The sequence below is a fragment of the Aphelocoma coerulescens genome, chromosome 1A, assembly GCF_041296385.1.
Source record: "Aphelocoma coerulescens isolate FSJ_1873_10779 chromosome 1A, UR_Acoe_1.0, whole genome shotgun sequence".
Taxonomy (NCBI): Eukaryota; Metazoa; Chordata; class Aves; order Passeriformes; family Corvidae; genus Aphelocoma; species Aphelocoma coerulescens.
In genome coordinates, this window is record NC_091014.1 from 45,152,676 (window position 1) to 45,224,764 (window position 72,089).

A 72,089-nucleotide genomic window follows, 5' to 3' on the forward strand; every position below is an offset into this window, starting at 1 on the left:
CCTTTATCGGAATCAGTCAGTGCAAACTGCTGGATGACACAAACCAGACAGGCAGCATCCGCTGCAGACTGGGACAAAAGATGGAAGCAAAAGATAATAATGGAGCACAGCTGGCTGATAAGCATGTTTAAATTTTGCAGAGATTAGCTGTGAGAACAGGAAGGCATTCTTTCTCTCCCTTCTGTTTGTTTAGCTTTCTTTAATTGTTTATTTTTAGGATGAAAAGCATGCCCGTGCAGACTTATCAAGCAAGTTAAAGCAAGGCAGAGGGAGAAATTTGTCTCATTAGAAACATGAAAGCCCCATCACAGCCAAAAGTAAACAGGACTCTCCATTTTGCAGAGCCACGTAAGCTGGCGAGGAGCGGCGCGGCTCCTGGCTGTCCTCTCTCTGCAGAGCCGGCTGCGAGCGGGGCCGGCGCGGAGCGGAGCGCTCAGCCCCTGGGTCCGCCTGGCTCCCCTGGCTCCGCGACAGGGCGCGGGAGGGAGCAGGGCTGCACAGGCGCCTCCTCACTCGCTCAGGGGCTGAGCTGGCGGGTTTCACAGCTCCTCTCACACGGCAAAACCCTTCCCTTATTTATCTGGGCTGTCAGAGAGCGCGCTCTAAGTACAGGCTATTCAGCTGCAAGCCTCTCCTAAAGTCCGTGAGTGAGTGTCTGTGCCTGGCTTCCACAGATGTAAAAACAAGCTCTGGAAAATAAGGCTTTTTGTGAGGGGAATAACAAAACAAAACACATTTAAAGGAAGAGTTGCAGTTTAGGTGACTGACGCTGTTGTCACAGGATGAAATGGAAGTTTTCCTCATGTATTTCACACACAGGAGACACAGGTTAAAAGATTTTGTTTCTTTTGTTTCACCAGCAGCTAAACTGTCATCATAAAATAGGGTGTTTCATTGCCCCTCTTCCCCTGCCTACCCTAAATCTGAACCTGCCTCTGCTCAGTTTCCGCACGCGCAAACCTGCAGCCCATTCTGTGGATCCCCACTGGTGTGAAAACTGTAGGATCACATCAGTGGTATTATAACATCTCACTTCTCCCTCCTTTCTGACTGACAGCACACACAGGAGGTCCTGCATAACACACTTGTACAAAGATTAGCCCAGAAACTCTATCCGAGCTTCCTGTTCGCACCTGGAAATGCTACCAATGAAGAAAGAGGCCACAGGGTCAGCTGTACTCAAAGTATTTCATGCCACCCTGGAGAAGCAAAGCTGTGGTGGAGTTGGGTTTCCTACAGCTGAGGATCCCGGGGTGCTGCCAAGCAGCCAGAGGTGTGGCGTTGTATGTCATCACCCTTTGCTGGAACAGCTGGAGCTTGGGCAATCCCAAGAGGCTGAGACAAAACCAGACCAGGAGGATAGTTCTGTGATGCTCCGCTCTTACCTTACCTTTAAATAGTATCACCATGAAATGGAGAACAAAACAGAGCCATTGAGGTCAGGTATGCTCTGTCAACAGTCATCTTTACTGGGGAGGCTAGAAAAGTTTTTCTCTGTTTTTCAGAATGTATTAAGAGGCCACTACACTAATATGTGGACAAAGAAAGTACAACTGATAGAAACAATGTGATTCTTGTGTTCCTAGTGCTGTGGCTTGTTCACATGAGCCATCCCTTTGGACAGCTACACAGGCTTGTTTGCAAGACTGGCAGTGCAGATGTACGGAAACCAGCTGTACTCATAAAGCTCGTTAGTTGTGTTGAGGCTGGACAATCCCCACGACTCAGCTGAACACAGACCTGCTGCTTCCCCTGTTGTTCCCCTTGTATTTATCACTGCAAGGATTTTTGTTTCACAAACATTCATGAAAAAAAACCTTTCTTTCTCTGATTAAAAAAAAACCACTAAACCCTCCAGAAGTTGATTAATATCTCGGAAAAGCCTGTAGTTTGCTCCAGAAGTCCCTTCAACACAATGATACGAATTTATGTCAATCCCAGAGGCACTGCAGCCTTCAGAGGGCTGTGCTGCTCAGGCTTCCCCAGCCACGTCTCTGGGTAGGAATGTGTGGGGTGGCTGGGTGGAGATCCATGGGGTGTCCAAGTGGTGATGCATGGGGGGCCAGTGACAGTCTGGCTAATGCCAGCACTGCCCCAGCAGTACATAACTGCCTGGACACTGCAGGAATTCAGCACACTCTTTCTCTGCCTTTTACTGCAGAAACAAATTGATGATTTATTTCAATAGGTAGAGCAACTGAAGCCTCCTAGGTAATTATAATCAGCAGTAAAACACAGTGTTTGCCCTGAGAAGCTTCCTATCTAATTACACATATTACTTCAAAATTATTACAAAGCATTTTTTTTCTGTCTGGGTTCATAAATGACAAATATTTTAATAATCACCTGAAGTAGCTATCAAAGATTTAGAATGTCAGAAGGAATTTAGGGTGCTTTGTAAACACCTATTTTCTGTAAAATCATGCTTTTATGACAGCTCATGTAAGACAGAAATACAAATGCACTGTATACATAATTTGAAGGCCTACATATTCCCTGTGTGTTTTTACATCTCTACATTTAAAAAGATAAAAGAGAATGAATCAAATTCACACACTGGTGGTACTTGAGTGCTTTGCTGCAGCGGCTGTCTCAGAACCCAGAATATATCAATTCACCAGCACGGACTGACCTTTCTCTTTTCTGGTAGTGGGGATGGGATGAAAGGAGCATATTCGAGGTGCCAAAGGTGAAGGATAGGCATTGATGCATGAAGAAAAAGCTTAGTTTAAATCAAGAGAAGCACCAACATGGCTGCTGTGAGACCTGGTTTATTGCCTTCATACAACGTGTGCTCCCACATAGGAGAAACAGCAACAGGAGCACTGATCTGCACCCCAGCATTTGGGAAACAAATAACTGGACTGGCCAGATAATGAGGTACAATGCCTAATAATTGTATTTTTTTCCCTATTTTTAAATAGGTCACCTCTTTCCTCTCTGACTCTGAATCGAATTTTCCTCTGGGCTGACTGCCAAGCATGTGACTCCTCGACGCTGTAGAAAAGAAAGCAGCAGCAGACCCTTGGGGTATAGAGATATTACAGCAGCCACGCAGCACATTTCTGCTTTCAGAAAAGCTTTAGCATTGGGTGAGGCAACAGCTACTAAGCAAGGACATATGAATTTATTTTTCATGTTGTCAGAAGAAAATGTGGAACTGATAAGAAACACCTGTGGAAATGGAAAGCCATCTCAGAACCCAGGGTTTGTTTAGATGATAAAGAAATAAAATCTGAAGGCATGTATTGCAAAGGAAGATAATCTTTAACAGAATGTCAGTTTTGAACAAAAAAAAAAAAAAAAGAAAGAAGTGGTATGTTTCAGGTAATTGACTTTCTGTGCAAAGAAAGGTCCTTGAGGATCATAAGGCAACATTGGTGCAATGTGTAAAACTGCATGAGCAGCATGGATGTTATTCATTCATTTTTCTTCATGGAAACATGATGCCATTTACATTTTATTTGCATCTTGTAAATATTTTCCTAGAACCCCAGCAGGACACTGGAAAGCATAAAAGCACACATTACCAGCTGAACATATGTAACCAGAGTTTTCTCCTTGCTTTCAGCTCAGCCTGTTCCATGTGCTCCGATTTAAAGCCCTGTAATACACTTACCACATAGGAATTCTGTTTAGCTACATTTAACATTTTTGAGGGAAGGTTTGTCAGATCATTTGTTTTACTTAATGCATATGTATTTTCATGCCTTTGTCCTGCTTGATGTGAAATAAGCATTTTTTTAAAGGAAGTCCATCTCGATATTTCTTGTCATAGTCTGGAAAAGATGCAGTATTTAAATACTGAGAAATGTGCAGTACAGTATGGATTTAATGGAAACATTGCCACGATTCTACGCTTATGCTGTGGTATTAAATCAGTCAGAAGACAGAGGCAAACTGCCAGTGTGTGCAATGCCCAGGGGAGGAGGGAGGTCCAGTAATAATTTTAGAGGCTGTAAAGTGACTCTAAAATGGAAATCTCAGCAGCAGCTCTAGGAGGTCTCAGCTGCACAAGATGCAGAAGCGCATGCCCAGTTTTAAACACACAAGTAGCTCCAAAATCAATGAGACCACCCACAGGTTTACAATCCTTTGAAGAATTGAGCCCTTAATTGCTCAGTAACTGCTGCAAAAAGACGTCAAGTTTCCTTTGTTTTACTTATTATTAAAAAGAGCTTTGCCAACATAAAACACTGGAGGAGCCCAACCCAAACCAAATGGATAAAGTGAGGAGCCAAAGCAGCCTTGCACAAGGGCTGCTTTTTGCTAAAATTCTCCTGTTTCAGCTCAGGATGAGTTGCTCCTCCTGTTGTGGTCCACACTCAGCAACACTTTAGGCAGGACCACCAAACTACAGTTGCTTCCACCTTTGGATGATGAGCAGTTGACAAGTTCAGAAGGTCTGGCGATTATTTTCTTTGTACACAAAGTCGTGCTCAACAACCCTCTGTTAGAAAGGAATATTATTTCTGTAACAAATCTTTTTAAGATCTACTTGGGGTGCCAAGCTTCTTTGTCTGCCAGGGCATTTCTACAGCTTCACAAACTCTGTTACATGTGAGGCACATGAACTTTAATGAGCTGATCCTTTTGCAGTGCACAAGGCAGGGAAGTGTTAATATCTCTGCTCTACAGAGACATCTGATCTGCAAGGGGTCAGAAACCTCAGCTGCAGAAAATCCGGAAAGCTAAGCTAACTTTATTGGAGCTGTGCTGATTTATACCAGCTGAACATATGGCCTCAGAAGATTAAGTAGTCTGTGTGAGAAATCTGTGGCACATCTGGGACACTCCAGGGCCTGAGTCACAAGATCATCCTTCCTGCCCATAGCAATTGCAAACATGCCTCTAATACGCAGGAGCCTCTGCAACCTTTTTTGTTAACCTCCTGGCAAAGCAATAATGAAATTGTTTGAATGACTGAGCTCAGGGAAATTTGGGGTTAGCTTATGCTGTTAGCAAAACCACTTTGTGCATTACACTATTTTAGACAGGTAAGCCCAGACTACATAAAATATTGCCTTATTGTACATGCAGTCATATTCTGAGCAGAGACATAGCAGAAGGAATTTGCAGTCCAACATGGGGGAACACTCTGTCAAAATCTTACACAATGGGATCTGGGTTTCCTTTTTGCCTCCGACCTGTGCCATACTGGACATGAGTAGCTGAGGACCAATGCATCCCTGCAGAGATGTTTCCCTGTGTATACTTTTTTCACCATCAAGGAGTTTATGTCAGGGTAATGGCATACACACATTGCCCTCACTAGCTTTTGCCCAGGCAATACAAAAGTTCTGGAAATACAAAAGATCTAAATAAAGTCACATATATGCTTTCATAGGCTACTAAAGCCATGATCATTTTGTAACTGGGACAGCTATTAGCCACAGCAATATTTGGTTAACTACTGCTCCAGGACAGAAAAAACAACAAAAACAAGGGAAAAAAATCAAGGCCCGAACCAAAAAAAGTTTAAATCTTATCCAAAGAGATTATAAATAAAAATAAAAATAAAAATAAAAATAAAAATAAAAATAAAAATAAAAATAAAAATAAAAATAAAAATAAAAATAAATAAAAATAAAAATGGAGCAAAGCCTGCACAGTTTGTGGGGAAAAGAAAGGTGAACCTGTTCACCTGCAGGCCCTGATTGTTGTTTGGGCTACTGTGATACTCCAGGCTTGGCTTCAAAATGATACAAAGTAAACTGTTCACAACATTCACGTTACAGTGATAATTTCAGATAATGGTACTTGTGCGAAAGGTATTTGCACTCCCTGGCCAAAAGAAACAGAACAATTCAATGAAAACTCATTTAGAACTTGATTTATTACTGCAATAATTAGTAAAAGGTTTCATATTGAGGGGATCAGTTTTGTAAATTACATGAAACAGACATTGAAGAATAAAAGAATAAGCAACATTGCACAGCATTTCTAATTACCAAGGGGAAAAGTAGAATCGACCTGTATTTAAACAAAGACCAAAAAAGGAAAAGAAAAAAAAAAAAAAAAAAAGAGAGAAAAAGAAAGAAAGAACAAATATAGACCCTAGTCTGGAAAATTAATGAAAAATGTAATCCAATTACTCCAGAAGTTAAGAAACACAAAACCACTCCACCAGTTTTCAGAAAAATATGACACACAGCAAAACATTTAGAGGATTAATAACATATTCTGTGAGCTATATTTATCCTAACCTTACAAGTACTTATTTTAGAAGGGTTTATTTTTCAACACACTTTGTTAAGCTACCTGATGAAAAGGGGTAAACATTAAGTCACCCTCAATAAGGAGGGAAAAAAATGGAGAAAAGTTTGCTCAGCATCCATTTTCCGTCTGTTATTCAACAACGAAGCAACATCTGTAAGCAGTTTCTTGAGCACTCTGTGTAACCCAGCACCACCACCTGCTGTTTGGGAAGGAAGACTTGATTCCCCTTGCCTCACACATTAAATCACCAGTACCATGCAGGCAAAGAGAAAGCACTCATTTCAAACATTCAAAGATGAGGAGGACAAAGAAACAACACAACAAAAGAAAGCAAACTCCCACCACCCACTGCAGTGTGTGGGAGAGGCAGCTCAGCCCATTTAAACCACAAGGCCATCCTTCCTCAGAAATGGGGTGAAGAAGCTTAGCTGGTCACAATAGCCATAACATCAGGCTCTTCTGCTCTCTTGGCAAGGGCTTCCCACAAAATCTTTATAGACTTTGGCACTGTGTATGACTTGTCTTCCGTGTGCTGCCTGTCTTCCCCCAGATCCTGAAGCTTATTGGAAAAAGAGGGTCTGTTGGCTGCATTTTGGCTCTTCTGCTTATGGGGGGGCTGCTGAAATTTCCGTGCACGATGCTTTCTCAGCAAAGGTCAGTTGAATACAGGTCTCCCAGGTTTATACATGAGGAACACAGTAAGGTGCAAAGCTTTTCCTTCAAACAACCTAGTGAGAAAGTCCCTCATTCCTTCCAACGGGTGTGATGGAAAAGCAAGCCTGTGTCATTTCCTTTTAATTAGTAAAGGACCTAAAAAAAAGAAAAATGTAGCTAAGGATGCCCTAAGAAAGCTAAAAGAAGATATTCAATACCAATCTGCTGCCTGTATCTGAAAATGCAGCTAAAAGCTGTGTCAGCTGCACCTGAGAATTTGACCCGCCTCCGCACTGCAGGAATAACTGAATTACAACCGATGGGCACAACTGTGGGGGAGCCACATTCCATTCTCACTGCTAAATGACAGCCCAAAACTGCCTGGTTTATTTTTTCATTTTTCCACCAGCTTTCCATTTAGTCAGGTAAATCTCCATCTTTGCCTATCTGCATATCTAATTATTTCCAGGACCAGTGCTCTGTCCTATATCTTGTGCAGACGTGCATGGAGCGTGTTTAAAAGGGCATGTCACTGATTAATGGCAAACAGTGCAATTCCCAACAGATAGTGAAATATCCCCCAGCTGCTAATCAGTGCTGTCAGTGAACTGTGATGTTAAGCACGTGCATTTCTGCGGTACAAGGCTCATGAAGCTCCAGGGTCTGGCTGTGGTGTCCAAAATTCTCATTTACGCCAAAGAGGGAAGGATCTAGGGGGATGAGGGATGTGTCTGTATTAGTTTTTGTTGGTTTTTTGTTGCTGTTGCTTTGCCCCTAAATGAGAATTTGTTCATGCTTTAAGGCCGCTCTTTCTGCATTGTCTGTTTCCATTCATCTCCTAAGTTGAGGTGATGAGGTTTTAGTTTATTTGCATGCCCAGTGCACACCTGGGAGTTGTAGAACTAAGCTTATTATCAGGTTGATGCAGGTTACATTTTTACCCTCTCCTGGTTTGGAATCCCAGAGGAGTTGTGTGAAGCACAGTGCAGGCTGATTACCTCAAAACATCCAGACCTTGGAGGTTTCAGTTTGCAATTTCTGCCACCCCTTATTTCCCTGCTCATTTAAACCATTAAAAGAACTCACGGCAATTTTAAAATTAGAGGGGTTTTTGTGTTAGTATCATTTTTATTTTGTTTGTTTGTCTGTTTGTTGCAGTGATTGATTGAATAGGGTTTTTTTTTTTTTTAATACAAAATGGAAGAAATATATCCTCTGTATCAACAGAGATGAAGATACTTGAACTTGGAGCTGGACCAAGTGGGTGATACTAGAGCTGGAGGAGCAGGCACACATGACACTGCCTGCCCCACCACTGCAGAGGTCAGCCAGAAACCTTGACAAGGCAGAGAAGCAAATATCAGACACATGGGTTGGAGTCCCATTTTCAGCCTTTTTTCTGTGCCTGTCCCTGCAGCAGGGGTACACTGTGCATGTAGTCTGCCACAGCAGCCATTGGAGTTAGGCGGGGAAGGCTTTATATCCACCTGATAGCTGAGATATGGATCCAAAAAGGATTGCTTCCCTCAAACACTGATTCACAAACACCTGAGCCGATGTTCACCTTCATTGACTCCAGGGACAGAAAGTGATCAGTTTTTAAGTACTAACCTGTTTCTTTTGGCTGAAAAAGAGCTGAAGGGAATTGCTTTTAAATGTAGCTGCCCCTGTGTGTGCTTCTGTTCAAGTGCCCTGAGGTTGTAGGCTACATCACTGTTGGCATCTCAAATGACTACAGGATCAGAGAGAACACATAGATGTTGAAACTGTCATGTGTGTAAAAGGAATATGAAACTAATACCTAAAAATATATCTGAATTTTAGTTAGAGTTAAATGAACGCAGCAGCAGTCTGAAATATTTCCTATAATTATCCTTATCCTAGCAGTGGATTTTTGTATCCAAAAAAGCTGCAACATAACTCAGAAAATATAGACCACTAAAAAACTCTTATGGATCCCTGAAATGGCATAGTACAGCACTAAACTTATCAGTGACTTTTAATCTGGATATGCTGGGAATTCCCCTTTTGACATGCTTAAGATTTCTTAAAAAACAGGTAATCTTTAAACTGCAAATATGTAAACTGTCAATTGCATAACATGGACCATAAACACAGCAGAGTTCTTACTTCACTGAGCAATTAAAAGATCAAGGTGTTTTCATTTTAGTTACCTAAAGAAAACTGAGTATAGAGATTTTTAAAAACACTATTCCTAAATATTCTACAAGAAATCTGGTGTTCTCCTACTCTTTTGCCTGCAATTAACTACAGTTATTTAAACTGTTTATTACTGAATCAGCCGAGGTCAAAAGCTAAGACCTATCAATCCTTTCCACCTAAAGGAAATTCCACTCTGATGTCTCTATGTTCTCTTCATCCCCTTTTCAATATATTTTTAATAATAATGGACTTTCTGAGAGCCTTGCAGGCGTCTAAATGCACATAACTCAACACTACCCAGGTTTATTTGGTTATTCACTAACCATGCAAGAGGAAGATGGCTCTCAACATTATGAGTGCCAGAGAAAAAGTCTGATGGCATAGACTGAAAATAAGTACTTAAGAGAAAAAAAGGTAATAACGTGATCAGAATTGGTGATTAATTTTTGATGACTTGTTATGACTTAAATCTAAGGGAAACGGTCCTTACAGGCCCTTAAATCTTCCATACTATATAGAGTATACTTTTATTTCAGAGATCAATCTAAGTGAGATTTTCTAGTTTCAGAAATGCCTCTTGCCTCATTAAATCCTTCTCCTTTTGTCAACCCTGAGGTCTTTCAGACATGAGTGCAAATTCTGAGGTACTCCAGTGAGCAAATACTCTCCAAGTTCAAGTTTTCCAGTTTAATCATGTTACCAAAAACTGCTTTCTTAATGCCTTTCTCAGTAATTTGATTGTGACTGAGATCAAGCTTTTCTAGCTCTGACAGCTCACTGAAGACATCAGTAGGAATTACTAATATTTTACTGGATGCTAAATATAATTCCTTAAGGGTAAGGGGAAGAATAGAGGGAATGAATGCTCCTCAGTTGGCTGAAGTTCACCATGTGCAAAGATGCTACGGAGTCAAACTCCAGTCTGGGGAAGGGTTGGTGGGTTACCCTGCTGCTGGGGAGGCTTGGCACTGCCAGACCCCTGTGCTGAGTCAAAGCCCGATCCATGACGGTTCAGGTGCCCCAGCTCCACAAAGGCACATCTGCTGGGATGCTCCTAAGATTATTGTCAACCTCATAAAGACACGTGAGCCTCTGCAAGCCTTCATAGGCTCCTTTTATAGCTGCACCCCTGAGTTGCTTGTTCTTCTGAACTGAGAAACCTGGTGACAAATATACCTTCAGAAGACCCAGCTGAATGAAATTTATCCTGTTAGTCATAAGTTGTAAACATCTAACACTAAAGGGAATTCCTTCAGGGTCATCTGATAGCCTTTTGCCTGAGAACTAAACCATTCTGAAAATAAGATGACAACAGTGCAACTATCGCTGTTTTCAGCCAAAGAGTTTAAAAGCACTTTGTGTATAAATTCCTTTCTAAATCCTGTATGAGTTATATTGCTGTAATATTGGCTGTAACAGATATATTGTCATTTACTCCTCTGTATCTGTATTTGAATATAAAATTTTAGTGTTTACAGTTAGAGCACTAGTCCTCTGTCCTCAATATATTTTATAAACTAAGTTCTCTGGGGTTGCATAATTTGTTTTATCTTGAGCTCCTTCTCTTGTTTGAATGTCTATGATGTGTGCTCTGACACCAGTATCCCTCTCTAATGCTTTTTTTGAGCATCTGTTTCCTACATTTTCACAAATTTTTTTCAAGGAAGGGTAAAATAATAACTCATGCTCTGATGTATGCTGATGCACAATTTGCTCATTTGGTAATCCCATGCATGTGATGAATAACCACAAAGGGACTTTATATTAATGTGCCTCTAATTATTTATATCCTACAACTGAGTCATTATTCGCCTATGACTTTCCAGCATCCATCATCATGTATGGCTGCATACCTTACAACAATCATTTATAAACAGCTTACCCTCCAAATGTAACTAGACAACTTCAGCTGGAGGGCTCAGCTGCCAGAGCAGGCACACTGGAGAGCAACAGTCATCCTCAAAACAGCCTGTTGACTGATCATCTCATCTTCCACATCCTTATAGCATTACTGCTTTTTAAAACAATATTATTCCTCTGCCTTTCACACCCACTGCTAGGTTTCTGCTTGTTTCTGAGCTCCTCATATTTGCTTGTTGCTGTTTTAAGAGTTTTAATAGACCATACAGCTTTTCTTTTGCATTTTTTGTTAACTCTTCTTTTTTCTTCCCTATACTAGAAGGAATATTAGTGATTCTTCTCCTGACACTTTCTGGTCTAACAGTGCAGCACTCTGGCCTGAGAGAACATGCACCCTTGTTTGATTTGTGACTTATACTCCTGCCAGCTGGAAGGTGCCTCTGCCTGCCTGTGGAGATGCTGGGAAAGACAAACTACTGGGCTGTCCCTGGATGTCAGTAGTGATGCTGCTACCCAAGAGACTGGCCTTGATCTCTGCAGGGGATGCCTGTGAGGTGCAGCAACAAACAAAAGATCTCTCATCTACTCACAGGTTTTGCCCTCCATCTCTTGTGCAGCTGCTGGCTCAACCGTGAATTTCAAGACTGAATTATTCCTAATATGTTTCAAAGGCAAAGCTGCATTTTTAAACTGCTTGTTGAACTTATGAGCCAATTTGAATGTTTTCACTGCAATTTTTCCTGTTTTCAGGGTTTTCACTGTTCCTCATGCACTTATTTCTGTTCAAGTAAAGACACAAATACTTCTAGAAGAAAAGACATTATTACATAAAATCATAAACTACACAGTCTATTAGCATAAAAGTCTGTTGAAAAAATTTATAAATGACATAAATTAAGAAAATTTTGATTGATACTCTGGCTTCTTTTCTGATTTATAACAACCCTGGGGACCTGGATTTCTGGTGAAAGAGAATGCAATTTCTTCTTCCATTATAAATGCTTGAGGATCTTGAAGCTATAAAATACATTTGTTGCATTTCAACATGGGTCTGAATAACATTGCTCTTTGCAACGTTGTATTTAACCTGCCTTTTAGCATACTATAAAGTAATTTCAGTACCTTTAGGTATAATGTGACTTCCTGTGTCATACAGGAAATACATATTGCTAGGAGAGGTTTATAATTATCAAAACCTTGTCATGTGAAAATAGTTTTTACATATCTGTTGGAACTGTGCTTTTTAAATAATGAATTTTTGTCTGTCTACTCCAGGAAAATAGAAAAGAATGGAATATTTATGACAGCTAGTTATTTACATTCCCACAATTATAATTAATTCATTTCTGAAATCGTTACTTTCTTTCCTATCTCTTTGTCTAACTATTCTTCCATTTTCCAACAGACAGTCCACCAAGCTATCAAGTTTCTCTCAAGAGTTATTCTGTTTTATCTCCTGATACTTCTGAAAATACTCTCATCCCAGTTATTCAGATAGAAAATCTAAGCTTACTCACAAAAACTCACAATCATTTATGCAGCTGAGAGGAAGAGCAGTGATTAAACCATAATGATCATCGTCCCCATTGGCACAAGGAAAGTTTCCATACTTTGCTGAAATGGATATTAAAAAAAAAAAAAAAACAAAACAAAAGAGTTGAAACAGCTAACAATTAAATTGCAAACAAAATGAAAATATGTCTTGCAACATTCCTTTGGTTCTATTCTTACTTACATCCTGCGAGTATAATCTCCCACAGCCTTTCACTTGAACACAGAGGTCACCTGCATCCCCTGTGAGGTCTCTGCACGGCCCACTGCCCAACAGGCAGCAGTAAAGGGCATCCTGTGGCCTCAAGTGCCTCAGGCTACCTTTCCCAAATGGAGTGTTTGCCTGGAAATGCCTCATGTTAATGTTTTCTCGGAAGGCATTTAAAAGTGACCTCAAGAAGGGTTAGAGACTTCATAAAGGGGCAAGGCTGATGATGCCACCACCTTTGTAAGGGATATGTCTGACAGTGACATGAGTCCCTGCAAGGCTCATTATTACTTCATCATTGTAGTCTTGAAGAGAATTTGACAGGAATGAATCTCTAATGCAATATCTTAACTTCTCCTACCAGGTTCTTCCCAAATCTGCTGGACAAGACCCTTTGGTGCTTGCCACAGACCCTGCTGCCTGCAGCCACAGGCAATATTCCACAGCCCCTTCCTGATGAACGTTCCATTTTTCTCTCCTTACGTAGGTTTAACTTCCTTCAGCATGCTCAGCTTCTTCCTACACCACAGGTCTCCTCTGAAAACCCTGCTTTTACCCAATGCTACTCCAGTAGAACGTTTGCAGCTCTCCTTTCTCCTGCCTAATTTTGTTTAGCCCACTGCTGAGCACAAGATACAAGATGTGCTGACAAAAGGAAGTTTTAACTGTACTGGGATCCTGGCAGCCTCCTCCCTTGGTGAGAGCCCTGTCAGGGTTTCTTTGCCTCATCCAGCTGCTGATATTTTTATGAAAATGTAAGAACTTGGAATGTAGTTCTCTATCAAACTTGAATGAACTTGGACAATGGAATTAGGACCAATAGGACTAGGACTGAGTAACCTTAGTTTGTTTTCTTTTTTAAACAGGGTGAAAGTAGGATGAAAGTAGCTTAAAAATAGTGTGTGTGCTATTATTAGTTTACGTAGAGCACCATAGCAGAAGTTTTTATCCTTTTAGAATTATCTGAATTTTCCAAGGCAAGACCTCACAACTGAGATTAAAGTAAAACTTTGGATGTCTATAGCAAGTCAAATATTTTGAATCTATAATTAATGGAGAAAATTTAACTCCTTTAAAGAAATTATTTATCCCACTTAAAAAAAAAGTAGATTAAGACATGGATTTCCAACCAAACACAAAATTAACCGCAAAACTTCAAATTTCCCTACCATAGTTTATTTTGCAAACTCTATCCCTTAAATACAACAAAGGTATGGTTAGGCTTTCTCAACACTCTAGAAGTTATAGTGCTTCTAAGGAAACAAATACTATTAAAATAGCAAGACTATTAAAAAAAAACAAAACACTTTTCAATCAATAAAAATTAATATTCTCATTTACAAGTAAGAGGAAGGGTTATTTTGTTAGAAAGTGTGAAAATCAGATGGATTTTCACCGATGGTTTGCATTATTTTAATCTAAGATATATATTTCTGGCTGTACAGTAGTGCCTAATGATTATGTCAAATAGATTTCTGACCACTACATTTTTGCGTCGATCTCTCATCACCCTGCTGTGACGTGTGACTCTGTGTATCTGACTCAAGCTTTTTTTGATACAGTAATTTACATAACCATGAAGAAGAAAAGCACCCACAAACATCTGCATTTGCAGAGTGCCTGAGCTTTTTCAGCAGTAGTTTCAGGAACAGGATCCCAGTTTGGGGAGCAGGTTGTGCCCAGCACGTCCTGCACGCCCAGGCGGTGCCGGAGCTGCCAGCGCTGTGACACCGACCCTGCTGCTCCCCGCTGCACAGCCCAGCGCTGCCGGTGCCACCGAGAACCCGAGAAAGCGGCACTGAACGCTCCTGGCGGCAGCAGCAGCACCACGGCAGCTCAGCTGGGGCCGGCGCCTTCCCCGCTGAAGCCCCTCTTTGACAGCGGGTGCCCGTGACAGCTCCAGAGAGCTCTAAGTGCCCTGAGGGCCCGCAGGGGTTCCTGTGCTGACAGCTCTCTACAGCCCTCAGAGGGTTTCAGAAAGGCTGGGAAGAGCAAGGCTTTGCCAGGGAGATTTCCATTTAGATTCAGCAGCACCCAAATATTTCTATTAAGACTGATTGAGGATGGTTTTGCAATGAAATCAGAGGCTGGGGAGTCATCCCTGGGTGCTGTCACAACACTGACAGAGGCTTTCTGTGAAACTGTAAAACCACAGAATCTTTTAGATTCCACCTGTTAACCCAGCGTTGCCATGTCCTCAACTAAACCTCGTCCTTAAGCATCACATCCAAACATCTTTCAAATCCTTCTAGGGATGGTGCCTCAACCACCTCTCCGGGCAGCCTGTTCCAGGGCTTGAGGGCCCTTTGGGAGAAGAAATTTTTCTTAATATGCAATCTAAACCTTGCCTGGTGTAACTTGAATGTTCTGCTCCTCACTCCTGGAGCAATAACTCCACAAATAGGTACCACCTCAGACCCAGAGGCACCAGTGGGGTTGAGTACAGCTGACAGAGCCAAACCAGGGGTCGAAGACACTTGATTTCTTTACCCCTAAACCAGAGATACAACCATCATGCTTGCCATTTTTACAGCTTAATTCTTTACTACTAGCAAACTGTTCTGTGATCTCTGACCTGAAGGTCTGTACTAGTGCTTTGATTTCTGAACTGTCTCTGCACAGATTGTTATTGAATTAAAAAACAAACAAAGAAAAAAGGAAAGAACAAAGTCTTTATCAATCACACATCTCCACTAACTCCCCCCAACATTTTACTGATTGACTGAAGTATTTAGAAAGCAGTTTTATCACTACCTAAACAGTTTTGGTTTTAGAGAGGTACGATTAAAATCCAGCAATCATTTTCCTCCGGAATGCTTGAAATAGGAAGGATTGCTTCAAGGCTTTGCATTACAATTATTCCACTGTGAATTATTTTTATAATTATTTCCACTCCAACTATGTGCTGACGTTTACATATTATGTTATAGGTTTCAGCATGTTCCCAGCTCTGACTGCGTTTTGCACTGTAGGCTAAATTCTTGTGTTATTACTGGTGTTATTTTTCTAATGTGTCTCTCTGAACTGTCCACATGGAAAATATTCTGGCCTGATGATATGCTTTGTTGGGATTACAAGTGGGTCAATTAATAATGGTCAATGATCAGAAGGACCTCTCAGCTAGGTTACATAGTTTAATAAGACAGCGTAATTCTTTTGTCTTCTTTGACAAGTCACCTGTCCCTAGAATAACATATTTCATGAGAATGACTGAGAGACTTGAACATCTTTTTTTCTAGAAGCAGACTCAAAAGGATCAGTCTGGTGAGAAATACTTAGTTAACATGATCACAAATGAGTCACAGACATGGAGTAAAAAAAGAGGATAACAAAACCCCAAACATTTTTTCGGTACCTCAAGTACTGTGTCCAGTTCTGGGCCCCTCATTATAAGAGGGACATTGAGGTGCTGGAGCATATCCAGAGAAGGGCAACAAAGCTGGGGAAGGCAACCAGCAACAGAACAAGAGGAAATGTCCTCAAGATGCACCAGGGCAGGTTCAGGTTGGACATCAAGAAGAATTTCTTCACAGAAAGGGTGGTTAAGCATTGGAACAGGCTGCCCAGGGAAGCAGTGCAGTCACCATCCCTGGAAGTGTTCAAGAAATGACAAGGTGTGGCACTTAGTGCCATGGTTTTGTTGATATGGTGGTATTTGGTCAAAGCTGGACTCGATGATCTCGGAGGTCTCTTCCAGCCTTAATGATTCTATGCCTCTGATTCTATGACTTTATTTTCCCATTTATCAAAAGAGTTCAGCCAAGACTAAGTAGCTGAAAGTTGCAACCAAAGAAGCTTTGAGGAAAAATGCAACACCTATTGATATCAGAAGATAATTATTACAATATCTTATCAGCTATTGCACCTTATTCTACATCAAGTGTCTTACTGTTGGTTGCATGTTTTCCTAAAAGGCTTAATACATTTCATACAGGATTTAATATGGAAGTCCCATTGCCCACAGAATAGAGCAATTCAGGGAAGATGTTCATAATGTTTCTGTCCTTAGAAACCTGATTGTGAGATCCTGGACTACAAAGATCCTTGGAAACAATTACTCATTGGTACAGACAAGAGTTGTTCCACAGAAACTACATCTGATATGCTCTGTTTCTCTGACACTAGAATATCACCATGTCCATTTTCAATAGATTTTAAGTAATGTTTCCCTATTTTTATCAACGATGGTACTCATTTTCACTAGCTCTTAATTTATTTAGTAATCAAGCAGAAAGGTATGGGAGCTTTTCATACTTAAGGTAATATTCATCCTCAGACAGAGATAATGAAATTTAAGTCTGGATGTGTAAACATCTGCATGTGAGCTGGAATTATCCTAAAGAGCTTTCCATCCTAACATCTACTTCCAGGAAAGCAGGACTCTGATTTACATTCCAAGCTTTCCTCATGCATATTTTACAAAAGATGAGTGAGAAAGACACAGGCTGATGACATCATTACAGAGATGAACCAAGTAGTTGATGGTCCTAGGATGACGTTTTTGACTGTATGGTGTCTTCACTGGATTAAGCAATATCACTTTCCTCTGGTAGCTAAAAAGCTGCTGACTTAAAAGTGGAGGCAGAGCTGCACAGAGAGCCTTCTTGCTGAAGGCTGAAGATGTAAAAAATCATCTAGGAAAGTTAAGGAAGTTGGGGTAATTAGTGCTTTTTGAGCTTTTGCTCGGCTTTGCAGGGGCTCCTCTACAGGCTGCAAATGGAGGAAGGAGGAAAAAGAGGAGAGCAGGGGCCAATGACCACCAACCACCACAACTTCATCTCGACAAAGGTTCTGTCAGGGATTTTTTAGCAGAATACCTCCCACGAAGTAAATGAGCAACTTCAGTGCAATTTACATGGACTGAACTATATTGCTGAAAAGGAACTCACAGAAAAATTATTTCTGACCCAGCACTCCCTTTGTCTGGAGTATTGTGTTTCCAAGGAGACAAGTGGGATGCTAGACATGGGGCTTCTGCTGATTTTCCTTGAGACTTAATTTTTGGCACAGATAAAAATGCAGTTGAATGAATCAGATTAGTTGATATGTGTAGTTTAGTGCTGAATTTTCCAGAGCATTCCTTCTAAAAGCAGCCCTTCAGAATTTTGTTTATTTGGATAAAGTGCTAAGGTAGATCATATCCTCACATTTTAAGTCTAACACCTAAGGCTTGCTAGTTGAAAAAAACAGTTGGAAAAATAGTGTGAGCTCAAGCTTCTTACTTGATCAGTTTTCCTTCTATCAGCTACCTGTTGCCTCCGAAATCTGAATAATTTACCCTCAATATTTAAAATGTATCTATATTACTGCACAGCACATGATCAGACTCAAAAGGGGAGCAGTACAAAATGTACCCTGGCAGTCACTTGTGATCCAACACACATTTAGCTGTTAACACTGCTGGTACTGTCTCTACTTCAGGTCACTGAAGAAGTGTGAGAGGCTGTGAATGGTTACAAATGATGCTGCCTCATCTCACCACCAAAACACTCAAAGCTTACCTGCTTGCCAAGCTAATAGCATTTCCCATTCCCATCTCACAATTTTCTGTTGTCTTACCATCTGGAAACACAGTTGAGGTACCAGCGTTTGTGATGCTGCTTCTCTAGTGAAAGCAAGCCAAAGATGGACCCAGGAGCCACAAAATGTCCTACTCCAAAGCACTGGAGTATTGAGTAAAACTAATTTTGCAGTCCATTTATCAGCTAGGGAAATTATATCCATGTGTCCCAGACTTGATCCAAGTGCCAATAGAGACACAGTGAAAAGCAAAGCTTACTGTTCAAAAGCTGTTGCAGAGTTTCCACCTTGCCTGCCAGTGAGATACTACTGCACTGTAACTGGAGAGTGCTGCAAGATTTTCTGAGTTGTGAAAAAATTCCAAGTTTCCAAAAAGGACATGCCTTTCCTATTACTTGGGGGAACTTTCTAGCACAGATATATACCTTCTTTAGGTTATACCCTAGTCTGAAGAAGCATAAAGATTATTCTCTGAGCTAAGGGGCAATACTCTTCCCAGATTTCTTTTTATAAACTTTGCCATAGTCACAGTAAGAAGTTCCATTTTCATCAATGTTTTTTTTATCCTTCCAGGTTATTTCCCCAAGGAATGGAATGCTAACAAACCCCATGTTGTCCATTCCCTTCCACACCTCTGAATTCTAATGCTGTCTTCCAGATGCAGTGTTTTTTGGACTTTCTGCTGCTTGTCTTATTTGAACCTCTCCTCCATTTAAAAATCCTCCCTCCTTTTACTTTTCTTCTCTGCTATTGACAACTGCACCCTTTCCTCCTTCTCAGACTTCACATTTCCTGTAATCTTTGATCCTGCCTTCCCCAGCCTCTGTGCTACATGGAAGTTCTGGAAAAAAAGTTCTTCAGACACTGCTAAGGTTTCAGTTTGCTGTGTTTTGTTCTTCATTGATACCATAGGATAATAAATTGCTTATGTTTAGACACCTCTGACTCTCTATATTGTAAATTTGTCCAGCCTAATTTTGACTGTACTGATGCCAATGCCCTCTGAACAGCTGAAGCATTCAATCTCAAACTGTCAAATGGGGAAAGTTACCCTCCCCACTGACTTTGTGCTCAATTCAGTCTTTCATGATACTCCATGAAATAAGTTTAAATTTCTTAAACTTGAAGGTCAGCATATTGCAGTCCAGCTGCAGAGTTCATAACTGATTCATTCAGTCCTCGTGCTAGCTCCAAAATTTCTCTTAGTTTCTTATCCTATTTTTTTACCTTGTTTTCAGGATGTGCTTAAGCCTCACAGTAAAATCATGCCTTACCATTTAGTTACAACACACAGACTTCTCTCTGGCCTTCAGAAGGGGTCTCTCTGACAGATGCAAGCCTTCTGCTTTTGCACATCGTGAATAGTCTCAGATTACACAGAAAGGATTTAAGACCAAGGCTGGGATATAAATCCAAGTCTGCCAGCCTAGAGACTCCAAAACCTTAGCGAGACTTTCTAGCTGAAGTCATCAGCGCTCAGACCCAGCTCCCCCACTGATCAGTCCTCAGAGAATAGATTCTTGGCCTCTGTTTGCTCACTTTCCACTCAGCACTGACTACATCATCCTTGTGGGTCACTCAGGAAAATGAAAATATAGTCCATGGCAACCCCTCCTATATCATTCTTTGTCTGCTTTCTGCATTGCAAATGGTGTGCTATGTGGCTTTCTCGCCACAGATGCTTTTTCTAGCTCTGAATGCTTTATCACTGCACCTATTCTCTCCCACTAGACTAAAGTTTGCATCGAAATGATAAATCTCATAAATTTTTTTCTGGATTTAGCCATCCTCAAGAGCCAACTAAGGAGAAATCTACTGCTGACAGAAAGACAGAGACACCCCAGTGCAACTATATAGGGATGTTTGAGCAGAAGACCACCTGCATTCCACTTTTTCTTACTCTCCCCTTTTTTTGAGCCAATGAGTTGTGTAATCATGCACATCTGCACAAATACAGCATGCAAAGAGCCCCTGCTTGTCAGCATCAGCTCGCTCTCTCCTCCTTGTGGTTTTGGCTGCAATGCTGTTTGATGATGGACAGAGTCAGCTTTGGATAGAAGAGCTATGTCAGACAACCTTGCATGGAAAGTGTATGCTGTCCATGGGCTTTGAACCAGACAGCTGGACACACGACGAATTTTGCTTTCAGTTCCAAATCTAAAATTATTTTAGAGGTTACACCAGTGACTACAAGTCATTTTTCACAAGTGTGAAAAAGTCACTGACACAGTGGAAGAAAAATAAAACAGAGGATGACTCAATGCTAATATGAAAAAGTACAGAAATATATCTAAAAACTCTAGATTATTGTATCTGTTTTTCTTCTGGGACCTGTACATGTGTATGCAGCAGGGTGTGATGGGGAGTGGGGGGAGGGCAAGGATGTCAACATGTGAATGAGTCTACTGGAGGTACTTGTGGAAAGTCAGCATTTTTCCCATATAGAAAGAAAAATCATCAAGAATTAGAGCATGGGAAGGTGACTGGTGGAATAAATTGTGCAGAAGTATATTCTTATAGATGCCTATGCTGGTATTTGTGAGGGTAGACTGGTCTCAAGATCAGTTCATTTCCTGGGGATTGGCAGTCTTGTTTCTTTCTTTTCTATAAAAGGCTGTATTCTGGAGGTCCAGGAATATTTCTGGCATGTTTATGGAGAAAATTATTATCCCTAGGACCTCTGCAGTACTGTGACAGGTGACTCATAAACCACCAGTCTCCAAACTGCAGCTGAAGGCATTGTTCTGTAAAGCTGACAAAAATGAGTGCTTTTGTGATGCCATGTGAGATAGAGATTGATGCAAGTTCATACAACCACTCCATTGAAATTATTCAAGTGACTCCTCTTCCTCCTTGAAGGTTTTAATGGTTTCTCTCAATGCAATCCATCATATTCACTTTATCAGATGTGATGTCCTTCCATTGCTGTAAGTCAGTCGCAAATTTTAAAGCAAACATTTTCGGTTTTCTCTGATCTGATCCTTATCCTTGGGAAAAGTTTCCAGCAATCATACATAAATGAGCATCATTTCCCTTTCCCTTCCTCCTAAAGGCCTACTACCTCTGCTTGGCTTGCTGTGTGCTGAGGCCACTACACATCACATTAACATGTAAGGTCTTCTCATTTCTCTCCTACAGATCTGTTTACATTTTTTCCTTCACTAGAAATGCCTCTTTTGGTGTACTCTGTGCCTAATGTTGTGGAGACCTGGTCTTTCACACACAATGTAGAAACACAAATAATTAAAAGAAATGTGTGAGTGTGCATATGTGAGCGTGGTGGAGCATATTCCCCCACATTTCCAACAAGAATACAGAAATTTAACTCAGTTTCTTCCCAAGAAGACAGCTCATTAAGCTTCCTGGAAAAAGGACTCTCTTAAATGTTTCTCAGCAGCATGCCAGAGCTTCAGAGAGATAGGACTTTTCTTGTTGGAGGGGCCTTATTCCTAAAGTATGTACTCATAAAAAAAATGAGGACTTAACACAATGAACTCCTGTGGCTTAGGAGTTACCTGGAGCTAAAAATGTAAATCGATTCTCTCTACTACACTTTGCTATCAGTTAAAACAGTACACTCACCATTGAGAATATATGTTTGAAGCTTCTTTATTTATCAGGCAAACTACCAGATATACCTGCTGTGATGATGCTAGAAAGCAATATCCTTACAATGGACTTGCTTCCATCTATCAAGTTGAAAGAAGGGAAAAATAAACTAAACCAACCAGACAAACTAACAAACAATTATTCCTCAAAAAACCCACAATCACATTATGAACACAAAACATAAACTCCAGGATGACTAATGAATACATACACAGAAACTCATCTGTTAACAATATCAGCTTACAAAATCAACTGGTTTAATGAATGTGAAAACATGTAGGAGGCATCACACACCAGCACAGCTATTTAAATGAAAAAAACTTGCTCTTGTTCTCTGCTTCAAGCAGAGAAGTTTTTGATGTATGATAAAAAAAAAATGTGTGGGCCATAATATGACTTATTTTGTTATCAGATCTCAGCACTGCCGACATTAAATCATCTCTCTTGCACCTATTAGACAAGGAACAAAAAAACAGATCCAAGCTTTGGCCCAAACTTTGGGAAATTTAGTTTGAGATTAAGACTGCAATTTCACAATTTCTAATTACTTCGTTTGCAGGTTTTGGCTTTAGTTTTTATTAACTGAATCAAGAAGTTCTGATTTCACCAAAGTCCCTGTCAAAGTCTATTAAGCATGTCCTTGAGTAGTGATTAAGAACCACTAAGCCAGTTCATTCTGTCACCCCTTTCAGCCTCCTGCTTGATCTCCTGGACTCTCACTGAATTTTTTTTTCATTTACTTCATTTTTGTCTCCTTTTTACCACAGGAGAAGATTTATGGATGTCTTACAGAGCTATATTTACCTTTTTGGCATAATCTTTGTACTGACATCCTGAAGCTTCCCTCCAGGCACTGAATTCTGGTATGAATCATTATGAATGATCTGAGGAGCCACCCTAACACAGTCTTCCCTTTCTCTTTTTTTCCCATCAACTGACCAGTACAAATGGCACCTAAAGAAGTCTACCAAATAATTTCTTTTTTGTCGTTGCTGCTGTTGTTTACTCTTTGCCAAATGCCAAGTCATGACCTTGGATCATGCCTACCACAGTAACAACAACCTGAATCTGTAGGATAGAAACTTCAGAAAATAAGTCAAATAAATGTAATAAAGATTATACTGGTTTTTGTGTTTTGTTTGTTTGGTTTTGGTTGGTTGGTTGGTTGGTTGGTTTTCGGTTTTGTAGGGTTTTTTCTCATCTGACAAATAGATTTACAAGGTCTTTTTTCTTATAGTCATTCTATATGCTTTTGTTCAGTGAGACTATCTCAGTTCACAACAGCTTCAACTTCTCCCAGGGTAATTACTGTGAAAACATTAATGCAAGTACAGTCCTCTTTTAACAATGCCTTTGTAAAATAGGCATTGAGCAGCAATGCCTTGAGCAGCACATATTGTTCTACTGCTTTAAGGTAAAGTCATCAAGTAAGCAACGAGTTCCACTGTGTCTTGGCTTATGTAGCAGGTTGTAAAGAAAAGAGAGGGAGTTTGTGCTGGTGTGTCCTTGGATGGAGATCCCACCGGTTTTCCTGCCAATGCCTTGATCCTGTCAGTTACACCACACCACAGGTGCACAAAAACACGGCCAGTGTCTGATTTCAGCATTCAGCATTACTAGATCAATCACTATACCCTTGGAAATATGAAGATGTCATTCAAATACATCAACATATACTCTATCTATAGTCTATCCAATTCTGACAAAGAATGTGAAACCTTCTTTATATCAATGGCACATAATGAATTGAACATACCCAATACAGGCAGATGGAAAATTAATGAACAACGTGTACATATTTTTAGGGTGGTCTTGAAGTCTCTCCAGCATAAAACGGAATTCCCCAGGAATGAACTGTTACTTTTTCTCCTTTGTGAATAGCATATCCAGGCAATAGAATCAGGTACAAATTTCTACCAATTTTAAACCGTTCTTACTTCAGCTCATTTTGTTCATTTCTCTTCTTGTTTGGGGGCAACATTTTAGTGATTAGGAATTTGGGCTTTATTTCTATCTTGTGCTGTACAGACTGACTTTAAAGAATTGCTGCAGTGCACAAGTATGACTCCTGTGTGAAACAAGTGCCTGTGCTTTTCTTAGGCAAGAAAATCAAGGTCAGAATCACTGATACAGTAGGAAATTTTGGTTTGAGTATTTTTTTTTTCTCCTACTGCTTTCTAGTAATAAATCACTTTAAAAAATAGAAGTAAAACAGAGTCAGTATAGAAACCAAGTACTTTGTATAGCACTTTAAACACAGAAAATTTTTATATATGTATTAGTTTAAACTATTGCTGAACAAAGCAGTTATTTTGGCTGTCATAAACATTATGGTTGCCACATCTCAAAAGATGATTTCATCTTTATCTCAATGATTCAACTTTAACAGACTCTAAGAATCAGAAATGTAATTAAAAATTATATTGCCTTCATTCAAGTGCTCTTATACTTCATATAATAGCATTCCATATTTACTGCTCAATTGAAGGATCATGTGTTCTCCTTTGATTGAAAGAATATTAACCTCTGCTTATGCCACACCATTTGCTTCAGGTTCTGTGTACAAGGCACAGTCTCCTTCACATCAGTCCAGACCAAGTGCAACAGCTGCTCCATGACAAAACTGCACAAATTAAAGAAACCGCAAAAGATTGACTGCATTGTGGGGAGCCCAGAACAGGGGAAAGGAAAACAGGGCCTCAAGTAAATGTTGTTTGCTGAAGTGAATGATCTAAAGGAAGGTTATGTCATGCATCTGACTTCAGGAAAAAGAGAGGACACAGAAGTCCAACAAAAAAATATAAACATTTGAGAGTTTAAAATAAAACAGCAACTTCTTGATTTTCTCCAAAACAGATAGATTTCATTTCACTGTGAACATAAAAAAGATCAGCTCTGTGAATTGGAAAGACTAAAGCACTGTACCATGGATATTTTGGAGGACTCTCAACCAGTTACTTTGCTTCCTGACACTCTTGCTCCCTTTTCACTGCCAGAGAATATTCATTCCAATGAAATATTAATTTTTGGCCTTTTCCTTTTTTTTTGTAATGCTTTTGCTTTAACAAAGTCTTTGGGTTTTTTCCATTTAGTGGAAAAATCTCATTTCTACAGCCCCTTGAACCCTTAGGATTAGAGAAGACAAACAAAATCCTTGCTTAGATATCATGTGGTCCATGATATTTCCCAGTGCATCATATGCACCAGACCATGTAGCTGGCCTTGCCCCATGGAAGGATGGTACTTCCAGTTGTGGATGTCATACCTCTCCCATTACCCCAAGGTGGTGATGATTCAGGATGGTTCATGTTGACTCACAAGTCCTACTTCCCCCCATCTCTCACTGCTGCTTAAAAAGCCCTCAGTTCCACAGCTTGAAATTAATTCACATCTATAATGATCAAGATTCATAGAAGCAGCTTTCATTCCTTCAATAAATAATTTTCTCTAACCAAGGACAGAGTAATGTTAAGTAACAATTCCTTAGACCTTCTTCTCCAGAGAGCAAATCTGGACTTATTTTCTGCTAATTAGTGAAGAATATCTGCAGAAACAGACACATAGTTCATGGGCATGGGGTTGGCTCATAAAATATATGATATTTGAGACTAATAGAGAAATCAAATATTTTCTTACTTTTTTTTGGAGTTTATAAATTAAACTTGATCAGGTATTAGTATTAAATTTAGATAACTCAAAATTTCTGGCTACAAAATAGCATGGTTATGCTGAAAGGACTAATGAAACAAAATTACAAATAGAGTGTTCTTCCATTTGTAAGAAAGTTAAGTTATCTGTGCATTTTGTGGTTTAGAGGTGAGAGACAATTTTGAGGAAGAAGTTGTTCCCAGCCTAAAAGGTTGAATATCTTTTAATTGTGACTGTATGAGGTTAATAACCATAGGACCTGCTTGCAAGTACTTCTATTTGGCTGAAATATTTCTGCTTTATTTTAAAGTGTGGCACCTATATCTGTTTGACTATCCATAAATACTCCTACAGACAGGGATATAAAACGAGTGGAGTTAAAGCAAATTTACACTGGGACAGCTGAAAAATACAATATAGTCCTTGATGCTGTGATCTGGGATGAAATGATGAAACAACCAACCTGTAACTTCAGCCTTGGATAGTGTAATTAAAGCTGGCAGTACCATCTAGTGGGCAGAGAAAGAATTGAAGAGTACAAGTAGCCAGAATCCGAAGAACCTAAGTATTATATTGAGATTAAGAAGCATGATGACAGCAGATAGCACTTTTAGGATTGTAAGATCTATAATTTTTTTTCACATTAACGTTAAAAATATATGTAATGGAATACATTTAGGAAAAACTTAAAAGAATTTGGTACCATTTTTTCATTACTACTGATGTATTTCAGCTAAATATGATTGCCCTATAGCTTCTTCCTCATAATTGTAAGCCTTATGTAAGCCTTATGTTCTAGTCCTTTAACTCAGTTGTTTTTGGACTGCCCCATAAATCTGCATAGATTAATTTAACTTTAGAATAGATTCCTTCTTCTCCTCCTTTTCCAAAATAAGTGTCATAGCTCTTATTGACTCATTGTCATTTTAATGTAGCTCAAGAAGAAGCACAACAGATTTCAATTTTCCTCCCAAATTTATACATGACATTTTTTCTTTTTTTGTCTTCACCTGGTTTAACTACTTTAGATTGCCTCACTTTTGAGACATTTCCCAGTTCCTGGTTACACATAATGTATTAGTCTTAAGAACTACTGAATTCTTACAGTATGGACTGCTCAGTACACTTGGTATTGTAAAATCAGAGGGCAAAATGCTATTTACAATTCTTTATCTCAATCTTTATGCAACTTTGAGTAATCAAATTTATGGATTATTCTTTTCTTGCCTGAAAACTGGTGAATCCTTTTTTCTCTTCTGAGAAACCAGAATTAAGTTTTGATAATCTTCACAAGATAGTTTCCATTTTCAGTGATTTCTGCTTTTCTTCCTCTGTGTAAGGTTCAAGCCCAGCCAACAACCAAGCCCCAGCAAGCCACTCGCTCGCTCCCCCACCAGCAGGATCAGGGAGAGAATTGGAAGGGTAAGAGTTAGAAAACTCATGAGTTGCGATAAAGGCAGTTTAATAGGAAAGAAAAAGCCATGCACAAGCAAAAGGAGAATTCAGTCGCTGCTTCCCATGGGCAGGCAGGTGTTCGGCCATCTCCAGGGGAGCAGGGCCCCATCACATGTAACGGTGACTTGGGAAGACAATTACCACCACTCCAAACATCCCCTTCTTCCTCCTCCTTCCCCCTACATGATACACTGAGCATGATGCCATGTGGTATAGAATATTCCTTTGGTCAGTTGGGGTCACCTGTCCTGGCTGTGTCTCCTCCCAACCTCCCATGCACTCACAACTTCCTTGCCAGCGAGGCAATATGAATAAGCAGAAAAGGCCTTGGTTCTATGTAAGCACTGCCTAGAAATAAAATAAAAATCTCTATACTGTCAACACTGTATTCAGCACAAATCCAAAACATAGACTCACACTAGCCAATGTGAAGAAATTAACTCTACTCCATCCAAAACCAGCACACTTTGTAAAAGACATTTATGTTTACATAGAAATCACTACATAAAAACATTCTTTAACAAATAGAGTGCTAGTAACTGATAACTAGCTCTTCACTTGGGACTGTGTCTCACAAACAAGGATAATTGCAGTATTACACGCATGTTTCTGTTTCTGAAGCCAATATTCCTCTCTGATCTTTAATTTCTGTCTTTCTGAAGGTGAGTCACCAAATTGCAGTTATCTCCCATTACCTCATTGCACAGGATGATTTACAAGTGAAGAGTATGAGCAAAACTCACCCCAAGAGCCCTTCCCTGTTTGCCGTTGGCCCGAGGAACCAGGGAGAGCACTAGGTGTTCCTGGGTACCTACAACCAGCTGGGAGTGTCTGAGGATGTCTAAGGGAGGCAAAGTTTTGACAGGTTTATCTAAACTTCTTGGGGCAAATGCTCAGCTCATGTTCATTGGCATCTGCTCATCTCAGACAGAGCTAGGTCAATTTACAAGGCCTGTGTATCCTCCTTTCTGTTCCCCCACACAGCTGATGCAGTGCGTTATGACTAATGAGCATACAGCTTATACTCCTGGCATTTATGGGACTTTTCTTGACAGTCGTGAAACAGGAGTCAGCTACGAGCAAAAGTACAGAGAAGTGACAAGGGTAAAATTTATTTGGAAGGATGCTACTGCAGATGTTACTGAAACAACTGTGAACACCTGCACAACTGCTAGCAGACAGTATTTGAATCTGGTGGCACTGGCAAGAAGGTGGCAGATAACATTTGTCCTATAAACACCTTACAAACTATTCACCTCCTTTTACTGAAACTCAGTTTTAACTTCCAAACTCTGCAGAAATACAATCAAATACAAAAGCAGCAGGTGGTTGGCTTCCTGTGTTGAAGCACAAAATTTCAGTTGGAGTAGATTCTACAGACTTCAACTTTACCTTGATGCTTTTGGAAGGACTAGAAGTAAACCAATAAATACTAGTTTTAGCCTCAGAGACTTCTCCATGTAACAGGTAATACATACCCTTAGAGACAGACTATTTCACATCATACATAAATTATCCTACAGTATCCATATTCTGGTCATAACCTGCCAGTTAGCACCTTGTAGTGTATTCAGGATTTTAAAACGACATTCTTCGTGGTTTATTGCTCTGTTTGCTTCAGGGGAGAGCAAGGGTGACATCCAGTGGTGTACTCAGCATTCTGTACAGATGGACTAAGCCTTCAGTGAAGTGAGATCTCATTGAGGACTTAGAGACATAAAATGTTACCTATTAAAGCATAGATCAACATGATACTGCATGGTTTTCCACATGGGTCCCAGCCTACATCTTTTGTAAATAATTTCCATTTTTTCATACATCTTAGTTGGGAATTAGGAAGCAAAGAGCATTAGTAAACAATAGGACACCAAAGGATATTCTGTAAACTGGCTTTTGCTCAGATTAAATAATAAGAAGACAATGAAATAATAATAAAAAGTCCTCTCCAAATTCAGAAGATTCCATGGGGTGGATATTCAAGCCAGAAATGCCACTAATCAATGTTAGCTGTGGATGTGCCATTGATATTTCCATGGCTTCCCCTCCCATTTTACAGCAGGGAAATGGTGAGGACAACTCACTATTCCTTTGGTTTTTTCATTTTTCTGCTGTTTCAAGGATTTCAGTATCAAGGCAGGTATTATGTAGAGTATGAAGAAGACAGTATTCTTTCAGCTTAAATCACTTAAATTAAATCTTCCAAGAAATATATTACAGAAGGCTACTGTCTCAGTCATTCGACATTCACAGAGCTGCTAGAACTCGGACCACTTTGCTGACCCGAGTTAGGCAGTCAATATATTTCTGAAACTCGTGGCAGCATGTATTCAGCATTTAATTTTGGGACCATAAGTAAACACACTGTTTCTCCTGATCCATCTGCCTCTGAGCACTGTGTATGTCTCAGGGATAGCCTGCAGCATGCCCTAGGCTGTTCAGGCATAGATTACAGCATAGACAAATGCCACACATGTGGTGCCTCATGTGCTCTACAGGGTATCTCCTACCTGCATGTCAGGTTGGCTTTGGGAATGTGCTCACTGAAGTTTCTGATAAGTCACTGATGAACCACAGAAGACAGACTGGATATCATACAGGGGAGGTAGGTTCTTCAGTGTTAAGTAACTTCCAAAAATGAGGCCTAGGCATAAAATGTTGGGGTTATATGAGAGCCTGCCTTTTACTGAAATATAATATAGTCCTGTCCACATTACAACTCTTTAATGTGTTCTTGTTACTGTCCCTTTAAGCAAAAGAAAAAAAAAAGATGGAAAATTCTCAAACTGGCTTTGAAGAATTTATAGTGATGTGACATTAGAGAGAGGTTTTTTTTTAAAAAAAAGTACACAGCTCTGCAAATAAATTAATTACTGGAGAAAAAATGGGAGAAAAAAGACTGAAATATACCTGCCCATTATAACATTTCTGTTTATCTCCCCAGTTCAGTTATGTCAGGATAAGAATTTCTATGACAAGTGGACTGACACCATTTACCTTCAATGTACGTAGAGGTTAATTAATTAATAAAGGTTTGACAGATGGTACATTCATTCCCTAATCATTTGGACTGCATTCACTTTGTCAAAATGTCTTTTCTGGTCATATGACATTGTGATACAACTTCTGATGTCAGGGTTAACAAAAACAATTTTAACAGGGTCTGTAAAACCAAACCTCTAATAAAAAATAGTGATTATGCATGCATCTCCAGGTACCATCTCTGCATGATACAAAAGTATTATGATTCAGATACACAAACTACATCTGTGTCCAAAACAGCCCTGATTTGGGCAGGTAGGATCCCAATAAAGTGAGGAGGGCCCACAGGAGGGCCCAGGGAATGCAGTAACATTTTTATTAAACCAGCTGATGCTGTTAGAAATAGATGAACTCATGAACTCATGACTTTAGACTAAACTCAGTGTAAAGATTGAGGCACACTATAAACAGTAGCAGAAAACCCCATGGGCTGAGTGGGGTTGGGCCTTCACTATACATGTTCAGTTGTATTGTTTGAGTTTCTTCTCTGTGAGAAAATGTTACTTGGGGCTGACAGGAGGTGCCAGCCTCAAGCTGATGAGCTTGAGCACTGACCTTGGTCTATGCCTGTCACGCAAAGCTGAGGTGAAGGAAGGAGTGTGCCTCCTCCTTTTGCAAGGTGATTCCCTGGTTAGATCTCCTGTCCAGCAGAAGGGACACCTGAGCTATGCTCCTCTTTGGTGTCTGTGACCTGAAGGTCCATCTCAAAGGCCCCAAGTGTCTACTCCAGCAAAAATGATACTCTGAGTTACAAGAAAGAGACAAGGCTCCTGCCTCTGCTCTCACAAGCGTCTGAGTATTTCACATTTAGTGTTCAATAGACCTTGTGCAGGAGTCAAGCCACCCCCATCCTTGTCCCCAGGCCATAGACGCATGCTTTCTCTGCCCTAATAATTACTTAATTACTGCCGCATGAAAAAGTTTCAACAGATGGTCTGGAGCTGAAAAAATTCTATTCCTGCAGGCCAAGGATTCAACAAAATTTGGACCCCACACCCAGTGAGCCCTCTAACAGCTGAGCCTGTGGAGCTGGCAATAAGCCCTGAACCATTTACCAAATTATGTGCTTTGGGGGTGTTTTCTCTCAGTGCCCATCAAGACCATAGATAAAGGAGCACGGGGACCTGGGCAGCAGAGGAGCAAGCATTTTAAGGACATAAGTTTTAGAAACATATGACTGAGGCAGTTCAGAGGTACGTTTATTGATCTAACTGGAAACAGTTAAGGAGTGGGCATATTTGTAGCTTAAATCCAATTGATAATGTTTAGGATAACTCTTTCTCACCAATAAATAGGTAAAGCTTACATCATATCTAATCCTATCATTAGCTTTTTCTCCCACATTTCCCCTAGCCCTCCCCACAGTTTTGCCACTAGTCACTCACAGTCTTGCTGCTCCTTCTCTGAGTCCTGGGTCTACAACAATATTCTGCACTGGGGAATGATGCTGTTCTCTGAGCTAATTTTTTATTTTCCTTTTTCTTTTCCCTTTTTTTCTTCTTTTTTAACATTAGTAACTGAACAAAGCAGGATGTCAATTAATAGATTCTAAACTGAGGGGCCATTATGATCAGCTAATACTAATATTAATACTAATAATACTGTGTGGCAGATCAAACAGCAACATTTATTTTTGGACTGGCTTATATATCCCAGGTATCCATAAGAAATTAAATTTTTATTACATGAAATGATAGTAAACATATCAAGAAAGATCAAGGGTCTATCATATATTTTAATTGGGCTGTGATCTGGGGAAAGGCAAGAGAGAAGGGCTTGATAAAAATTCCTGCTGAAAACACCTGTCAGCATATTCTGTCTCTGTTGATGTCATCCAAGTTACACAAGATATCAGTGAACGCAACTCACTATTTTCTGGAAAGCAGCGTGTAACTGCTACCCACTGATTTTATACAATATGTCCAAGGATAAAGCAGCTTATTTTTAGTTGACTGTGTGTAGCAAACAGGTCTAGAAACCGAGACTGAAATACGATAATGCAGCATTACCCTGAAAAGGGAAATGCAGTAACTAAAAACAAACACAGGGTAAGTAATAAGAAAAAAATTAGGATTGACTAGTCAGAGCAGGAAACCTTGATGTGTTCAAAGCAAGGAAGAGTTAAAAAGAAAATAGTTTATTAAAATGAGCTTTGTATGCTGTGCTTGTATTTCTACAGATCATTAAAGAAGCACTTAGAGTGAATTCACACTATACCACCTTGAAATTTTCACCTCAAGTAGGATTGCTTTATGTTTATTCTCCATTTTATTTTTGACTCCTTACATATCTTTCACCACCCAGACAGGGATGAAGGTGAGGGATACTGCAAAACTTGTCCTAAGCTCTGTGCTTGGGCTGACTAAGGTCAACTACGTTTTGGGTCAATTTAGAAAGATGTAGCGTGTGATTTTTCCTACTGATTTGTTGAAAACAAAACTTTTCAGTCCATGACATGAAAATGTAGTGTTGAAGTGTCCCACCTGGCTCTGTAACAGGTGTGTGTGTGGATTCCCCAGCCTACTCTGCTACAGCCCTTCCCAGAGCTAAAATACATGGGTGGGATACTTGGCTCCATCAAACAGACTTCTGCAAATGCCACTGTGAGGAGCTTCACAACCAGCAGAGGAAAAGCACTTTGCTGCAGTGGGAAGGAAGAGCAGCCCCAGGTTCTTTTTTCCAATCTATGTTGCTTCACAAGCTTCTTCCTGGTAGATGTTGCTCAATGTTTCACTGCATAACACAATTTAAAGTGCAATATTCAGGGCGGGTCTATGGGCTGAAGCAGAGACAGCTACCAAAGCCTGCTTTGTCCTGTTAGGTCTGGCCAGAAGGCGGGGACCAAAGGCAGGGCCACCTCCTCCCTGGTCCCCATCACCCCATCTCTGGGCTCCTGCAGAGGCCTACTGGTGACAAGGGCATTGGACACAGCAAGGAGGGACTGCACAAAACAAACACATTGCACTAAAACACTCACCTTTAAAAAACCTCCTTCCACAGGAGGCAAGTAAAAGAAAGAAAGCTTTCAGGGCCTATTATCAGTTCAAACATTTGTGTTAATAAGAATCTCAGTTTTAGTTGTTGTTTCTGTGTGAAGGACACTTTCCAAATAACCATAACCTAATGAAAGATAAACCATGCTTGTACAACAAAATAAAACATAAGAGACACTTTGGACTCAATAAACGCTCTAACAATAACAACAATAGAAAACAGTTGACAGAGGAATTTAAGAATCATTGAAAGTTTTCCAAAGGAAGAAAACAAATCTGATAGGGTCAGCCTGAAATATTTAAAATCTAAAGCAATCAACTGAAGTGTGCTTTTTCATACTACAGATTTCACTGGCACATCTTTCCACATCCTGCTTAGAGCTACCTGCATAAGTAATCAGTGCATTAATTAGCTAGAGATAAATAATCAGTGATATATATATATATTAATTTTATGTAAATTGTCTATAGCATATAGTTTGACTCTTGTGTCTTTGATCTGCTGCTAATCTTCAAGTGTAGATTCCAGCACGCCAAGTATTTTTTCTCTCTTCTGGGAGTACTTTTGGCAAGTTTTCCATCAGTGGGAAATGAGCTGGAAAACTCTGGTGAAACTTCAAAGCACCAGCTTAAGGTGATCTTTCATTTCACGAATTTCAGACTGCCTCTGCTGTTTAACAACATACTGAGCTCCTTCTCCATAATACACTTTTAAAAGGTGTGCGTAAGATGAATTTCTAAAAATCATAAATGAAATATGTGAGAGATCCTGTCACTTTGGAATATAGGGCATTTTTAAAATTATATATATTAAGAGATAGTAAAGCCTCAAGTGCTGTCTTTTAGTAGTGCATTCATTTGTACAAACAAATGGACTTTAAATCCTTTTATACCCGAGTCATATTTGCTAGGATGGGAGGTGCATTGGTCATTTGTTTGAATGATTTCTGCTTTAATTTTTCTCCCAGTTTTGTTATAAATATCTATTATTCTCCATCCCACATTCTATGATACAGAATTTATGAGCTCTAGTAATGTTCTCAGGTATGTATCACACGTATTCAATAAATTAGGGACAAAGCGAAGCCTGCTCTAACTCATACTAGGAAGAGGGGCAATCTAGATAAAAAAATCCAAAGGGCACAAAAGCAATCTTTTCCAGGGCCAAAATTCTAAGGGAAGGAAAGACACTAGTGCATATAATTAGAAGGAGAATGAAAAGAAGTCTCAGTAGTCATCTCTTCAAAAATATCATAATAGGTCATCTGGACTCAGAGGCAAATGATGTGCAGGGAGCATTTAACTGTGCCTGCTCTTGAAGCAACTGATCCAGTTATTAATTTTCCAGTCATTAACTAGGGCTGTGCAAATGGCTTAACAAGCTAAGCAAGGTCAGGATATATTTGACTTCTTGAATATTATTTGCAATTGCACTTCTCTCACTTTTAGTGTAATCATTATTCTTAAAACAGTCTGCTTCCTTCTCAGAAGTAACTTCACAGCAAAAATGCTACTGAAAATCACTGAAAAGAAGAAAAAAAAAAAAACAAACACAAACCCACAACATTTATATAAGTATTGTTCCAATTCTTGGCTAAATACCTACAAAGCATCATGACAGGGTTTGAACTATCTGGTCACCATAATGTATAATCTTATTGCAAGAGAAAATAGACACAAAAAAGCTTTCAAAGTAACCAGTTACACAAAGAAATTGTATCAATATGAACTGTTTCTATGTTTGTTCATTTGGTGATGGTTATCTTGAAGGAAAAACAAGGAGACGATGGATGCAGCTCTGGGAGACCATTTATTTTTTCCAAGTGCTGGAAGAACATGGGATCTATTGACCTGGAACAGCAGGAAGAACAAAGAAATAAGGCCAATGACAGCGCCTCTGGCAGCAGTTAAAAGCTGATGTTTCAGGGAAGGGGGAGACCAGGAGTCAGCACACACAAGTAAGCTTGCCAGAGCCACAGCACAAACCAGTGACAGGGACACATTTGGGTTTCATCTCAGATGCTGCCTTGCTTTACAGCTGCTTCTGCCGTACGGTACAGCATGGTTTCTCTAACCTGCATTTGTGTGCCCTGCTTCTGCCTAGAGCCAACTGCAGACAGAGGAAGGATTTGCCCAGAGATGAGATTACCTAGTTCTCAGTTCATAAAAGGCTGTATCAAAGCAAAAAAGAAGCAGGGAGATGAGCAAGGCAGGTTAACTATGCTCTGGTTAAAAGAAGCATTGGCAAGGAAGAACGAAAGGGAGGAGACAAATCAGAGCCCCAAGGCAGAATCTGCTTCTCCACCCACCAAGTGAAGAATAGAGTGGGTACCCCACTGACACTACATCTGTAGGCATTGTGTGTAACAGAAAAAACTCTCCACTCAAACAGGAACAGGTCCAAATATTCCTCATGGCTAAAGGACCATTACAGATGGTTCTATTGAACTGGCAGCAGCAACAAAGATATGGACTCCAGACACCACAGGATGGAGAAATGGGCCTGGAATGTGACCTCAAATCTATGGCTGTGGATGGTCAGTAACGCAGACTCACTGACTTGAGTGAGAACTGACACTAAGGGCAGGTTAGTCAGCACTTGGACCTGAGTACTGGTTGGAAACGGGTGAGATTAGTCCCCATCCACATTGTGTCCCTACCATGACTGTACTGTAAATGCTATTGAACTCATTCCCAGCCCCGAAGGCAGCACACATTGTCACACTCCCACAAACTTGGAGAATAAGAACTTGACCAGATTGGCTGATGTAGCCAGACCTGCTGGCTCTATATCAGAGATGGGGACTGAAAGTGGATGTCTGGACTTCCTTCAAAGAACTGCTTCTCAGAAGCAGTTCAGATGTAGCACAGAGCAGAGGAAATTAGCTTCTATTTCTAGTACCAAAATGAATGCTTCCAAAAATCAACTTCTTCTTTTAATAAATGCTTATCAGTAATGCTTCCACCATTTGAGGCTGCACATAGGTGGGGACACCCAGTAAGAAAATCCTGAAACTTAGTCCAGTGTGGTCAGAAGCAAATTCAATTACCAACCTCCTCCTAAGCCTGCACTAACAACTTCAAAAAACACCCTGCACTATATTCTCTCTCTTCTTCCAGCGCCTAGGATACAGCAAATAATAATATCTCATGGCAAGCTGCAGTGGCTCAGGCCTAGGAACAACTGGGAGGCACTGCCTAGTCAGTTCACCAGGGGTTCCATTACAATATGTTTGTACAACAAATGCTGTAATTAAGGGTAGGTCAGGTTTACTCATCTCTTACTGCTCCACCAGGAACACCAAATAAGCGAGTTTGCCCTCAGATGACTGAAACAAGGCATTTTTGCCTGTGAATATAGTTTGCTATGCCTCCATGACAAAAATAAAATAATCACAGAATGTCATATTGGTTTAAAAATTTTATGACGCACTAATGTTTCTCCAAAGTTGAAATCCTTTTAAAAGTGGCTTGGAGAAAAAATAAAAGCAGCTTCCAGAGAGTTTCACTGGCACATTAAGTTACACATTCTAAGTCCTGGAGGTGAAATGTTTTTAGCATTTATGAGAGCTCTGGGCTTCCAGTTCTCATGCTGAGACAGCTATTAATACATGACAGAAAGCATCTGTGATCTACTGCTTGCAGGGTTCAAACCCCAAAGCATCCAGAAAGTCTGTGCATAATCCTTCATTCACATGGCTGATTGACTGCACCACACATAAGTCAATGTGATGTATATGCTCTGATGTGATAGGTCCAAAATATAATGTACTTTACAAATTATTTGATCTTAATTAGAACAAAAGTCTTTTACATGAAAATCTTCTTTCAGAAAAAGGCATAGGGCATTAAGAGATATTAATGTTAGCATCAGTCCCCATAAAACAGAGACAATATCTATGTTAAGCCTTGAAGATAGGCACATTAAAAATGGGATTATGCTATTTTGAATGGGAAAATGATTGCCATTCTAATTTCTCACTAAACCAGACTGGAGCATCCTTATGAACACAGCAGTCTTTTAGAGGGAGAATAACAGCCCAGTCGTCTGTTGGAAAATGCCTGGCCCATTTCTTTGATGTCCAGGCTTCTGTTAGACTCTGTGTGAGTGCACAGGCAAGCACACTGGTGCAGGACCAGGGCCAAACAGCTGGCCTGAAGTCAGGCTGTAACACACCTTTCTGAATCATACAGCCTTCATCACATGAATGTTTCTACCCTGCACTGTGGGGTTTTTTTACTGGAAGACTGGATCAAAGCTGTCTAGCTGGCAAGAGAGTTCAGTCACTTCAGTCAGCCTGGAAGTATGTCTGGTTTAAACTTGAATTTCGAGGAGGGCATATTTTCACCACTTTGGTCTTCCTGAGTAATGTGATTACTTGTTTTCACCTGATGTGGCATTGGTGCCTGCTATCTAGCAGCTTTTCCCTGTTGGTGCAGTTTTTGCAATTAAGATGTCAAGCTGATAAGCAGGGAAATTATGTAAGTGGTGTCTACGGGAATTCTTACTGGATGAAAAAAAGGGAAAGAAAAAAGTGTAAAGATAGTACCTGGCAAAAGTATGGATCTTATAAGTAGAAAAGCACGTCTCTCTTTGCCAGCTTGTCTCAGAGCACTGCATGGTAGAACGGCCCATGCTCTCCAATGCTTCGCCCAACAAAAGCTTCAGCAAGGTCTGCAGCGCAGTCTGTGAAGTGGCTTGTCACATTCCTGCCGCGGGGACGCATCCCTGCGGTGTCTCTTGCCTTTCTCAGGCAGCTGTTTGCATTGCGGGGGGGGTGGGCTTTCTTCTATAGGAGCTCTGTATTAGGGAGCAGTGACTGCAAGTCTGAGCTGCTGAAAAACTTGTTATGCTCATCCCCCTGAAGTCACAGTACGGAAACATGGATGTGAGACCTCATAATCTGGAGAATGACTTTCCCAGGGACTGTCTTTCCTTTCATTTTAGCGGTGCTGACCCAGATTTTCCCAAATGCAGGTAACTCAGCTGGCCTGAATTGTAGGGGGAGGGTGGGGAACTCATGCACAATCTTCCTTGAAAAGAGACAGCTAATGTGCACAGCCATCACACTCTCAGTTAAGTGCACTGCACACACTGCAACACCAATGAAGGGGGATGGGTTCCCATAACCTCAGCTCACCTAGAAAATCTGTGCATGTTCTCACGTGCTGGAAACACACGATCCGAAACACGTGACAGTACATCTGGGAACAGATCAGAATAGCAATTTCCCTTACTGGCTAGATTAACAATTGTGGGGAACAGACATTCAGGTGCAAGGATCTGTTGAAGATTCACAAGAGAATTGTGGTCAGTTTTATCATGTTTGGTCTTAAATTCTCTAATCTGTAGTCTTTTAAACTCACTTCACATGGAAAGAGCCCTTGATTTGACTCTTTGCTTCCACAAAAACACATCACATTTATTTTCACCAATTTCAGTTCAACTCAATGCACAAGCAGAACTTTTGGGATGCAGCTTGATAGAAACTGCACCAAAAAAAATAAAAATTAAAAAATAATTATTACAATTAAAAAAAAAACCTGCTGGACTTAAAATAGGAAAAATTTATAATTTTGGCTTGGAGTGCTCAGACTGAGAATTGGGGTGCTACTAGCCATGTGTTCAGTATGGCTTCTGTGTGAGCCAGAGGCCATGACATTTGCAGGGAGAAATGCACATCAATTCCAAATAGCATATTAGATTATTTTAATGTCCACAGTTATAAATTGCAATGGGGCGCAACTTGTCCTAGTGACAATCCACGCATCCAGTGCTGTCTGGGTATTTTAGTCTTGCAAATGCCTTTTTTCTCCAAATGGGTTGCTCAGCAGTAATGATTATTCAGAGAAAAGTGGCAGACAGGGTCAGGCAGCAGCAGAATGAAAAGTAAAAACTTGAAAGATGCTAGATGAATATTTATGCAGAGCAATCTTCACTCTCGAATTATGGTGCATAATGGGATCAGCAAAGCTAACGGAATTCACGCTGCGTGAACTTCCTCTGTGAGAACTTAAGTTTAATCTGCACATAAGACTGACAACCCGTGAACACAGAGAAAACGTTCAATGGCATGTAAAAACTCCACTGAAATAATGTTTCTGACTATACCAATGTTCTGGCAATGACAGAATAAACAACATTTTTTTTTCGGGCAGATTTTAAATCCACAGGCCACTTTTTTGAAATGGCATTCAAACATTGTCACAGCAGACTTTGTTCTTTTGTTTCATTGCTGATTTGGTATGTCCTACTGGCAACTGAAAAGCATCCATGGGGATTGAGTAACGAGGACAAGGATTTCAGAGCAGCCTGGCATTGACCATCTCTTAAAGGCTGGTGATGACGAGGAGCAGCCAGCCAATGTTCCACTTTGATATTGCAAGATTTGTCGGGGAATACTTTTCATTGCAAAAACAAATGGCAGTTGGCTGACTTTGAAGAATCTTTTTTTTTTTGAAGAATCTTATTTTGCAAGATTTTCTTCTCGAGGTGTCCAAAACTCAGTGCACATGGGCAGTGAAACCCATCCCTGTGCTGTAGGGTCAGTACAAGAGCTGCAGATCAGTTTACTCCTTCAGGGGACTGCAGATTTAGTGCACAGATTAGGTCTACATTTCATACATTCTGTATTTTTTGTGAGCAGGTTACTACAAAGCCCAAGAAGCTCTTACAACCCATCACTATGCACAAACCCCGAAACAGTTGATCACCTGGGGGCTAAGTACTCATATATTTAGACAGATAGCTAAACCTTTTATGTTTATACAAAGGTCTTTAAAAACTTGCTTAGCAAGACTGGCTTTTTCCTTGACAATTCTACAATATGCTGACATTGTTGCTGGTTTCATTTTTAATTTAGAATATTAGAAAAACAGTTTTCCTTACTGTCCTTTAGTATTTTTTTTCGGAACTAGAGGTCCTGCTTCATGCCTGTACTGAATGCTTCAGCACATGTCTAATCCTGAATTCAAGGATATATTAAAAAGCTGTATTGAATCCAGAGCTCTGTGAGAAACTGGGAAAGAATGCAGCTCCAGCTACCTGAAATATCTGAACTCTCCAAAATACCCAGGGTATGTATTATCTAAGTGTTTATGTCTGGTCTTTTATTCTCCTCAACTTACACATCTGTCATCCAAACGTATCAGAAGCACATCAGAGATAGCGGGCCACCTTATGCGTGAACTTAATTAACAATCTTTAAGGATGCAGAGTTTAGCTTATAACAGTAACCCCACCTTTGCCTTCTGCTGCTAATTAGCGCAAGAGGCCAAGTCCTGCCTGGGTCGGGGTCCTGATCGGGGACACCAGGCACTTTGCATGAGCGGCATACATATATGTATATGTGTGTGTGTGTGCGTGTACATATAAGTATATGCAAACCTTTATTTATCTATTTATTTTACATAACACTTCTGATTAGGAATTTTCTGATTTTCCTTAGAACGGCCTGAGGCGGTGGGGTTCCGGCTCTGGTTTTCCCCTCTCGTGCCGGTAGGAAGGTGCACAGCAGCCCGGGCGTGACGCTGCTTTCCCGCACCCCTGCCCTGGCCCGGGCCTCAGCCGGCGCCACCGCAGCTCCGCCGCGCCGAGCCGTGCCCGTGCCCGTGCCCGTGCCCGTGCCCGTGCCCGTGCCCGTGCCCGTGCCCGTGCCCCCCTGGAGCGCGCACGCACCCCCAGGCGCGCCTGTTCGTGCGTGCTAAAAATAGACGGGAGCGCCTGACAACTGCCTCCTGATTGGCTGCCGCGGAGGGGCCGGCAGCCTATGGGAGCGCGGGGCCGGGGGCGCGGGGCTGGCAGGATGAGGACTGGGGAGGGTGCGGGCAGGAGCTGCCGGGGCTGAGGGAACCGGCGGGGACGGTGCGGGCAGGAGCTGCAGGGGCTGAGGGAACCGGCGGGGAGGGTGCGGGCAGGAGCTGCAGGGGCTGAGGGAACCGGCGGGGAGGGTGCGGGCAGGAGCTGCAGGGGCTGAGGGAACCGGCGGGGAGGGTGCGGGCAGGACCTGCCGGGGCTGAGGGAACCGGCGGGGACGGTGCGGGCAGGAGCTGCCGGGGCTGAGGGAACCGGCGGGGAGCTGGCGATGCCGGCCTGTCTCCGTCCGCGAGCGGAGCCCTCCGTCCCTCGAGCCCTCCCTGCCTCAAGCCCTCCGTCCCGGGCCCCGCCGCCTCCCCCCGGCCGGTGGGGGCCGCTGTCCGCCCGCGCCGGCAGGGAGCGCTCCCGGCTGTGGCGGAGCATTGCCTTCCTCGCTTCTTAACAAAGGCAGTGCGCGGAAGAGTTAACCCTTTTGCGGGAGTGTGTTACCAGGCTGTTTTCGTGTACTTTCATACATTTGAAGATATTTCGTGCACTTCTTTGTATAAAGTAGTACCTGCAGTGACAGAGTAATAAATCAGGGAAACAACAGGTAGCTGAAAGAACAGAAATTAAATAAAAATGTAATTTTTTTTTTTCTCAAGATATTACCAAAGAACCGTGTTGAACCGATTGCAGCAGGGAGTTAGGAGAATGTCCTGAAATCTGTGCAGTGAATGCATAGACTCTGCAATAAATGGATGAAATCAGTAATGTCACTGGAGAGAGGCATCAGCTTTGTACATCAACATAGTTTTGCATACATACATATATATATATATATAGTAAAAAACTAAATTGGCTAATAAGTAAAATTATTATTATATTACTGCTTTATAGTCTCAAAAAATGTGCTGGGGGGACTTGGAAGGCAGAAACAGGAGCTGATTATCGGAGTGCTGTCTCCTAACTTATTCAAGCACCGGATAACACCTCTGAAACTGTTAAAATACCTCACAGTCTTAAGAAGTGTTTTCACTCTTTCATATCTGTTTCTTCAGAACTTCTTTTCTCATGGGTGCCACACATTCTGAGCATCACAGAGGTGTGAGTCCAAGTGTGGCAAAGGTAAAAACTAAAAAAGAAAAGTGAAAGAAGACTTTCTTCTGAAGAAATTTGTATCTTCTGATTCTCACTGAGCTTGTGCCTTGGCTCACACTCACAGAAGGAAGCAAGCAGTTCTGTGTTCTGGTCCATTTTAAGTTGAATGATTTGAAACTTCTAAAAGTCATTATTTTCTGTTGCTTTTACATTATGCATGGATAGCCTTCAGTACACGAGGATTATCTTGTCCATATGAGCTTTTGGTGTCATCTTGTAATTTACATCCTAATTGCTCGCAATCTTTAGCAGTAGAAAAGTTAACTGTCCACAATTCAAAGGATTTCTTAATTGTAAAAGGAAAGTACTTCATGGCAAAAAGTGTAGCCATTAATTATCTACTGCCAAGTGTCAAAACACATGTAAAATTAATGTTAACTGCTGGGAACAGAAGGAAGTTGATTTCTTCTGTGGCAGTTTGAGGCTTCTAGCATGAAAAAGAAAATAATTGTTCACATATTCTGTTAGTTTCAAATGTAACAGTATGGTGTGGTGATGGCACTTAGGAGAAATAGTGTAAGAAATCTGGAGCTGAAAATTCAGAGGTGCACTAAGCTGAGGGACCATTCAGAGGTGCACACAGAGGGACCATTGTCCACATGAGTTCTGAACCCTTCTGAGGGCTTGTATCACAGCTTGCAGCTGGTAGGACTTTTCCTCTGTGCCCACACTCACCCTTTGTGTCTATTGGCAGCAGCAGAAATATGGTGGGTTTTGACAAGTCCCACCACCTGATCATAGCCTCTCCTGTGTCATCCATTCAACAAAGCCAGAATGAAAGGGTTAAGTCTCTTTAGTAGGATAAATGTTCATGTTTCTCTTGGATTTAACTGGAGGATTTCTTGTGAAAGTCATAAATGTGAAACTTCTTTAAATTTGCCCTTTTGCTGTATAAAAGAGTACAGCTGGTTTTGGTTTTGCTGTGTGCAGCTGCCGATACTTCCAAAGTTTAGAAAAGCATAATAACTTGGAGACGTGCCTAAAAAAGTTTATGCAGACATCTAATATGACATTTGCACACTTTTTGTACCACATCTTGAAGATCTATCAAAACACTAGAAATAACTTTATATATTAGTTCTTCAATGAGAACATTTTCAGCTTTTGTTGTTTTGTGTACCTTGGCTTAGTACTTTTAACTTTCTGTTTTCAGATTTATCTCACCCCTATTTTTAATTTTCTTCTTAATCTTTGTTGTATATTTTATTTTCAGTACCATTTCTTGCAATTTCGTGTATAGCTTCAGTCTCTTACCTTTTATAACTCCTGAATAGCTTGTTTTATGGTGACGTGTCTTGCTGCATATGCGCTGTTAATGTAAATGTGGTATTTTGTGTTGATTAAGGTATAAAGTTCTTGAGGGCATCTGTTCAGGTTTGCATGTATAATTTCTTTTCCTACAATGTTTTACTTAGGCCTTTTCTGAAATGTCTGTTATATTTTCTTTACCTGTCTGTGCAGCGAATCCCTCTGGGCTGCTTTTCTGAGAGCTGTAATTATCATGCTGTCTCTAAGACAATTATGTAATTAAGTGGTTTTCATTTTCATTCTGAGTTTGGCAATTATAACAAAAACACTGAAAAGTGCATCAGCTGCAATATGAAGAAAGTCAATCAGTAAAAGAAAATGTACCTAGAAGAGAAACACAGTTGAGAAGATTCTACTAATAACCAGTAAATGAAATGAAAATTAAATAGAAATAGAAAGAATTGAGCTTTCTGGACTCTTTGAGACTGTTACTTTGAATGATAAACTTTTTGTACCTTTGATGATTGCAAAAATGTGATGCTCCAATGAAAATTTATAAATATAATTGTAGTAGTTAAGCATTTCTCCAAGTATGGTAGAATAGAGTGCTGAAAGGGTAGCTGTTTTATTGTTTCATAATTTTCCATATTTAATATTTTAAAGACAGATTCTTTTTTTGCCCTCCCTACTTCTAGCATTGTGTCAGTCACGTGTGTGTACTTTTCATGTTTTATTGAAACAGATGGCATATCTCCTCTTTCAAGGCTTAGGCAAGGGGAGCGTAGGAAATAGGGTAGGATTAAATTATTTTGAAACAAGAAGACATCTTTCTCATATCCTGTTTCTCATACACCTGTTAGTCTTTCAAGCAAGCAGTGACAGTAAACACGCAGAAACAGGGAGTGTGTTTTGGTTGTGGTATTCTGAGAACCCTGCCCTGTTCTTCAGTATCCAGTTCTTATGACTACCTGTTTTGCAAAGCAGAAGTCTAAAAGTTAGCAGCTGAGCGTGACAGAGCTCAACAGTAATACTCCTACCAGCCACAAAGGGAGCAGATAAGGCACTTTTTCCAGCTCTAATAGCAAACCTCTCCCCTAAATCCACCAAAGTCACCCAAGGCTCAGTGCTTTTGAGAATCAGGTCATCTCTTAAAGCATATAAACATGAGTTCAGAAGCCTGATTTTCAGCTTTTCACTGGGAAGATGTTGGACAAGCTGAATTTGTACAGAAATACTACAAAGTCAGGGTTTCTAGAATTTAATATATGTATATATGCTCTAGGGAAGGTTTGGAATGCTGTGAGTAAAATGCATCTTTCTGGCCTCTGGATTCAGTATTTATCATACGTAAATGTATGAAACATTATCCGGCGACCATGCAGTGCAGGGCTTGTGAGTGGAACAGCAGTGGCATGTCTGAAAGTCCAGATGAAAGAATGGCTTAAAGCAGTTAGAGTTCCTGATTCAGTCAGAAGTTCCACATATGGTTATGCTGCACATCGGTGTTCAGTCAAGTATTTGTGCTGTTTGATGAATTTCCATTGGATCCTGCAGGAATGTTCAAATGCCTGTCTGAGATACTTATATTTCTGTCAGAACAGTGGCTATGAGTATTTTTAACATCTACTGTAATACTTACTAAATTAATACAATAGTTGCATGAAATGTACAAGACGTTTATTTGGGGGCTCAGTCCTAGCTGACTGCTGGTAAAACAGATTTCCCTGAGCATGGGGAATTCTCTGTTTGTGTCAGCATGTTTGTGCAAATGGCATAGAACTTGATCACAGAGGAAACCTGGTCAGGCGATCATTTGAAATTATCCCCTTTCCTCATGTAAACATCGTTCATAAACTTGAGACCTTCTGGACGTGTTTTGAAATATATTTTAAGAATGCTGTGATTCTAAAGCTATAATTCACTTCCAGATTTATGGTAAAAAAAGTTAAAAATGAAGTGCCTGCAATTTAGCATTTAAATCAATCTCTGAGTTATAGTGAAACTCAGAGTGAAACCTATCCTGTAATCATGAGTGTCTAACTTCTTCATGTGACCAGGGGAAGGATTAAAGGGGTCAGGGGTCTCAATCAGTAAGACAAATCCTGTTTTCCCAGAGGTTTCCAGGGACCTTCTTGGTGCATACTGAATTATTTTGAGACACAAAGCATCAGAAATTTGAGCTGGCATAATGAAGTGTGTGCAGTTTAGAGCTGTGCATCTCTAACTCCACGGCTGTCACATGGCTGTGATATGTGGCCCACAGCTAGTCTGTGGTGTTCTGTTAAACAACAAAAGTGGTACTGTTTTCAGTTTCAAGGCAGGGGAGTAATCTACGAGAAACTTGAAAACATTCACAGATATTTGGCTCCAGAACCTGGGAAGTTGGTTTGAAGAACTAAGTTCTTGTGTGATTTTTTCCGGGGCCTAAAAATGCATGTGTGAGGTTACATTTCATATCAGAAATTTAATAATCACAATCAAATGTTTCTCTAGTTTTCCCATAGATACATTTTACAGTTGTATCATAGTTTTTCTGGTAGAACACACTTCAGATATCAGATTTTTATTCAACATTCACAAGCCCACATTTGCCACTCAGTTTTCAGTGAGCAGCCGCTACTGGCAGAGTGCCAAGAAGGTGTCAGTACAAATTCACGTTTGAGAAGACAGAAGATTGCACGGGCACGTTAAGATTCATTATTGATCAGAACTTTGTCTCCACAAATTCAGGTTATTATTTTCACTGGAGTCAGGAGTCATACTGCTTTGATGAAGAAGTAACTTGGACCTTATCCAGCTATTGATATTTCTAAAGTGATGATCTGGCTCTAAATCTGGCTGCAATGATGCATTGCCTCACCACAGAGATCTTATTACATGTGCCTGTCATTAGTAATGCTTCTGACTTCGACTCTTGAATGCCTTGAACACACAGCCTAGTGGTTTTTGTTCTAATAGGTTCTGTGTGTAAGGCAATCCTTTTACTCTTGTATAGCGTTTCCAGTGGATTGCTTACTGCTGACTATCATGCAAAAAAGTTGCTGGATGTGCAAAATGTGCTGCTTTGGGAGAACAGTGCAGTACCAGAACACTTTCTTATAAACAGGTAATCTACACTGGTTTTCACCACAAAAGTTCTAAATTTAATATGAAGTTCAACATCACATGTCATTGTCTTAAAAAATTCTAATTTCTCATATTCATAAATGTCTTTTTATTAATCAGCAGTATTATGGGCTAGTAAAAATTTTTACTGCAGCGCAGAGGATTCCAAAGTCAGTGGTCTGAAGTTGCTCTTTTCTTTGCTAGAGCTTGTATGAGTTAATGGGAATGTCAGTGAGGTACAAGATGAGTAAAGAAGCCTGGATTTGGTCTGGTGTTTTTGGCTGCCAGTGACTCTACCTCCCTCAGTTCACACTGTGTGACAACACCTGTACCACAGCATCAATACCTACAGAGTGTTCCTGCAGAGCTCTGGTAGAGCAGCCACTGCAAATCCACCCAAACCTCCTGCACCGTGAGGCTGAAACACAACCCAAGCAAGGCCAAAGTGATGTTGCTTGGAGAACAGAGGTGGTCTGAAAGCCGGGGTTCCCTTTTCTGTGCACCTGTGCTACCATCAGTTCAGTGCTTGTCTGACTGCTTAGCTAGATAATAAGATGCCAGGTGATACTCCTTTTGCAGTGCTGAGCAATATTTTAAGTAAAAGCTTGATGACTGGACTATGTACGTTTATCCCTTCAGGTGAAATTTTTCTCACTAAATTCAGATACTGGCTTTACAGATGTCTATTCTAGGTCACAGCCATTTCATTTTACTGTACATGTCTGTGTATAGTGTACTATTGTATGCTACACTGTACAAGTGTACTATTGTAGATGTCAATGTTTACCATTGTAGATACTCATATTGATCATTTGAATGCCTTATTTCAAACTAATGCAAAATATGACTGCATTCCACTTTGTATGTTACTTTACCATGAGTACTTTTTTTTTTTGATTCCCATTAACCTATTTGCAGTGAACAAGCCTGATCAAGAGCTTGGTCTTCCAGCTCATTAGTAAAAAGAGAAGTACATGGGATTCTAAAACGAATTCTGTCTTAGCACTTGTCCAGTTTAACTCACTTTCAGGGATGTTGTCAAAGCCTGATTTTGGAAGAAATCTTTTTGATGTCATATTAATTCCATTCGGGACACATGTGATAATAAGCAAAGGACATTTGTTAGTATTTCATTATTCAAGCTTATATCCAGGCTTTTTACTGTGTATGTACCTCAAGATTTTTGTGTATTTTTCATTTGTCTTTATGTTTTCAGGCTCTTGCCTTTTGCCATTTGCCCTGTGTTCATGCATTTTTCATAAGTCAACTAGCAGAGTCATTGCTGCAAATATAGTAATTTTTGCTTTTTTATTTTGTTTGTCATGAGTAACAAAAGCCCCAAACATAATTCTAGCTTTATATACCTTCCTAAATATATTTTATGCATAGTACAGATTCAGTAAACCCTTTGGCCTGGTTGAAAGGATTTTCTTGTTTGTTTTTCCTTCATAAATTTAAATAAAGATAAATTAATACAATTTAAAACTTTCCACTAAAAATATTTATTCATCATTACTTGGGTGCATAATAACAGGAATCCCCCGACTTTGGCTTTATTTTTATTTAAAAGTATTGAAATATTATTTCGTTGAAACCTCAAGCAAACCAAATCATAGCAGTGTCTTGCCTCCCTGAGTCTTGCACTTCACCCACCACAGAAATTAGAATATGGAAAAATAAAAAATCTACTACCAATGAGATAAAACCAGCACAATGCAAAAGAAGATAATTACATTGCTCAGCTGTCACAAGGGCAACATAAAAAAATGAAGTGACTCATCTCCCTTCACAGGCACAGCCTGCTCAAACATACATATATAATTATTTATTTGTATGGTTTTGATTCTTTAGCCAAATGTCTCTACTTTATAATGTGGTTTAACCACTTGGGGATTTTTGTTCAAAGAGTTAATTTATAGTTTTATCATTGAACCACAAAAAACTCTTCTGGGCTCCAATGTAATTAAGTCGCATGCAAGTGCTGTATATCATTAAATCTCACTCTGTATGAGTACATGAGTTCAAAGACAGCCCTCCTGCAAAGATACAATATGCAGTGATCAAGGGCTGCTTTCTAGTGAAGTCATATTCCTTACCAAACAAGTGTATCAGGCAAGAGTATGCTCAAGACCTAAACATCAAAACATTTTCATATAGCATTGTAATTTTGACTTTGGAGGTAAGTGAACAATTGATTTAGACAATATCTTAAAAGAAAGGGACTCATATTTATGATTTATAAGTGTATTTTTGAGAGTTTGACCTATGATGTTATAAGCAAAATCTATAAAAATTGCGATATGCAAAAATGTTGTACAGGAAGAACACTGGTATGGAATCTTGGAATAATTATTGCCATTGATTTAAGAAATTTGACAAAGTATGATACTTCCACTAGGTGGAGAGTCTGAAATAAGAAAGAAGGGTTTTCAGGACTGGAGATAACACTTTTGTAGAGAATTTTTATGCAATCCTCAAGCTGAACAAAGTCTAATAGTTTTGCCTTAAAGAACTTAATGTAAAAGTTAAGGCTGAGCAAATAGTATTCATACTAATTTAGCTTTTTTTTTATGTTTGTTTTTTTAACTGGAAGTTATTCCAGGTTTTTGGACCATGTGTTTGTGCTTCGTGTTTGCTGAAGTTACTTGGATGAATTTAAATTTTTGAATTTTCAGCCGGTGGGTTATTTACAAATTGTTTGCTTTGACTGTTTGCCCTGCTCTATTGGTTCATTCTATTGAATCTAATTAATCAGCGTAAATTCCAATATGTGCAATGACTACCAGAGCAGATGAGAGGAACCCTTCTCTGACTGGCATCAGGAGGTGCTTTGGCAAATCAAACTGCATTGGCACACTCCCACGTCTTTGTCAAAACAAAAATGAGGAAAAAAGATAAATCTAGTAAAAACAGATCTTTTTGTGATATTAGTATGAAACTCAGAAAGCTAATGTTAAAATAGGAGACTTCCTCAGCTCTGTGAAAGTCAAACCATTGCAGATAGCAAGATTACAGAGTGAAAATAACTGTAAACAAAAAACTTGCTGACTGCTGTCATTTTTTGTCAATCTCAGCAAATATCTACTCACAGACAAGCATCATGTAGTGACCCACTTCCTAGAACTGATTTTCCCTTCTTTTATTTTTTGCAAATCTTTTGAAAAACTAGTTCAAAGGGAGCAAAAAGGGTGACACTATGGTTGAACTGTCTGTAATCTAACTTGGCTGAGGAGATGTGGCTGTTTGGTACGAGTTCTCTCCCCAGTTAAGGAGAGAAAACAAGCCCTGTCAGAAAGGAGCTCAGCCAGTGCAATTATAGGTCTGTGTGATAGGTCCTTTGAGGCTATGAGTTTGTTTGTACAAACTAGAGATGCAAGATGAGCTTACTTAGATGTAGATCTTCAATATGGATATGAGATGGTGCCATTGCCAAAAGAGATTGGGAAACTGTCATGGGTTCAGTACAGACCCACTGATGCAGTCAGAGCAGCTGTGGGAAGAGGCTGAGGAGCTGGAGCTGACTCATCTGGGAGCAGAGGTGTCTTTGCATAGGCTTATCAGGCAGCCATCAAGAAGATGGAATCAGACTCTTCACAATGTGGTAACATTCACCGGTTGAAACAAGAGCAACTGAGATAGAATATAGGGGAAAATTTTTTCACACTAAGGACAGTCAAGCAGTCCCTTTAAATATGAATTGTGATCCTGTTTTACTGGAAGATATTACTATTCAGGCCAAATGTACTGTTGGGTGCATCGTTGGATCTCCACTGCTGTCTTCTATCTTATGAAGTCATTAAAACGTTAGAAAAGAAAGTCACAATGATGCTGTAAAAACCATTTGTATGGTGCACTATTGGAAGATACTCTATAGCAATTTATCTGGTTGAGAGCTGTTTATTATAAGCTCATTTCACATAATTATGAAGGTGTGACATTACAACATTCCTTTTTTTTTTTTTTTCCTATATTTAGTGTGTTTAAATTAACATTTGAACAATATTCACCAGATTTCACTGTGACTTTTATGGGCTTTCTAATAAAAATGCTGAGCTTTTGCCTGATCACTTTTTAGTCTTTACACCTGTAGTACCATTATTCTCTCACAGGCCAGCTCACACAGCTGTTTGAACACAGGTATCTTGTTCTTTTCTGTTTTTCTGTTAATCAGAGTTCCCCCATTAATCTCTGTTCAGTATTGCTAAGATAATGAGTTTACCACCAACCCTGAAGCAGGTCACAAATAAAGCCAAGCTCTTGTGGCCTCTGTGAATCACATCCCTCTTAAAAAATATAATTCTAAACCCAAAATTCTTTGTTCCTCACAATACAGGACTTAACCCACCATTGCTAAAAAAAATAAAGTCAGTAGGTTAGAAATGTATCCAGAGACCTAAACCTGTTGGGTTTTTTCCAGCTGGTTAAATATGCCATCTCATTTTTATGGTTTCCCCTGAGTTTCCATGTGAGAAACCACTATGTGCAGTTTAGCATACAAAGATACTAAAAAGTTGCAAATCTCAGACTTCAAAAGAAGGATCAGAAAATGCCCTCTGAAGATGAAAATCAAAGTGACAGCTTAGCCGTGAGTAGTCCCTTCCCACTTTTGGAAAGATGAGATTCTGAGGAGAGGTACAGTGTACTCCAACAGGATCAGCTTCACATACTTTCTGACAGCTGTATGTCTAATACAACCTGGGGAAAAGAAGAGACTAAAAAAACCCAAAAACTTAAGGTTTAATTCCTCCTTTCCTTTCAGACAAAATGCAGTTCAATTCTTGCTTCGTCGGTGGTGGGGTGGCAAGGGACGCAGGAGGAAGGCTTTCTTGCATAATGTTTTCAAAGACCTGTGATGCCTCGGTTCTAGTACAACATAGTAGATGATGGATCACCTGGGGAGGAAAGTCTGAGTCCTGGGTCTGTGAATAAACCTGTATATTACACAGTGCAACTACATGTTTTACTTGCTGATTTTCTGTTGCCCCTCTTCTAGTTTCCTTGTCTACTTTTATAAGAATACATTCAGAAAAGGAGTGGAGTCTGGTGGTGTGTTTGTCGAGACCCTCAAAGGTTCTCTAAAATGTGTGAAAATCATATTCTGGCTATTTCAAAAAACTAAGTCAGAAGGACGACCTGCATTCTCCATGGCTTGCTGGATTTTAACGATACCGGTTCTTGATTTGATCATCTTAATTTCTAATCAATGCAAACATGTTCCCATCACAAATGATCTGTGCTAATTTCACACTATACAGAAAGAAAACATTATGAAGAAAGACTCCAAATTTTTTTTTTTTTTTTTCATAATGGCTAAGAAGCTGCATTTTGCAGGAAAGGAGTCTGTTCTCCTTTCAGTCCCTCCCTGGGAACTGTTGTGTTCACAGCACCATTTGCATGCTTTACATGGAACAAGGCTCTTTAGAAAGCTGCCTGTGTTAAATCTGCAGGGATTTGTTTTGCTTTGTGAGGAAGGCACAGAAAAACACATTTGGAATAGAAGGTGGAGATATGCATATATATGCAGTACTCCTTATGCAATACTGAAAGCAAATATAGACTCAAGCCATGCTTTCCCTTACCTTTACCTCTGTGTATGTCCCAGTGCTACCTGTTTTTCTGGCCAATTTAATTCTTTTATTTCTCATTGCTGCTATTACTGGGAGTTATCCAGGACTTGCTGCAGCACCAGGATGCAACTGCAGTTTCAGGAAAAACTCCTTCAATAAAACAACCAATGAAAGGTGACCTTAAGCCTAAAGGAATATGTCTGGTGGAGTGCTCACTCCTGAATTAATATTTTGGAGGGCATTCTATTGATGCTATCCCTGCCTTTAGGCTTTTTTCTCATTTGGGGGATTATCATCTGAAGGGATTCTTTGGGACATGTGCTCCTTAACATGTGCGATGAAGGTCAGAAATCTACCTCTGCTATGCCTCTTCTCTGTGATGCAGTAGAGGTTTTTCCACAGAGCACCAGTCATGCCAAGTTGCAGAGGAGAGTTTCTGGATGTCTGCTGGTCTCTGCTATTCTCCAAAGACATGTCTGAAGGCAGCATGGCTGCATGTGCCCTGTCAGACAGGTTCCAGTCCCAGAGCTGTCCTTTGAGGGGGTGTACAGGGCAGCTGGAGTCTCTGAAGCCCTGTGGGGCTGTCAGTAGGCAGAGGGGTGGTAGATGGATGTCAGAGGTAGTTGGTGCTGGGGCTTTCTATGAAAATTGATCCATAGCTGAGAGGGTGTAAGCCCTCACTTCTGGCAGAGAAAATACTTCTCTGTCTCACAAAAATAAAAGGGAACAAAAAGTACTTTGAGATAATGGATTGTATTTCTCTCACATCTGTGTTACCCTTTTCTTGATTTTGAGAGGAAATAGGAATGCCTCTTGAATGTACTGGTGTGCATGGTGAGGAAGAGTGATACAGAACACTGAGAGATAGGCTTAGAATTATAAATTATAGCTCTAAGCTAAGACTGGAACTCAGATTTTTATTTAATACTTAAAACTAAATAAGGGGTTTTTTTAATGCTTTCTATTTTACTGAAAGAGAATATTATGTCTGGTAGCACTGGGCTTTAGAAGTTAGGATTTGCAAGAAGAATTGCAAAAGGAAATGGAAGTTTTAAAAGAGCACGTTGACAGAAATATTTGCCATTTTCAATACACATTTCTAAAGACAACCAGTAGCCAAGAAATAAAAAGGCATTTGAATCAGATGACAAAAGAATTCTTTTTGATTAGGGTCTCCTCTGGTGTCATTGCACCACCTATGATTTTCCATTGTATTCCTAAAACCTCTTTAGTTACCTTTCTGTAATGATGAATTTGAGGGCATGGTATTGCCTTTACATCTGTCTTGTTCTTCAGATCTGTCATAATGACCTGTTCCAAAGTCCAATTTAATGTCTATAGGGTTTCTGAAAAAAAAGAGAAACAAATAGGGAGACAAAAAAACCCACCAGCCTTAATTTAAATAAGAATTGATATATGGGAGAGCATTAATGAACTATTCAATCAGAAAACTCAAGGGAAGAAGGATCACAGAGAATGAAAAAGCAATGGGCTAGTGTGTGATGTCCATGTGTATTACACATGGAAGGTTTTCCTAGCATAACCAACACTTATTTTTCAGACAGCCAAGTGCTTGACATTACAAAATGCACTATTCAGCATTTGGAATTAGCCAGGCACACCGACTTTTCTTATGCTGGGTGTCTGCCGCAGTCTCGGGGTTTTCTTTGTCTCCAAATGCTATAGCTGGTTTTCTAAAAGTTGTTCTTTTTGCCTACTGTTTAAAAATCCATCCATGCTTGAATGTGCTATAAACCAGGTAAAATAGTTTACTTGAGCCCTGCCAGACATTAAAGTACAAGGATGAGGAGGGAGGGCATGGGGGGGAGGGAGGGAGTGAAATGTATCTGTTTAAACATTTTTCTTGTTCTCTATTACACACATGGGAAGAAAGCCATTGAAGGTGGATGCCAATGGCACAGAGATGTGATCTAAATAATTGGGGCAAAGAAGATGAGATAGAGAAATTGAGACTAGACATTGTTGCTGCAGCAAAGAAAGGCTAATTTTGAGTGCTGGCACTTGCTGAGAAGGGAAAGACAGACAGGTAACTGGGAAGGACAGCCAAATGATGCTGGAAATCAGTGATGAGGAGAAACAGATACCATATAGATCAGCACTTGGTGGAAAACAAATGTTTAAAATTGTTTAAGTAACGCCTAGTCCCATGGAATTATGGTGTCTCATATTTCCTTAAACCTTGTGAGTTTTAAATTGTACCGTTAATGGTCTTTTAAAGGCAGTTAAGTAGGTGTAGCCTCTCCACACATGACACTTTAAAAGAGCTATGTTTTGTGAGGTTTTACCCATATGTATGTGAATTGTGTCCTATCTGTCCGTTTCCATCATCTGAGCTGCAAAACCTGGAGTGATATTCTCTACCATATTACACAGTTGAGAGTAAAGAAAATACTCCCAAGTGTTAGCAGTGGTAAGAGCACTACAGAAAAGTGCTTTAACGAAACCATTTCTTCTTTATTCCAGTGTGCATTTCTGTAGAAAACTGATATTCCCTCCAAAATTTTAATATAATGAAAGAACACTATAAAATAGTTAAATCATTAGCAGTACATTTTGAAAAGAAACCTAAATGATTTAAAAAGAAGGGGGGAAGAAATATCACAGCAGCCTTTTAATAATCTCAAACAAAATACAGTGACTAACAAATAAAAATGTCATGAACTTTTCTGGCTACAGAAATCCATAAGAAGCTCCTAAACAGTTGATGGAATTTGTTTAGTTCATTCATGTTAATAAAGACTTCATTTGTTTCACTATTAGGAATTTTTTAATTGGCTCAAATGTGCCATTTGTTTTGACTTTGTTTCACATTCTTAACTGCCAAAGGGTGTCTCAAAGTTCCATTCTTTCAGAGAGTAAAAAAGTCTTTAGAAATAACTTCTCAGTTCTTTCAATGGCAGTATTTGAAAAATCTGGGTACAGGAAAGTTAAAAACCCAAGACCTCACTATGCTTCATTCACCTGAATTCAGTCATCTTGTCATATCTGAAGAGGGATTCCTGAATTCTCAGAATCAAAAAAGGTGATTTTAAGAAACTCTGGTTTATTGGTGTAATTTCAGATAGTATCTTCTGAAAAATAGCTTTAATCCATTTGTATAGTGCATTATCCTTGAAATAAAGAACTGAAGAAAAAGTACTCCATTTCTGTACAAAAAAACCTTGATGTACCCATAGCTTTCCCACAATGCTCAATCACTTTAATCTTTTGCCACTGTTTTCTTGTATTTATTTCAGAGTTTAATTCTGATATTCCTGCAGTCTACAGAGTTCACCAATAATATCCTTCTTTAAAGAAGCACATTTTCCTGTGCTGGATACTCACAGCACTAAATATCTCCTATGGTCTCCAGGTGGACCCATTATTGAACTCCTTCCACTGAAGTTCCAAAGTTCTTCCGTTGACCTTTGGGCCTTTTCTAGCTCAAACATTGAACAGCTTCTTACAAAACCTCTGGTGACCAAGTGATTAGCAAACACAGGGCTAGCAAACTCTACCTGGTTTATCATAACTGCCCTACTAGTGTTTACTTTTCCTGGTGACATCACTGATAAAGAGTTTCCACTTGTTTTAAAGCAGGTACAAGACCACTTTTGTAAAAGGAATCCACATTCTCCACCTAAGTCTCCTGTGCAGCTCTCTGGTGGTAGTGTCAGGCAGGAATCATCTGCAGGCCCCACTTCCAGCTCTGCTGCAGGATTCCTGATGCCTCTCAGTTGAGCCCTTTATGTTGTTTAATGCTCACATTTTTATGTGGACAATAGAAAGGGTAACTTATCTTTCCCCTTGTGTCTTATACTGAGGGCTCATTGTAACAGGGATCACTTGTAAAAGATGTCTGGGATCACCTCTTGTAAATCTCATGGATTTTATCTCTGGTCTCTATTGTGGTTTTCAGCTATTTAGGGATAGAAGTGTCATCTTTAGCCTTTTTTGAATCAAAACGTAATGTGCTGAGCTCCAAAGTGCTAGGTAAGATTATTGCTAAGAAAATACTTCCAGATAGCCAGTGGTTCAGTCACTGTGAGGTAAAAGTACAGCATATCCCATCCTTCTCTTTAAAGGAATCAATATGTCTGTACTTCCTTGACCTGGTGACATTTTTTTTTGGCTTTTTCATATTAAGCCTTGAGTGTAAGAAATATAAGCAATAGCTCTCCTAGTCTTGAAAGGTCTTGTAATACATCCAGAGACAAGAATCATATTATTCACAGCAGCCTTGGTGCTTGTTAGTGTGAGGAGAAAATCTGTATCGTTCCAGCTACCAACACTAACACAAGAAAATAAGAGAAAAGCAGTGTTGTGTATTAATCTTTTTAAACTGCAAACTGCTTTCTCAGCAATCAGTGCTGTACACTGATGCTAATCAGATGCTTACGTAATGCTTTATGCGAGGATGGTGACAAGAGCTGCAGTGATTAAAATACTCTTGCTTTGTTCAGACTGTGTTGTCCTTTCACTTAAAAAAAACCCCACTGACAAATTAACTGCTTGAAATGGATAATTCTAAAGGGACCCAAGAGTCAAACACATCTCTGTACTCTGCTGACTTTTCACGTAATTATATTTTATTGGATTTTTTATTTTGTTTTTTTTTCTCCTCAGGTGCTTCGTGGAGCACAGCAAGATGAACATCCCCTTTTTGACACCACGTCTTGGGACAGCTCTCTCATACTGATGTGCATGCATGTGTTGTGCAGAGTGGCACATGGCTAAGACTGGGATGTGGTCCTTAGCAGGCATACTGATGAAAAGGCAACTCCTAATCTAAGACACGTGCTCCTGCGTCACAGTGCATCCTGACTTAATGCAAATTATAGCATTTATGTCTGGCCATGCAGTAGCTCTTTTTTCAACAGAGCTATGTCAGGAATCCAATTAGAATCTAAGCTTGATTCTTTTAGTTAGTTAGTATCAAAATAAGCATGTGTATACTAAACACATCTAGTGCTGGTTTAAATCTCTAAAGAGATTTCTTTCCTCTTACTTGTTTTCCTCCTCCATTATCCCTTTGCAAAGGTCTAGTCTGGCAGATGAGCCAAAGAGCACATCAAGTATTAAAGACTTTGTTGAAAATCAATTTATTTAGAACCGACAAATGTGATATCCTAGTAGAAGCTGTATTTGAAGAATGTTGTGTGCCTGTATTCAACTACCTTGAAAAAATGTAGAGTGAGCATTTTGTGTTTCAGATATTCAGTGGTATTGATGACAGAGACGGTGGAACTACTGTAACCAACTGATTAGAGATATAAAGATATATCTTAGTAACTCTTTTTTCATTGCTAGATGACATGCATAAGCATCAAAGCTGTCTCAATCAGCCTTAATCATTTTGAATTGATTATTTCATCCGTGTTTCTTTCCTTAATCTTACCATAGTATAAGACAAGGCAAGCAACATTTAATGCAGAGTGAATTCAGTCAAAGTTAGTAGCAAATTGAAACAAAAGCTTATTTGAAGCTTTGTGGTAATAGCAGAAACAAAACAGAATATATTGAGTTTGGGGAAAAAACACTGAGAATATTTTTATACTAAAAAGAATGTTTATAAGTATATTAATATATAGAATTTTTATAAGTACCTGTAGCATATTCCTTGTCAATAAAATATTTTTACAGCAATGTGAAATTCCTGTGCAAATAGTATAGCTAAGTCCAAGTTGTGAGTATGGCAGAATGTGAGATGGTAAAGAAGAAATCATATCAGGAATTTGGATGATCTCCTTTTCCTTCCTCCATATTTCTTCTGGAGTCACCAAAAGCAAGAGTGCAGCGTTCTTTTGCTGCAGAGTGATGAATGAAGCACCAATAGCTGCACCAAGCTCAGAAAGGAAACAGGAGAAAGAAGACAAAAGAGAAAACAATGGTTGAAAAAGTACCAGATATATTTGTCCAAAAGTTTATACTATCCATATGTCAGTGGTACAGTATTGTGAATATTTGCATCATACTTAGAGATTTTGACAGAGATCATGCTGTGTTGGCTATTTTAAAGGCACATAGAAATGGGAATTTGTGTCTAAAATATTCTGAGCATTTGAGACAAAGAGGGTTTGGAAGAAAAGCAGGTATCTAACATACCTTAGATTCTGGGTTTGATTGTGGTACTGATCTAGTTTAGATTGTGGTCTGACTGCTGGCCAGAAACAAGATATTTTAAATGTCTATTTATATGTGAAATGGTTCACCCTATGTCAGAATTCTGATCAGTGGCTGAGCCAGGAATAGATCCATGTTACCTGGGAAACTAGTTTATTTCCTTATCCTGAGGTTAACTTATTATATATAATGTTGTCATAAATTAGCTGAATGAAATTGTCTCCTACCTCCCTTCATTTTAGATATTTGGTGGCATTAATTGTATTTCCACATTATCGGACTTCCCATAGTTATTCCAGTATATTAACACTCCCACCAGATAATTTAATCTCTTCCCCACAGGAGAATTCTGTGTAAAATATTGAAAAAAAACTTAATAAGAAATGGCAAGTAAAAAGAACTTAGTAACAACTGTCATATCTCATGTCAAACGCATCCTCTAACTCATAATTCCATAAATAAAAACAAATCATCAGTGAGAATTATATTATGTTTTTCAAGCCTGCTGCTATTATAGGTGAAAATTATATGGAAGACAGTCAAAAACTAAAGTAAAGAGATTCCAGCCTTTTCTGAGCTTCTACCGCAATCATATATTCAAGTGCATTGGGACACTTTAATGTAGCATTTGTGTCCTTTTATATTTACTAAAATATGAAAAATAGATTTGCTTTCTTAGGTGAAATATATTCAATAGTGGGATGCATCATAACATAAGGTACCATTGTATGTAGCTCTTCATTTTGGTATGCTATTGCTCAGTCCATGACTACTTGGAATATATTGGAAAATGAGTAAACACAAAAGGTTTTGTATTCATGTCTGGAAATGGGAGGTAATTAAGTACCAAGAGCACAGCAAAAAATACCATTTCTGCATTATTTTGCAAGGCTGCTTTTTTTCTGGTGGGGAAAAAAGAGGTTATCCTGAGAGGAGCTCAGCCTCAAAAGCTGGAGTGTAGCTCTGCTGCCTTACAGAGCCAGATGAGCTAAAAGCAAAACTTGAGCTCCTGCTTCAGAAACAAGGATATTTGGGACACTGATTGGCATCAACATTAAGTCCTGTCTCTGTAGTCACTTATTCCAGCTGGGTATCTCAAGTGGAGCTGAGATGTGGCCAGGAGAGATGTCACAATTTAAGATTTTGACCACTGGTTATAAGGATTTCTCCAGTACCGCTTTTACTTCCTGTTTGGAAAATCAAGATGCAATATTTTACATGAGACAAATTTCACATTGCCAAGTGAAAGCTTTTGCTTTTAACTCTGTCCGCTTCAGCATTCAATTTTGTGAGTCGGGGGGTTACTGCACACACTGGGATCAAGGAAGATGTTTTGCATTGATTTCTGGAATGATTCTTCATGAGTTTATTTGTTTGCAGATTAAACTCTGTCACATATGCATTTGTCGTGACACTGCTGTGTCAGTTATATAACATTGATTGGAAAGAGGTTTCCCCTTAATTTTCAGGAAAATTTTGACCCTCAAAAGGATTAATTTTATTTCTAGTTTCCTCACAGCTTCAAGAATTTCATGAAATGAATTCTATTTTTTAATGTGCTTTTCTTCTTACTCCCTCTGTCCCCGCAATGAGTCTATAATGAGAGCCACTACTGTTGTGCTGTTGCTATATCTCATTATCCACAGACAGAAATGAAAACTGACCATGGCACAAGATTAATCCGTTCCCATTCCAGCATCTTTAACTTAACATGAATGGAAGACAGCAGCATGTTTTCTTGTTCAGGCTGTGACAGGAATGAGAAATGGGACAAGGAGGCTCAGTTTCCTTCTAGGGATATGCTTTGAAATATTTAAAGTCATGAAAATCTCAACCAATAGATGATTTATATAAATCTTTCTAGTTGACCATCTTTTAAACCTAAATATTAAATAGAGGGAAAACTAAATATGCTTTTCAGTACATCTTGATCCTACAAGAAACAGGCAAACTGCTTGTGAAAATGGTAAAGGTAACAGCATATGGAAATGACACCCAGCACATGGGAGTCCTTCACATACAATCCATAAAGCTTTCCCTTCTCCAATAAAATGTTGGCGAAGAAGCATGTTGGTGTTATTTATGGTAAGAATTGTCAAAGTTGGATTGGAAAAGAGTTTTTTGTGTGAACTTGGTCCAATGTGTGAGCACAATTGTAAGGATTTTTGTATGTCTGCACCATCTCCAGATCGTTACATTCCAGTTTGAAAATTTCCCTGAGAAGCCACACCTTTGGGAAAAAATTATAGTGCTAATTTATAGTTGCTGCTACTTCAAAAGTGTTGGCCTAGATTTCTTGTTCCTTGGCCATCATAGTGGCATATGCCAATATTTGGTGACAGTCCAATCCAGATAGCTCAGCTCTGTTCCCTTCACATACTGCGTGTTTCTGTGGTGTTCTTTTAAGAGCATTACATAAAATGAGCTGATAGAAAGACATATGATAATAAGCATACATGCCTCAGGCTTCATGGTTGTAAAATGTCATTCTTACACAGAGAGAATTGTTAGTTTGAAGTCAGCAGTCTCAATAACCCATTATGGCTTTGTTTACTCAAGGGCACACAATAAGCCCTAGTTTCAACTCCCAGCCAAACACTTCTCTGCTGAAACACACAGTACCCCATCTCACACCCAGGCTGCCATTTACCTCAAAGGCATTATTTCAGCACATATTTCTCATAATATAAAGTTGCCAGCCCAAAACCAAAGCCATTTTTGACTCAAGGGCACAATTATTTCATTACTTTGTTCTTGGGTTAAGTACCCTTGAAGTACTGTGTTTCTATTGCTCTGGATCGAGAGAGCACAGTAGGTGCTGTGCTCTGCCGTGTGGAAGTGAACTGTGAGACTCTGGAGTAGCCACATTCCCAGAACTGCAGAGGCTGAAAGACAGGAGAACCTCAGAAACGGTTCTGGGAGGAGTGAATTGTGTGGAATAATTTTGGTAAAGGACTTGTGCACAACATATTCTCACATATGTAAGGGGGGAGGAAGGAAAACCAGAAATCAAGCAATCAAGCTCCTTTGTTTCTTCACCCTTCTTATTTTCAGCATAAAATACAGCCAGCAGTAAAAAAGGTGAGAGAAAGCGCACTTTTGTACTGCTTTATACTCTGAATTCCACTCCATGTATGGGACTGTCTCTCTCCCCTGCCTGTGCTGTAATTGTTTCAGTTGAGTCAGAAGTCAGCTGCAGTTTCAGAAGTTTTGGTGGAAAACATTATCATAACTGCACTTTTATGGGTTTCAGCAGTCCAAACTCTAATTCCAGTAACCATGAAGAGGCATGTGGCAATTAAAACATTAGCAGAGTTATCTCAGCCTCAGATGATATTTAGTGTGGGTTCAGACCAAGTCTTGGGTGAAGGTACTTTTCTTATTTAGTAAGAGTTGGTTTAGTCTCCCTGTAATTTGGACATTGACTGGTGCTGTTTTTCATTAGCATATGCTAGATGTTAAATAAATATAATTCAGATTATGAATTTTGGCAACCTTGATCTTGGCTTATGTTTGAAGGTAATTTGTAGTTTCTTCACTTTCATATTAAGTTTTAATTCTGTTAACTACTAAAGGAAATACTTAGCTGTGTAAGATTTGGGTTTTTGGTTTTTTCTTTAATTTTATTAAGATGCAAAATGAATTAATCTCCTTCCCTCTAAGAAAATTGGAAAAGCAGGGAAAAAAACCCTCATACTCAGCTGGATTCTGTAATGAGAGAAGCAGTTACGGGGCTGCCCGTGGTACTCCTTGGGGACATGGCAGCTGGTCACTTAAATCGTGGATGACCTCTTTCTTGGGAGTGCTTCACAGTTATGTTTTAGGAGCACGTTTGCCTGCAGTTGTGTTTTCATGTCTCTTTGCCTGTTTTGGCAAGCCTCTCAGTTTCTTGTTTCTGTTTTGTATCTCTAGTACAAGTTTTCTCTCTTAGTAACTTCTTTTCAGTGTTGAGTGTAACAGAGACTCTTGTAAAGCTTTTGCCATTTTCAAGCAAAACAAAATTAAGCAGGTAATAGGAAACCCTGTGCCAAAGCAATTTCCTTGGGCAGTAGTGAGTGGCACTGTGACCGCCTTTCCTCCTAACCCACTGGGCATGCTGTAATTGTTCCTGTTGCATAGTCTGCATCTTTCAGCATGTTCTCTCCTTATTTTCTCTGAAAGACAGTTATTTGCCTCTTCTATTCCTGCCTTGCTCCTAACCTCTTTTTCTGGACCATGATTGAAGCTGAGCCACATTTAGTGATGCAGTAATTTTCCTACACTCTTTTTTCATTAGAAATCATGGTCTTGATTCTTCTCTTTGCTGAATGTCATTGCCATTTCTGTCTTCTTTTTTCCAACATTGTGTCTTTTTCACTTGTGTTATCAGTAGAAGTTCCAGGGAATACTGGGGTTTCTGTGTAGTTGTGTGGGTCTTTCAATACCAAAGTTTGAATGGGACCCTTCCACACTGAACTTAGAATTTAATGCTCATTTTTTAATGCTGTTGAGTTTGGCTTTGTGCACATAGGTAAATATAGCAAGAGACATGGCCTGCCCAAGATGCAAACAGTACAAGCAGGTGTAGAGGAGATGAAACCCAGAAGGAGATAAGCAAAGGAAGTAGCTCACTCCATTGCAAACATAATAGCATTTATTCCTTTATTTTTCTATTTTGAGATATTTCCATTTAAGACCTTCTTTGGTCTTAAAATGTTTGGAGTCTGTGTCAGGGAATCTGAATTGTAGGATAGAAAACACTTGGAACATAAAAATTACTCAAATTTATGCCATAGACATGTATGGCTGAGAAGTGGTCTTCTGCTGCCACCAACATATCTTAAATGGCAAAGTAGGTGAGCAAGATGTCATTATACAAATAAAAAGCTTCCCCAGGCTGGGCACTCAAAAATACTATGTTTCCTCTTTATACATAGGTATGTCCTGCTGACTAAAACCAAAAGCCAAGGCAACTTGGTAGTCTGACAGTGATGGAGCCCAGAGCAGCTGCCTGCAGAACAAGCCAAGAGAAGACTTGCTTCCTGTCATGGAGTGCTCTGCCAGCCCCCAGTGGTTTGCGGCCCAAGAGCTTTCTGTGTCTCTGTATTCCCATGAGTTGCCGTTGCCAGCTAAGTGGCCAGACATTATTGGGGTGGATTTGGACCCAGAGCAGCCCAGAGAGCGGGGAATGCTGAGGGACAGTGCACCTCATTCCTCTGCCATCGGCAAGAAATGAATATACTCATTCTGTTTGGGGGTGACAGGTGACCTCGGAGTCTCTTCTTGAGCTGGATGTTTTATGAGCGTAGCAGAACACTGATTCTGCCCTATTCATCAGGATGTGAAAATAAACGCTACTTGGGAGGTCATGTGTTTAATGCACACTATGGTTCACCATCTTTTGAAAAGCTATTTCTTTGATCGCGGAGTTGCCAGCAGATAAAATGTTAATTTGTTATTTCCAGAAGAGTACTGAGGAAAAGAAGAGTTATTTAAAAACAACTAAATCAACACAAAGCTGGGCTGATATTGAATCTTTCCGTAAAACATAAACCTAATTCCTCTATCTGATAGGGGGACCAAAGCTTGGCTGTGTGTCACAGCTCACTGGGTGTGACATTCTGAAAACAGCATCTGCTCCACTCCTGGCAGTCATTTTTAAAAAACAATTTGCACTTTATCTCTGTAGCACTGAGAGATCACACATCAGCCAACACAGTCAGGTATCCAGAGTGAATCAATGGCTGGCTTACCTCCCAAGGTCTGTCACCTAGTTTTATTACTGCTGATGGTGAAGCCTCCAGTTAAAGGGCAGCGTGAGATGATCAATTTGTAGATAACACTAGATTTCTCACACTAGCTGTGCCTACCAGGGCACAGTTTCCTTTAGAGTAATGATAGTATCGAAGAACTTCCAACATAAACTTGCGAAGAAGTTTTCCAGTTTTATCTGCCACATAAAGGCCCATGAATGCTTTCTTAAATAGCAGGATGAAAGACAGCAACAATAAGAGTAACAAAACCAATAGGTATATACAAGAAGTAGTGTCTCAAAAAAACATGCTTTTTGGCAACCAGAGGCAAAACCCCAACATAAACACATAAAGTGTATATAAGGCATGTGGTAGTGGGATATAGTATCACATTTTCCATCCTCTTTAGGGAAGGCCACACATACTCCCTGTGAATGGGAAGCAGCTGGGGAGTAATCTTTATCAGCCTGAAACATATACTAGGAATCTTCAGAGTAAGCTATATTTTGCAAATTACACTACTTGAACTGCCAAGTGGAAAGATGTTTAATATGAAGAGTTCAATAATGAAAGGATTTTAAGTTTAAAAAAAAAAGTTCCATCTTAGCTCGTTATTCTCTGATATGGGAACATAAATACTTGCTAAGGACAGTTGAAGACTACCCCTCCATATAAAACTGTAATGATGTGGCCTTAGGTGGTCCTATTGAAAGCAGCACTAAATCCCATGTTGTGTCTCTGCATAGTCTTCCATCAGCTCCTCTGAGTGTGAAATTCTGTCAGATCTTCTGTTATTTCAACCATTTTTTTCATAATTTACTGCATTTTGTAACTCTCTATGACTTGTTCTCATCTTTGTTTCTCACTTGTTCTCTAGGTCTCATCATCTGTTTGCTTCTAAAGATTTAAAATTATTCTGGAGTTCTAATCCTGAGCATTAGTGGGGAAAGAAATTTCTGTCAAATATTAGTACAAACTTATTCAGTCCCCTTGCTGGCCTTGACTTGAGAACTCGTTTTAGTCCCACATGTTTTAGATGGATGAACAGTGTGGGTGTGAATTAACAGCACTTCAGTGTTGACTGTTAGAAATCAGATGAAGGATATTCAGCCAGGATAAGTTTAAAAAATAGGTCCTACAAAATCACTCAGCTTTTTAATAATACCTTGGATAATGGTACTATATTTTCAAGAGACTTTGTAGTTTGATGTGAGTTGCGTCATTTCGAGTTCAAGGAGAAAGATGTCTGCATGTTAGTGCAGCTGTTTTTCCTAAATATGAAAATTTGAAGGCTCTAAGCTGAAAGTGTCTATCACTCTTCACTCCACAAGCCCATTACTTGTTTATCTTACCCTGGCTTTAGCAAGAATGGCTTTAAAATAATACTTGCGAACACAGAAATAAGGAGTGGCTGTGGCTGCAGTTGGCAGAGAGTTTGGATTTGCCAAAGAGGGGTAGAGACAAGCTTTGTGCCTTGCCTGCAGTATTACCCTAAGCTGGACAATCTGAAGGGTATGAGGAATAGTGATGGGGTGTTTGTGAAGGGCAGGGGGCAGAGCTTTGGAGCACCTCAGTCCAGCACTGATAGACATCGCAATATTCAATGAAAGGATGTCGTCATCCTCTCCCTGCCAACTTTGTGTTTCTAATTTTGCACAGTATGTTTACATTCCCTTCTTCTTTCCCTATAATTATTGCATTACCTGTCTTCTGCCTTCCCTACAGTTAGCTGTGGATTTAACAGGAAACATCTGGTGATATCTGAATATGAGTCAGAATCCATCCAAAAACACAGTTTATGTGCCATATTGATAGCCTTGGGCTTTTGCAGAATTCTTACTACCAATTATATAGAACCAATTCTAGAGCACAGTGTTTCTTTAAGCAATTTTTATATCTAAAATCTGTGCCAGCCTTCTTACTGAAGGGCAGATAAGAGGTTTGCTCACTTCCTAGTGAAAATTCATTTTTACTGGTTGACTTGATGATTTGAAAAGGAAAATAATTTAAAATAGCAATAGTGTAGATAATTATACAGTTTGAGTTCAGGAACAGGTTCTCAGCATTAGACAGAGTATTGTTTATATGCTAGGGATGACAATGATTAAGGCAAATAATTGATATCCTCTTTTGAGTTTTACATCTGTAGCCCTGTATTCTCCTCAGATACTGTCAGGTGCATACTAATGAGGAATTGCTAATAATTGGTGAGGGTTTTGAGTATATGGAGCTGTGAAGGTGGGACTAGGTAAAGGAAATATTTTTTTGAGCAGTCCATATCTCATACCAGTTTGAAGCATCAGACGTTTTATTTTAGATAAACTGTAATTTCCTGGGAAACACTGGAAACCTGTTTATAATTTTTCATCACTTTGATGAATGGTCAGGTTGTTTTTTTGGCATTTGTGTAATACTCAACCAATCCTTCCTTACTTGGCACCCAACCTTTTTCATGTAGATGCACTTTTATATACATATTTGTTCACACTAGAAATGCACATAGATTTTTAAACTCTTTACCACAAGTTCTAAGATTACAAGATGACTTCACATGCATTAAACTACTTTCTGAAATTTCTGAGTTTATAATGGATAAGGTTTCTTTCGACAATGTGTCTTTGCTGTTGTTGTGCTTGTGTACAGAACCAACCCAATGATAAGCATAAGGTAAATCTACTGCTGGACCACATCAAGATCTCCCACCCCAAATATCTTGAACAACACTCTAGGAGCTACAAGAGGATCAAAAATGTACAATTATTTACAGTCATGAAGATGATGATGATGTTTCAAATAGAAATTTCACTGTGCAAATATCAGTGCAATTCTAGAACAGAATAATTAGAAAAAACTTCAGAGCTGTTTTAAACCCATTCCAGATATCTTCTGGATGCCCTCAAGAGTGACAGAGCAGCAACTGGGTAGAAATTCACACATTGGAGATAAATAAAAAAACCCAAAGACATGTCTTAGTTGGTAATTCAGTCTAACGTATCAGAAGCTGCCTTTAGTTCTTTGCATGCAGTCTCTAAGCAATCAATTTTGCTGTTGCCTACAAGAAACTGGGGGTCATTCTGTGCCCTCAGAATGGGCATCTCAAACGGAAATTAGTACTTGTTGTGCAGAGGCCACAAATGAAAATTTTGCAAAGTGTTCAGTGGAGTTCAATCTGGGCAATAACCTGTCAGAGGAAGAAATTTAAACCGCACTGAAAAGATCTCTGGTACTGAGTTCACATTTTAATTAACTCTGCACAATCATAGTGACTAAAAAAAATAGTACTTTCTAACTACCTCTTACAGTGGTCGTGATATTTTTTTAAAAGATGCCATTTTATTGGTGGGACTAAGGTTACACAAATGCCCAAAGCTACCCTAGATTCTTATCCCAGAAGCATGGAACCTGTGTTCAATGCATTTGGAGCAAAGAGCTTCATTCCACCACACACTGAAAAATATCTCTATGGCTGGGGATGTTAGAATTCATCACACAGCCCTTGAAGGATGTCTGTCAAAAGTCTAGAGTCCCTTTGGAGACAAAAGAAAGAGAAAGACGATTTCTGTCAACCCTAAGTAGATAAGTCAGATTAATAATTCCCTAAGAGTACATATTTCTCTCAATTTTCTATAAAATTAGCTCATAAAGGAGACAGCTGGATCATAGATACTGAAACTTTTGTGAGATCAATCTCATCCAGACTGTCTTGGCTTGTTGGCATATCCCATAGCCTAAGTAACACTTGTTAATATATTCGAGAGGAGTTTTGGGATAACAGCACTATGCTGAGGTACTAAGTTAATAAAGTTATTAACAGCCTTATGAATGCAATTAATTAAAGATTACCTTGAAATTAATAGCCTAAATATATATCCAACTCATGGTATAGCCTAAAACGTTAATTGAAATTCTTTTTTTCAGTTACTTTCTCATATGAGAACAATGGGGGATGAGGAAATTAAAAATATTTTTTGGTGTCAATGTTGATGAAATTGGAAACTGAAAAGTGGAGAAATAGCAAAAAATGGCACCTCAGCTTTCATAAATCTTTTCACTTTGAATTCACTGTGATGTGGTAAAAATATTTAGAAGTGTTAAGAAAATGTGTAGAGGAGAACAACTGTCTTTGACTACAAAACTGAGGGGGGTTGTCCATTTTTATCTGTAAGGTCTATTTTTGCAGGTAAAATAACTGTAAAGGTGTCTGTTCTTTGGAGTTCTCTCTGTACAAGTGTGTAAATTTAGTCTGTACCTTTGACAGGAATGTCACCAGCCTTTTAAATTTTGATTCTTGGATTTAATATTTTAATGTTGAATCACATATTGCCAGGAAAAGACAAATCCAAGGTGGAAAAAATAAGCCAGAAGTCCTTGCCTAAAGCGGTCTTTTCACTTAACTAAAACAAGAGTGACACCGCCCCCCACTCTCAAACCATCATGAATTACAGCCACAAGTTTGACTTTCCTGACTCAGCTTGGCTTAATTTTGCATCCTCTTATTCCTTAAGCTTTATATAGCTTGATTTCCTTTCTGCTGTCAAGAAAGAGAGCGAAAGAATCATGTTTCTCCATAAATTCTTTTCTAGATTCTGTAATGTGAGATTTGTTTAATAAATTACATAATCAGATACTCAAACAATACCTTGTCCGAAGTTTTTTGGCCTGAACCACTGACAATACTGTTTTCTCTTGATCTTTCTGCGTGAAAAATGTTAGATTTTTAGTTCCACAGAACGGCACATGTCCAGTAACTCCACTAGTAACAGAATAGTTTATTATTTTGTTTGAGACCTCAAGATCTCATTGAGACTTCCAGTTCTGTGAGAACCCGAGCTATGTCTTGCCCCTTGTGCACGTCTGCTCTGCTGTCATGCCACCTGTGGCAGAGGTAGCCAGCCCAGGACACAGGCCAGGAGGGAGCCACCTGCACAGCCCTGCTCACCTCTGAGAGGTCGGCCTGGCCAGCGGTTGGGATCACGAGGGCATTCGGGTTGTGGTGTAGAGCACACCTTACCAATAGTCTGGATTTTGCCTGATCTTGCGGGATCTTTTACTTTAGGGGTGTAAGTTATGTCTTGTATCACACTGTAGGTCTCTGCACAGAGCATACAGAGCCACAGAAGATGCTCTTCTTTTGTGTGAAATGATGGTTACCCAAGGCTATGATTCAACTGTGCAGTGTGAACAGATAGCAGGCTACAATGAATCTCGTACCTCTCAAAGATTTTTTTTTTGGTTGCAAAACAATATATCAGACACTGGTGAGTAAGAATAGTGGTCTCTAAATCACTCATGGGAAGCGTTAAAACATATAGTTGGAAACATCAGTATTTCATCTGAGGTAATTGAATTAGTTCATAAATAAAAGAAAGATGTGTCACCCTTATTGATTTTTTCTTCTTTGAATATAATGGCTACAGAAGGGAAGGAGAAAGGAGAGGACAGGAGAGGCAGAGAGGAGAGAGGGAGACAAAGAGGGAGAGGAGAAAGAGGGAGAGGGAGAGGTGTTTTGCAGACTCAAAGTGGGAGCACTTCACAAGGGCAGCATCAGGGAACAAGATACCTATGAGCTAAATAGAATATAGGCACTTTAAGAATTTGATCACAAGTTTGCTCTGCTGAATGTTTAAGGTAGTCCCAACTCAAAGCCACAACTGATCTGGTTTTAGGTAATCATCACTAGTGAATTCACCCCATTTTAATTACAGCATACTTAATTAGTTCATGCTGGTTGTGTCTGTGCTGCAAAGTGAGTACACTTTGAGCTGTGCCATGCAGTTCTGTTTGCTGACTGAAATCTCCTGGAGTATATCAAAGCCCTATGGGCATCCAAATTTCCCACTAGAGGACACTGGGATACATGGGGATACACTGCAGCTGGAATTCACAAGGAGAATTCAATCACAGAGATCCACACATTGCCCCATGGCATAAGCCCAGCTACTGTACCATGTGAAATAATTTTCATGATTTTTTGCTCCTTCTTCCAACATTTTAGATACAATTTTTATATCATATGTGTACACTCAATAATAAGAAGAGAAACTTAAAATGGTGCAACTATTTTTGGAAGCCACTCCATTCTGCTACTGGAGTTTGAAGAAATATGCATGTTTGTGGGCATATTCAAAATATAATATGGTCAGATCACTTATAAGTTTAGATGATATGACAACCTGTCCTGATGGAAATAGTCTGTAATCTGCATTACCTTTTGTTAAAAGAAAAGACAGACAATTTGATTCATTTCTGTGATACAAGGAATTTTCTGACTAGCAGGCTGAATTTGAGTAGCAAATCCCATTTTCCTCCTAGTAATAGATGTTCTCTGCATTCCAACTGAAGTAATTAAAACTTAGATTATTTTTTTTTTTAATGCAGTTTCTGGTACAGATTTGATAAGGGCTATACACTGCACTGATCAATTCTAAAACATATTTTAAAAAACTCCTTTCTTGTTCTTGTTTCTTCTCACCTTCCTGTTTATCCCATTCATCATTTAAACTATCTTTTCACATGGGATTCACCTAACTTTAGCCATCTAGATGTTAAAAATCTAGTCTAAGCGAGAGTCAATGAAAAGTAACAAAAACTTTCTGAGGCTGATAACAGTTAATCCTAAAAAAGTATTTTAGCCAGGTTGGAATTAATTGCTCTCTGCAAATGGGCTACCCACTTACCTGTTACAGGAAATGCAGCCATCTAACTTGATCCAGAAGCCCAATTACTATGTAGGAAAAGGTAGGTGAATAATGTCTGTAGAGTTAAAACTGTTTGGGGAAGTAATTCTTGGCCACAATTTAACATTTCCATACATATCTGTGGGATTTTAAAAAAATCAAACCAACAAACCAACCAAAAAAAACACAAAAACCCCAAACAAATAAACAAGAAAAACCCCTACCAAAACACATAAGCAGACAAACACACAAAACCCTCCACCATTCCAAACCAATAAACCTCCTAAAATGATGCAAACATGTCTGGTTTCTACCAGAAATTTTCTGTTGACATCTTCTTGAGTTATCTTGAGAATCCTGGAAATGCTGTCCCTTTATATCTAGATGGTTGAATAAGGCATCAAGATGTTGGGCCTGCTTGAGACCTTCTGGAGCTACTGAGAAGTCCTGTCTTAAACTTCCAGTGTACTGCACAGTCTCTGTGAGTTAGAGCTCTTCTTGTGTTGCCCTGCTGAAGTTTATGGTGTGCATACCTGATTTTTTAAATCTATAATTATTTTTATGTAAGAGTGAAACTAAAGATTTTGCACTGTTACTTAAAGCGACTGCTTCTTACGAGAAAAATTGTTTTCATTAAAAAAAAGCAAGAATCTTTTCTTCTTCTCTGTGTCCTATACATGATACATTTTAAATACATTTAGTTGAAGAACATGAATCTTCAAGCAGTACCTTGAATTTTAATTTTTTTTGGTAGCAAGCTTTCTGAGTTTATCAATATGTTTATCAGCTGTATTAGCCAAGCTACTTAAGCCATCCTTGGCTGAACATTTTGATTTCACTAGTGATCTAGCAGCATAGAGATTCTTTCTGGAATTGATTTTCTCCTCTGACTCTGTTGATGTCACTTTTCCCTGCCTCAGAGATCCGACACAGTTGGAGAGAAACAAGAAATCTCCTTGCAAACCATAATGTCTGCAAGAATGGCAGTGAAAAATTGTAGTTTATCTCTGATTATTTTGAAGGAAGGCTTCCTTAATCCAGAGTTACGAAGTTGTTGTTCTGTAGCATTATTATGACTGATGTTTACTAATTATTCTTTCAGGACTGCATTCTTATAGATTCTGCAAATAAGAATTAGTAATTTAAGTACAATCTTCTATTAAAAAAATCCTGATTTTGTGCATTGAAATGTTTGCTTCCTCAGAAGTGAAAGAAATATCACTTAGTTACTTCTTCACTTTGTAGAGAACATAATTTAATCCTTCATTAAACAGAAACCTCTGCCTGAGCAAGAAACAGCTACTGAAGCCAAGAATAGATAATAATAAACATGTTTTTGTCAGTCGTGATGAGCTCGTACAGCCCACCAATATGTGCTTGTTTGCTACACATGGCTGGGAGGCAGCCAGGGGCTGTGTGTGGAGGGGCTCCCACACGGCTCCTCCGGGATCTGCCGCAGGGCTGGCTGCAGGAGCACCCTTACCCCTCTGTGGAGAGCTGGGGACCACCTGTGGCCCAGTGGTCGCTCTGTCACAGCACTTCTGCTCCAGTGTGCTGTGCCTTCCAAACCTGCAGGCTTTTTGAAAGACTTCCTTAAGGCTCTTAAACACCAAAATCAGCTTTGAGTATCACAACTCCAGACCACTTACTTACCTATTTTGTACTTCTGTGCTTCTTAGGTTTCCTGGTAGCTAAAGTTCTGTTTTCTGTGGGACCATGAGCATTGCAGTTGGATCTTTCAGCATCTATCTTCCATTCAAAC